At 33.7% G+C, this 72,089-nt stretch overlaps 4 protein-coding genes and 1 long non-coding RNA gene across 11 annotated transcripts; 3 read left to right on the forward strand and 2 right to left on the reverse strand.

The window, feature by feature from the left end:
• The first annotated feature begins 3,799 nt into the window (after positions 1-3,799).
• LOC131596344 (F-box/FBD/LRR-repeat protein At1g13570-like) lies at positions 3,800-6,518 on the forward strand. Of its 2 annotated transcripts, XM_058868969.1 has the most exons (5): positions 3,852-3,933; positions 4,038-4,089; positions 4,306-5,124; positions 5,255-5,410; positions 5,848-6,518. In XM_058868969.1, the coding sequence occupies exons 2-5, from the start codon at positions 4,087-4,089 to the stop codon at positions 6,274-6,276; spliced, it is 1,407 nt and encodes a 468-aa protein (XP_058724952.1). In that variant the 5' UTR covers positions 3,852-3,933; positions 4,038-4,086; the 3' UTR covers positions 6,277-6,518. The 2 variants fall into 2 exon arrangements, with proteins under 2 accessions (XP_058724951.1, XP_058724952.1); XM_058868968.1 differs by having other exon boundaries at positions 3,800-4,089.
• A 17,794-nt stretch (positions 6,519-24,312) lies between these two features.
• LOC131600528 (uncharacterized) lies at positions 24,313-25,195 on the reverse strand. The gene is made up of 2 exons (XR_009283173.1): positions 24,880-25,195; positions 24,313-24,766 (listed from the first exon to the last, which is right to left on the reverse strand). It is a non-coding gene; the product is annotated as an uncharacterized LOC131600528 (long non-coding RNA).
• An 8,156-nt stretch (positions 25,196-33,351) lies between these two features.
• LOC131596348 (probable protein phosphatase 2C 59) lies at positions 33,352-37,514 on the forward strand. 2 transcript variants are annotated; one of them, XM_058868977.1, is made up of 9 exons: positions 33,352-33,484; positions 33,668-33,936; positions 34,728-34,855; positions 35,596-35,694; positions 35,803-35,961; positions 36,275-36,361; positions 36,459-36,550; positions 36,752-36,826; positions 36,919-37,514. In XM_058868977.1, the coding sequence occupies exons 2-9, from the start codon at positions 33,722-33,724 to the stop codon at positions 37,078-37,080; spliced, it is 1,017 nt and encodes a 338-aa protein (XP_058724960.1). In that variant the 5' UTR covers positions 33,352-33,484; positions 33,668-33,721; the 3' UTR covers positions 37,081-37,514. The 2 variants fall into 2 exon arrangements, with proteins under 2 accessions (XP_058724960.1, XP_058724961.1); XM_058868978.1 differs by having other exon boundaries at positions 33,383-33,484; positions 33,889-33,936.
• Positions 37,515-44,540: 7,026 nt separating this feature from the next.
• Positions 44,541-45,918, reverse strand: LOC131596349 (zinc finger protein CONSTANS-LIKE 4-like). Its single transcript, XM_058868979.1, has 2 exons — positions 45,201-45,918; positions 44,541-45,116 (listed from the first exon to the last, which is right to left on the reverse strand). The coding sequence occupies exons 1-2, from the start codon at positions 45,819-45,821 to the stop codon at positions 44,799-44,801; spliced, it is 939 nt and encodes a 312-aa protein (XP_058724962.1). The 5' UTR covers positions 45,822-45,918; the 3' UTR covers positions 44,541-44,798.
• A 20,870-nt stretch (positions 45,919-66,788) lies between these two features.
• Positions 66,789-69,114, forward strand: LOC131600529 (B3 domain-containing transcription factor VRN1-like). 5 transcript variants are annotated; one of them, XM_058872675.1, is made up of 6 exons: positions 66,789-66,832; positions 67,130-67,323; positions 67,497-68,106; positions 68,207-68,325; positions 68,444-68,720; positions 68,844-69,114. In XM_058872675.1, exons 2-6 carry the CDS (start codon positions 67,153-67,155, stop codon positions 68,867-68,869), a joined length of 1,203 nt encoding a protein of 400 aa, XP_058728658.1. In that variant the 5' UTR covers positions 66,789-66,832; positions 67,130-67,152; the 3' UTR covers positions 68,870-69,114. The 5 variants fall into 5 exon arrangements, with proteins under 5 accessions (XP_058728658.1, XP_058728660.1, XP_058728655.1 ...); XM_058872677.1 differs by lacking the exon at positions 66,789-66,832 and adding an exon at positions 66,848-66,965 and having other exon boundaries at positions 68,839-69,114; XM_058872672.1 differs by lacking the exon at positions 66,789-66,832 and adding an exon at positions 66,848-66,965.
• The last annotated feature ends 2,975 nt before the right edge of the window (positions 69,115-72,089 follow it).

Below are 72,089 nucleotides of genomic sequence, written 5' to 3' on the forward strand. Positions count from 1 at the left end.
CTTTCGTAGCCTATGCCAGCGCTGGCTTTGGCAGCGCTTTAAAGCGTTGTTAAAGGCCAAAAAAAGCGCTTTAAAAGCCCTTCCTCGTTGTAGTGATTAGATAACAGGAAATAATTATTTTGGTTTATTAGATGAGGAAGAATAAGAGATAATGGTATGTGCAAGTGCTATTGTGGCTCTGTTGCTTTGTACTGAATACAAGTGCCGCGGAGACATATTGTTTCCACCGGTGAGCACCATGAGCTTAATTAAAATAGACACATATGACCCATCTAATAAGCATATTATCTTATGCAAGTTTTATTTTAACAAAGAAGATAGGATTATAATTTTAAAAAAAAATATATCAAACAATAATATTAGTGTCAGAAAAACTTATAATCAACATATATTCTCTCGAGCCTAGGTAGGGACATGGGCGAAGCCAGCGCCCGGCGGGTTCGGGCAGCTGCCCATGCTCTTTCTTCCCAGCACAACTATATTTCTCCACAACCTCCGATTCGAGTCGCCGGCATCGCTTCCTATCATTCCAAAGAAACTACCACCGCCTACAAACAACATCTCTTCAGCTCCGATAACACCTCCTTTTAATTTGTCTTTTGTTAGTTTTTTTAGTTTATTAATTATCTGTATTTGTTTGTGATGTAATTGTCTGTATTTGTCTGTATTAATGAAGAAGGAGGAAGGGAGAGAAATAAACTTGTGAAATGGAGAGGGGAAATGGGTTTTTACATTACAGCAGTATGTTGTTTCAGTAATAGAATATATGTGGGTTTGGTTTTTCTATATTATTATTATTATTATAAATTATAATAACTGACACATGTCAGACACACATTTGCTCTTAATAAAAGGCTTTTGACTGTTATTATTTTCTATGGCAACGTTAAAAAAATAAGAAAAGAAAAGGGATAAATGGTAAAGTGGGGTGGGTGGAAGGATCTCGTTGGTTCTTCCTTTTTTAATTATTTTTTTTTTAATTTTTTAAAATTAATTCTTTTTTTTAGGTTTAGAGAAAATTTAGGTTTTAGTTTCTTTTATTTGTTTATATGATCCTATGTATTTTTTTATTACACTCTTAATTTATTTAGTTCAAATTTTAGTTAACTCTTTTTAATCAATTTGGTTATTTTAATTAATTTAATTATTTGAACTTATGTTTTTTTGGCTTAATTAATTTAGTTTAGATTAAATTTCATTTACTCTTTTAATTATTATTCTAAAAATATAAAAATAACTCTTCTTTTGTTTCAATTATGGATAGTGATAATTTGAAGTTGTTTTTAGTTTCATTATTATGAGATTAGTGTGAATTTGAAGTTCATTTTAGTCTCACTATTAATAGGTTTGTGAGAATTTGAAGTTTGATTTTAGTTTTGGTATTGTTATGGTGGTGATTCAAATTCATAAACATCTCCTTGTAATGATTTAAATACATAAACCTAAGAACAAGTTTTTTTTACAACAAATTGGAGTTTATTTTAATTTTAATTTAACATTTTATATTGTAGATTAACTTTGTTTGATTACACTAAGGTAGAGAGTGAATAGCATACAGAATTAGGGTTTTACAAAATCAGGTTCCAAGAGTGTTAATAAGGTTTGTGAAAATTGTGTAAATTTTGCTCCAAATCATAAACTTGTGAAATTTTAAGAGTGCTTGATTTATATGAAATAAATCTACTAGATATCAAAGGATGGTATGTTTTGTATGATATGTGTGACAGCAGAGTTGCTATGTTGCATGATTGCTCTGTGTTTTTTTTTAAGGAAGGTAATGATGCTGAATTATTCCATTCTTTCTAATATTACGGTGGATTTATATTTTGTTCAAACAAATATATCTGTCAAGTTAGATGAAATTGTGGATTATGTCAAATTTTTAAGGCTTCAAGGGAAGGTAAACGACTACTTTTCTCCTTATCATTTCTGTCTGAATTTGTAATTACACATATTCTTGTTTGTCTATATTTTTAAATCTCACTTTACGGAATTCCATTAGTTATGTTTCAGCTTATGTGAGTTTGCGGTCTTTAAAATTTTATCCAGGCTTCATAATTTTTCTGGCTTCGCCACTGGGTAGGGATATGGATTTCAACAACACTTTATGTAAAGAATCAACTAGTCTCATTATATTAGTTTTTGTTAAAATTCTCCTCAAGCAGTATATGGGAGGAAATCAATAACTTCTTAACTTATTCATAATTGTGTTCCACTCATTGAATTTATTTATGAATTATGTTTTTTAAATGAATTTCTATAACTGTAGTTACTTGAGTCTTGGATGCTCGGTTTGAATATTTTGTTACTTGTTCTTTATGTGCTTTTGTTTTCTTAAGATTATATATCTTTTGGGGGTTAATTTTGACAATATTTGAAGAGTCGAAACACATTGTTTGACTTTCCCAATTGTTGTTAATTTAGAGGATTGCAACAAATAATGGTTTGTTCTATTTTCGCTTTGCTATGGCGCTCTTTGAAGAGACTTTATACTATAAATTGCATATCGATGAACAATAGGGGTTTGTTTAAATTCTGCCACGCTATAGCCATTGCTGACTTTCTTTGTCAATAGCCACTGTTGTAGTATAACAAAGTACTAGTATTAATTAATTTCCCATCTGGTAGAATTAAAACAATGGTTGGGCGAAATATTAATCACATGTGCTTGATATTGCGATTTTTCTCGGAACTGCAGAAAATTGAAAGTTGCCTATCAAAGGTTGAGCAGTCACCTTCTGAATCTATGCATAATGCGCTCATTTTGGAAATGTTTCAGCATTTCTTTAAGACAATAAAGTAGGAACAGTTGTATTCAAGGGCTGGCTTTAACGTTTCTGAATGTTTTTTTAGCCGTCGATCAACACCAGAAACTTTCAAAGATAGTGAACGTTTGACAATTATTGCTCCATTTTTGTGAAAAATTATTTTTTTTTAAATTATTTAAAGGGGTTTAAAAACCCCCCCGCAATCTATCTCTTTTTCTTTAGAGTTAACTTTAACCGACGTGGTGTGCCACGTGGCATGCCACATAAGCCTCCGTTAGTGGAATCTAACGGGGGGACAAAAATAGGAACAAAAAATTTTACAAGGACCATTGTTTGAAGAAAAATTTTGTAGGGACTAAAATTGAAAATTACAATATTTATAGGGACTAAAAACATATTTAACCCTTATTATTATTATTATTCTTTTTAATTAATTAATTGTAGTTATTATTTCTAATTAACTCTTTTTTTCTTAACTTCTTTGTCTTTTTTTTTAATTTAATTATGACGTAGACAATAAATATTATATATTCATATTAAAAGTAATGTAAGTAAAAATAATTTAATTTTTAATATAAATATAGCTATCTGGAATATTTCGTGCATCGCACAGCTAAGGTAAACGTCTAATAAAACTAAAACTAATTAAATATCAACTAATAATAATTCATCCTAAAATAATATACAATAAAGAGAAAAAAGATATGAGCTAACAGTGTAAAATGTCAACCAATCATAACCATGTATCTAATTAAAACATAATTTTAATTTAAAAAAATTAATATGACATGGCAAGTGTAAGGATTTTAATTGGTTGTATGTGTAAAGTTAATTTACACGGTCACTGCACTATCTTTAAACTTATAAAAAATAAATATTTAATAAAAAATAAATGAATATTAAAATATATTCTATTTATATCAATTTTAAAAAGTCAATTTAAAATACGGTCTAATAAGAGCTATTTTCAAAAAAGAGAATCATACACATCTAATTATTTCATTTTTTTAATTTCCAATTTTTAAAAATTAATTAGTGTTTTTATTTGAATAGAAGATATTTACCGTACATATTTGGTCCGAACCCTAACCCCTTCGATCTCCCGCAAAAAAATCTCAAATTGAATCCCACCCATCTCTCTAAGCGATTCCCAACACAAGCTTTGGTAATGATTTCTGGTTATTCATCTCTTTCACTACTTCTTGTTCGTTTTATTTCTCTTAAGTTTGCAATGCATTATCTCTTTTTTTTAATATCTTCTTTATGTAGCGATCATATTCGAAAGATTATTTGGTGCTTTTTCAATCGGTAGTTTGTCATGGTAATTTCTGAAACTCTTCTTTTGAATACAATATACTGCTATCACACTGTATGAAACCATGCTTTTATTGTTACCACACTTTTTATTTATTTGAATTCACAACTATACATTTTTTCTATTTACATTATTTTGAATATCAAGATTCTCTTTCACTGGACCTATCTATAATTCAAACATATTAATATTATATACTAACTTAGTTTGTTTTCTACCCAGCCTACCGTGACGAAGCCAGATAGAATTACTTTGTTACCGGGTCATGTAATGGACCATATTCTGTGTTACTTGCCAATCAGGGAAGCAGTTAGAACAAGTGTTTTATCTAGTAAATGGAGGAACAAATGGTACTCACTACCGGATATTGTGTTCTCTCCCCGAGACCCTTTCGTTTGTGAGAGTAAGTATATTAAGATGGTTGATCATGTACTCTTACTTCATTCTGGGTCAATCAACATGTTCAAGCTCTCTGATTCAGGCCATGATGTCTTTAGTGTGAATGCTGCAACTGATATGGATCGGTGGATTCTTTATTTAATTGGAAGATCCATTAAAGAGCTTGTACTGGATGTTTTGATGGATGAGTTATATAAGATACCTTGGTGCTTATTCTCTTGTCAAAGCTTACATCGTTTAAAATTATATTCGTGTTGGCTTAATCCTCCAACAACCTTCGAAGGATTCAGGAACTTGAGAAGTCTTGATCTGGATCATATTAGAATGACTCAAGATGCTTTTGAAAACTTGATATCCAGCTGCCCTCTGCTTGAACATTTGAAATTGGCAAATGTTTTTGGAGGTGTCACCCAAATTAATATTCATGCACCAAATCTTAAGTTTTTTGATATCTATGATATATTTGAGGGTATTAGCTTTGTCAACACTTTCCAATTAACTACAGTAGCCATTAATTTAAGTTTGAATTTGAACTCCGAAAGCAATCAAAATAGATTGCATGGATGCTCTAGCAATTTGCTCAATTTTTTTGATGGTCTACCTCATATACAGAGCCTAGAGATTCATCAAGACTTTTTAAAGGTATAGTGCTCGAACATCTTATGAATGTTAAATTTGACTTTAGAAGTGACTCACCTAATGCTTGTTTAAGTCCTCCCACTACAAATTTGTGTAAGTATTATTTTGATTTAGAGCCTTTGTTCTTTTTCAGTATTTGGCTGCAGGTGTTGTGCCGGTAAAGCTTCCTACACCTTGTATCAATCTAGGTTATCTTTCCTTAGACATAAAATTCAATGACTTGAAAGAAGTTTCGGCTGCTCTTTGCTTGCTCAGAAGCTCACCTAATCTTCGAACATTAGAAATATTTGTGAGTACTCGTTTAGTTTTACTTTGCTTTTCTTGCTGATTAGTGGGTGCACTTGCACATTCTGGTTTTGTTTCTTATGTAGTTAATAAGCTCTAGGATTTGCAAACCATTATTTCCTTGAGTATTTGTCTGGTGTTTACGAAAGACTTACTTTGGCTAATACAAAATTGAATCTTTTAAATAAAGAAATCGGAATTGAATTCCATGACGGATAGATGTGAGTTAATAACTTAATAGTTAATATTGCTAACAAAAGTTATAAATCAATTGCAATTTAGATTGAGTTAGTTAAACAAAATGAGAGACCAATGTACCTCATTTTCAATCTTTTACCAGTCAATACAATGTTGCCTTCAAAGTTTTAATATGCTCTATATTTCTCTTATGCATTTTATCTTTCCCCCTTTCTTACATGGATTTGTAACGACTGCATGTAGGCACGGATTGAGAAGGATACTGTCCTTTCGACACCAACATCCTATTGTTGGGAAGATATCTTTTCAAGGCCAACCATGCCGATCAAAGCACAACATGTAACAATAGATGGTATTTCAGATACCAAACTGGAATTAGATTTTATTAGATTTCTACTTCTCTATTTGCCTATGCTAGAAATGATGCATGTGAAACCTGGTGCAAATGTCACAATGGAGTTGACAAAAACACTGATTCAGTTCAAAAGAGCGTCAGGAAGAGCTAAAGTTATTCGGGAAGATGATACAAGCTCATCCGAAGAAGATTCAATATATGGTGAGGAAAGGCCCAACAATGAGGAGGTTGAAAATGAGGAGGTAGAAGTGAGCCCAATAGTGGAAAAGAGGCAATCCAAAAAACCAAGATGGATGAAGGATTACGTGTGCAAATAGAGGAATTCCTTTGTGATGTTAGCTGCACTTAGTAGAGGAATTTCTTTGTGATGTTAGCTGCACTTAATTGCAATATGTTATTTTCTATTCTAATTTTACGCCAGTGGTTATGCCAAGTTTAGTCATATATGCTATAAGAATTAATCATTTTCTAATATGTTGAATGATAAGAATATCCTATTACTCTCTCAAATTCTCTTTTTATCCTTTTCTTTAGTCTTGAGAAGTTGGCACTCACCCGAAGAGTGCTAAAATCGTGAACGTTATGCAACTTAGTGTATCAGAAGACTTTTCATAATCATTTTTACTTTTGAGAGGGAGAATTGTTAAATCTAGAGGAACTAAATTTTGAGGAATTAAATGACAAGCACCTCACTTGTGTATTTCGAAGAGTCTGAAAATATAATATAAGACTTAACCTGAAGAAATGTACCTTTGGAGTTAGAGTTGGAAAATTTTTGGGTTTTTGTTTAATAGAGGGAGGCATAGAAGCCAACCAAGATAAATGTAATGTGGTCATTAAGATAAATTCCCTAATGATGAAGAAATAGGCGATGAAGTTGAATCAAATGTTTAAATAGGTTCATCTCGAAGTCGACTTAACACGCTCTGTTTTCCTACAATTTGTTGAAGAAAGAAGCCCACTTCAAACAGAACCCGAAATGCGAGCGGGCATCGGCATCATTGAAAATGGATCTATCAGCTCCACTCGCACTATCCTAACCGTCTGCCGGAGAGGTTTTGTATCTTTATTTAGCCGTATTCGATGAAGTTGTTAGCGCCATCCTCATAAAGGAGCCGAATTCTACTCAAAGCCCAATCAATTTCATCTTCAAAGCCTTGGTCGGGCTAGAAAATCCTTAGCAGATTTTCGTATCTAAGTTAGCATATTTGTATTTGTCTCCACTCCTTTAATGGTTTCCTATTTCTTTAATCCCCTTCCTCGCTACTGAAAATGTTCCTAATTTTTTCTTCAAATTTTTATTTTATGTCATGTGATTTTAATGAAATAGAATGGATTTGTTAATGTTTTTACCATACAAATAATCACACCTAGTCGACCAAAAAGAAGAAAAAGAAGGCAAAACATGTTGCCCAGGTGGTGGTTGACGATGATTGGCGACATGTCAAATAAATGATTGTGCGTAACAAAGCAGGTCGACGAATGAATTGTGTTGAATAAATGATTGTGCGTAACAAAGCAGGTCGACGAATGAATTGTGTTGCGTTACTTGTATTTAGACTCTCTCTGATACCAATGTTGGTATCGAACTTGTTTTTCATTTTCAAAAGAAAAAAAGAGTACATATGACATCTATCTACTATCTAATATACTATCTAGTCATTATTAAAAGATGTCACCATTCTACTAAAAATATTCTTAACTCTTTCAAAATTTACAAATCAAAAATAATTGTTTTGTCTTTTCATAATCAAGTTAATATTTCAACCTTTTAAACAAATTCTCGAGCACCACATGTATTGACAGTTGGGTTTCCCTTTGTCTCACATTCACTTCACATATTTCACTCTTATCTTTCTCTCTCCAATGTTTCCACTTTCATTTTAATTTTCTTTTTCCGCTTTTAATAAATTGAATCTTTTTCAAATGTCAGATGCATCACCACTATAAGACTTATGCTGACTTTTACCCTTCTTCTTGTCGAATTTGCCATCTCTCTTTGTGAATTTCGCCTTAGATGAAGGCCTTTACCAATCAAAGATGGTTTGTGCTCCTTTCGTTCAAATCCTTATAATACAAGGTTGATTGAACTTCTTCAAAGGTCAAAAACTCTCTTTCATATAAGGGAGTTTCTTTGATGTGAGCATGTGATACGGGCAATGCACACAACAACAGCGCTAGATCTTCATCATCGACCTTAACATCGATATTTTCAAGACCAAGAATCAGCTTGTTGAACATATCCAACTGCTCAGTCAATACTTTGTCTTCACTCATCTTAAATGAATATAGAGCTTTCTTCAGGTAGAGAAGATTAATCAACGATTTGGTCATGTACAAATTTTTGAGTTTCACCTATAAATCTGACACCGTCGTCTCCTTCGAAACTTTCGTAGAACCTTATCATCGAGGCTCAATAAAGTGGCTCTATGGGCTTTCTCTACCATGTTTTTATTCACTTTTTCTACTAATGCATTATCCATGGTTGCGGCTCCTTTCAATGCTTCTAAAAAACCCTGTTGAACCAGTAGGACTTTCATCTTCAAGCGCCATAAAGTAAAATCGTTCACTCCGGTGAACTTTTTAATCTCATACTTTGTTGACGACATCTTCTTCATACTCACCACACCAATTTGTGGTGAAAATGATGCCGGAATAACAAAGTATAATCAGTTTCTTTATCGGCAAGAAACACACAAGGGTAGATAAGAGGGGAGGAAGAAGAACACAATGAATTTGTTATAAACTATTATTCTTTATTTTCTCTTTGAAACTAGATTACAAGTGTTACATAATAACAAATAACCTCTCTCACACTATTTAGAATTTGCATTGTGCAATGATGAGAGACTAGTATGTTATTTATAATAGAACTAACACACTACACTAATGAGTTTTTACATGCAGACCCATTACACAAACTAACTTAGGGAACAAGCTAACTTAAACAATTGGACTTAACAAACAAGCTCAATTCGACATGCTAACAAACTTAGCATTTCGACTACTACATACTTGAGCATATTTCGACTACAGTATTGCAGAGCTTCGATTAGAGCATGTGAACAAACTTCGATGGCATGCTAAGATCCTGTCAAATTGTCGAACCAAGAAGCTACCCTTCGATCATACTAGAGTTCAATCCAATATCTCACAATAACAATAAAAATGTTAAATGTTTAAAACTTAGTCTCAAAATAAGCTCAAAACCATGTAATATAAGCTTAAATGAAAACTAAAACGTGAAGGATAGAAAAACACTTAGAAAGGGGGGGGGTTTGAATAAGTGTAGCTTTAAAAACTTGACCGATAAAAATAAATTGCACAGTTATTTTTATCCTGGTTCGTTGTTAACTAAACTACTCCAGTCCACCCCCGCAGAGATGATTTACCTCAACTGAGGATTTAATCCACTAATCGCACGGATTACAATGGTTCTCCACTTAGTCAGCAACTAAGTCTTCCAGAGTCTTCTGATCACACACTGATCACTCCAGGAACAACTGCTTAGATACCCTCTAAGACTTTCTAGAGTATTCTGATCCACACGATCACTCTAGTTACAACCTGCTTAGATAACCTCTAAGACTTCCTAGAGTATTCTGATCCACACGATCACTCTAGTTCCTTACAACTTAATGTAATCAATTCTAAGAGTATTACAATTGCTTCTTAAAAGCTATAATCACAAACTGTGATATTTCTCTTAACGTTTCAGCTTATTCTCACTAATATATTACAACAGCAATGTAGTGAGCTTTGATGAAGATGAAGATTCTGAGCTTTGAATAGAACAGTGTTTCAGCAAGTTAATATGAGTTGTTTTGTTCAGAATCGTTAACCTTGCTTCTCATCAGAACTTCATATATATAGGCACTTGAGAAGATGACCGTTGAGTGTATTTAATGCTTTGCGTGTTCCGTACAGCATCGCATTTAATGTTATACGCTTTTGTCAACTACCTCGAGCCTTGTTCACGTTGTGTCTACTGACGTTGCCTTTAATAGCTTCTAACGTTCCTTTTGTCAGTCAGCGTAGCCTGCCACATGTACTTCCTTCTGATCTGATGTTTGTGAATACAACGTTTGAATATCATCAGAGTCAAACAGCTTGGTGCAAAGCATCTTCTGATCTTCTGACCTTGAAGTGCTTCTGATCTCATGTTCTTCTGATGCTTCCATAGACCCATGTTCTGATTCTGCTTCGACCATCTTCTGATGTCTTGCCAGACCATGTTCTGATGTTGCATGCTGAACCCTTTGAGACAAAGCTTCTGAGCGCTGAATTATGCATACTCTTTATATATTTCCTGAAAAGGAAATTGCATTGGATTAGAGTACCATATTATCTTAAGCAAAATTCATATTATTGTTATCATCAAAACTAAGATAATTGATCAGAACAAATCTTGTTCTAACAATCTCCCCCTTTTTGATGATGACAAAAACATATAAATGATATGATTTGCGATCAGAAAGAGCAGTCGGCAATCTCCCCCTTTTTGATGATGACAAAAACATATATAAATGATATGATTTGCGATCAGAAAGAACAATCTCCCCCTGAGATTAACAATCTCCCCCTGAGATAAATAATCTCCCCCTGAAATAAATACTCGAAGAACTTTAATAAAAGACTTCCCTGATTATTTCGGTAGAGACGATCACATAAGCTTCTGTCTTCAGAGAATTCATAGCTTCTGACTTCTGCTTCCATTGGACAGCTTCAGAACTTGAATTTCTTTAGATCCCTAGAACACTCATAGCTTCTGATTCCTGCTTCCATTTAGGACAGCTTCAGAACTTGAATTTCTTTGATCATCAGAACATTCACAACTTCTGATTCCTGCTTCCATCTAGGACAGCTTCAGAACTTGAATTTCTTTGATCTTCAGAACATTCACAACTTCTGATTTCTGCTTCCATTTAGGACAGCTTCAGAACTTGAGTTTTCTGGATCTTTAGAACATTCACAGCTTCTGATTTCTGCTTCCCTCGGATAGCTTCAGAACTTGAATTTCTACCAACATCACTTCATGCTAGATTTGTATCAGAACATTGTTGAATGTACCAGAGCATCATCAGAGCATCTCTACATCCTGAAATGTTACAGAACAAAAACTAAACGACAAAAGTCAGCATGAACGAGTCAGAACATAAAATGTATATTAGAACACATGATATGTATCAGAGCCATATAGGCTAAAATAATGTATCAGAGCAAATAGAATTTTGTCAGAGCAAATAGACAAATTTTGGATCAAATTCTATTATTAGTGCTTCTGATTCTGAAGCTTGACAGCACTCAGCTTGCTTCAGTTTCCATAAGCTTATTCTTTTTACAGAATAACGCTTCTTATGGTTTTGCTTCTTGTGTGCTTTGAAGATTCTCTTCACTTCTTTATACCTGCAAAATACTTAAACCATCTAGAACTTGCAGTTCTTGTTAGTAAATGTGTGGGAGCTTTACCCAGCAACTGATAGATTAATCAAATCATTTATCATTTATCTTCTCCCCCTTTTTGTCATAACATCAAAAAGAATATATCAAAAGATTCAGATGTATAAAACGACAAACAAAATCAATGAAATGCAAAACAAAGAAACTTTTCATTGATAATCAAAAGATATTACATGAGAAGATGTTTAACAAGCAGATGCAACAAGGAAAGAAAACTACTAAGACCAAAGACTAAGACCCTAGCTAAGACAAAATCTGCGCCAGCATGTCTTGAACCCTGTCATAATTTGCAGTTTTCCTTGCCATGAAGGAGTGAAACGCATCATTGACTGCTTCTTGGGCTTGATGAAGAGTTCATGATGGATTTGCAGATAATGAACAGCTAGGGTTTGATATGAATGCAAAGAGATAGAGAAAGAAAACAGAGACAGAGTGTAATAGAGAAAATATAAGAGGGAAGGAGAAGCGTTTGAAGAGTATTTAAAAGAAAATAAAATGAAACAAATGATGGATAGCATTTAATGTTACGTGACATGAGGAGAGATAATAAAGACAAATGAGGTGACTAGCACAGTTACCTATGGTCGGCGTCCCTTCAACTGCACGCGCGCTTATCCATGAACAGTAAAGACAGGTTTACCATCCGAGATAAAACGTTACAGCTGTTTTGCTTTACAAGAGGTTCTGAATCAACTTAGATAATGAAACGTTAGTAATAACCGAATCATAATTTCTAAAAGATTTCAATCAGAACTTCTGATAAAAAAGTAATCTAATATCATTTCAGAAGATACTCATACATAAGAACTTCTCATCTTCTCATTCTGGGCATAAATCCATACTGATGTTCTTCAGAATGAACTTAAACCTATCTTCAGCAAGGGGTTTGGTAAAGATATCAGCCCATTGATGGTCTGTATCCACAAAGTTTAAAGATATAACACCCTTCTGAACATAGTCCCTTATGAAATGATGTTTAATCTCAATATGTTTAGCTTTTGAATGAAGAATAGGATTCTTAGATAAACATATAGCAGAAGTATTATCACAGAATATAGGAATGTTACTCTCATATATCTGATAATCTTCTAGCTGACTCTTCATCCAGAGCATCCGTGTACTGCAACCAGCAGCAGCGACATATTCTGCTTCTGTTGTTGATAGAGCAATAGTTGCTTGCTTCTTGCTATACCAGGAGATCAAATGACTTCCAAGAAATTGGCAACTTCCTGAACTACTCTTTCTTTCAATTCTGTCTCCAGCATAGTCAGCATCGCAGAATCCTACTAAGTTGTATTCTTTAGATTTTCTGTAAACTAAGCCAACATTAGTAGTACCTTTCAGATACCTTAGAATTCTCTTAACAGCAGTTAAATGAGATTCTCTAGGATCTGATTGGAATCTAGCACACAAACAAACACTGAACAGAATGTCAGGTCTAGAAGCAGTCAAATATAGAAGAGATCCAATCATACCTCTGTATAACTTCTGATCTACCTTCTTACTTACCTCATCCTTACCTAGGATGCATGTTGGATGCATAGGAGTTTTGGCTTCTTTGCAGTCTAGAAGATTAAACTTCTTCAGAAGTTCCTTCACATACTTGGTTTGGTGAACATACGTTCCTTCTGATGTTTGATTTATTTGTATTCCAAGGAAATACTTGAGTTCTCCCATCATGCTCATTTCAAACTCAGCCTGCATAGACTCAGCAAACTCCTTTCCAAGTGTAGCATTAGATGTTCCAAAAATAATATCATCTACATATATTTGACAAATTAAAATATCCCTTTTAAAGGTTTTACAAAAGAGAGTAGTGTCCACTTTTCCTCTAGTGAAACCATTATCCAGAAGGAAAGAACTTAAGCGTTCATACCAAGCTCTGGGAGCTTGTTTCAATCCATACAACGATTTCTTTAGTTTAAAAACATGATTAGGAGACATGGAGTCTTCAAAACCAGGAGGTTGATGGACATAAACTTCTTCATCTATATAACCATTTAAGAAGGCACTCTTAACATCCATCTGATAGAGAGTGATGTTATGTTGAGTGGCAAATGAAATTAATAGACGAATAGATTCTAACCTGGCCACTGGTGCAAAGGTTTCTGTATAGTCAATCCCTTCTTGCTGACTATAACCCTGAGCCACCAGTCTGGCTTTGTTCCTTACCACTTCACCTTTCTCATTGAGCTTGTTTCTGAAGACCCATTTTGTACCGATTATATTGAATCCATCTGGTCTAGGAACAAGATCCCAAACATCATTCCTTGTAAACTGATTCAGTTCTTCTTGCATAGCAATTATCCAGTCTGGATCTTCTAGAGCATGATCAACAGAAGTTGGCTCGATCAAAGATACAAGACCTAATTGACAGTCTGCATTGTTCTTAAGGAATGCTCTTGTTCTGATTGGATCATCCTTCTTTCCAAGAATGACATCTTCTGAATGACCAGAGATGAGTCTGGATGATCTTCTGACAGATGGTTCTTCAGAAATACTTAGATTCTCCAGAGAAGCTGATACTTGATCTTCAGATTCTTTGCTTCTGAGAAGCTCTGCTTCTGATGCGTTGCTTCTTGACTCAACAACTTCTGATACATCAATATCACAATCTGCAAAATTATCAAACTGCTTTGGTTTTTCAGAACCAAGCTTATCATCAAACCTGATATTGATTGATTCTTCTACAATCAATGTTTCAGTATTGTATACTCTGTAGCCTTTTGAGCGTTCAGAATATCCAAGAAGGAAACATTTTTGTGCTTTGGAATCAAACTTACCAAGATGATCTTTAGTGTTCAGAATAAAGCATACACATCCAAAAGGATGGAAATATGAAATGTTGGGCTTTATATTCTTCCACAATTCATAAGGAGTTTTATTTAGAATAGGTCTGATAGAGATTCTATTCTGAATATAGCATGCAGTGTTTATTGCTTCTGCCCAGAAATGCTTAGCCATATTGGTTTCATTGATCATGGTTCTGGCCATTTCTTGCAGAGTCCTATTCTTTCGTTCTACAACTCCATTTTGCTGTGGAGTTCTAGGACAAGAGAAATCATGGGCAATACCATTTTCTTTGAAGAACTCTTCAAAGAATCTGTTCTCAAATTCACCACCATGATCACTTCTAACCTTTATGATTTTACACTCTTTTTCAGATTGAATCTGAATGCAGAAATCAAAGAACACTGAATGAGACTCATCCTTGTGTTTCAAGAATTTTACCCATGTCCAGCGGCTATAATCATCTACGATGACTAATCCATATTTCTTCCCTCTGACAGATGCTGTTTTGACTGGGCCAAACAGATCAATGTGCAAGAGTTCTAATGGCCTTGAGGTAGAAACAACATTCTTGGACTTGAATGCAGGTTTGGAGAACTTGCCCTTCTGACATGCTTCACAAAGAGCATCTGATTTGAATTTCAGATTAGGGAGTCCTCTGACAAGATCCAGTTTGTTAATCTGAGAAATCTTTCTCAAACTAGCATTACCTAATCTTCTGTGCCAGACCCACTGCTCTTCAGAAACAGACATAAGACAAGTCACCTTCTGACTCATAAGATCTTGCAGATCTGTCTTATAAATGTTGTTCTTCCTCTTGCCGGTAAATAGGATTGAGCCATCCTTCTGATTTACAGCCTTGCAAGACTTTTGATTAAAGATTATATCATAACCATTGTCACTCAATTGACTGATAGATAAGAGGTTATGTGTTAATCCTTCTACAAGAAGTACATTTGAAATGGAAGGAGAGTTACCAGACTTTATAGTTCCAGAGCCAATTATCTTGCCCTTCTGATCTCCTCCAAACTTGACTTCTCCTCCAGACTTAAGCACCAGGTCTTGGAACATAGACCTTCTTCCTGTCATGTGTCGTGAGCATCCAGAGTCCAGGTACCACGACATGTTGTGCTTTGTCCTTTTTGCAGCCAAGGATATCTGCAATAGGAATAATCTTATCCTTAGGTACCCACATTTTCTTGGGTCCTTTCTTGTTAGATTTTCTCAAGTTCTGATTGAACTTGGGTTTAACATTGTAAGCAATAGGAGGAACAGCATGATAATTCTTAATGTGAGTTTCATGATATTTCCTAGGTTGTGTCACATGCTTCTTAGTGTGTGTAATGTGAAAACTTTGAGCATGTGAAGTGTGCCTAATATCATGTGAGTGGCCATACTTGAACTGATCATACAATGGCTTGTATGTGATTTTCATCTTATCAACAGGTTCAAGTTTGTATGGGGTTTCACCCTCAAAACCAATGCCAACTCTACTGTTTCCAGACACAGCATATATCATAGAAGCTAGCTGACTTCTGCCAATACTTCTAGATAAGAACTTCCTGAAACTTAAATCATATTCTTTCAGAATATGGTTTAGACTAGGAGTGGATTTTTCTGAATTGGAAGGAGATCCAACATTATTGGATAATTTTAAAACTTTTTCTTTTAATTCAGAATTTTCCAACTCAAGCTTCTTCGTTTCAAATTCAAATAGCTTTTTCAGCTTTTTGTATTTGAGACTAATCTGAGACTTGAATTCCAGAAGTTCTGTTAGACTGGAAACTAACTCATCTCTAGTAAGTTCAGAAAATACCTCTTCAGAATCTGATTCTGATGTAGATTCTGATCCGTCATCTTCTGTCGCCATCAGCGCACAGTTAGCCTGCTCATCTTCAGAGTCTGAATCATCTTCTGACTCATCCCAGGTTGCCATAAGACCTTTCTTCTTATGAAACTTCTTCTTGGGATTTTCCTTCTGAAGTTTTGGACATTCATTCTTGAAGTGTCCAGGCTCATTGCATTCATAGCACATGACCTTCTTCTTGTCAAATCTTCTGTCATCAGAAGATTCTCCACGTTCAAATTTCTTTGAGCTTCTGACGCCTCTGAACTTCCTTTGCTTGTTCTTCCAGAGTTGATTTAGCCTTCTGGAGATCAAGGACAGTTCATCTTCTTCTTCAGATTCTGATTCTTCAGGATCTTCTTCTCTAGCCTGAAAAGCGTTAGTGCATTTCTTGATATTGGATTTTAATGCAATAGACTTACCTTTCTTTTGAGGCTCGTTAGCATCCAGTTCAATTTCATGACTCCTCAGGGCACTGATCAGCTCTTCCAAAGAGACTTCATTTAGATTCTTCGCAATCTTAAATGCAGTCACCATAGGACCCCATCTTCTGGGTAAGCTTCTGATGATCTTCTTTACGTGATCAGCCTTGGTGTATCCCTTGTCAAGAACTCTCAATCCAGCAGTAAGAGTTTGAAATCTTGAAAACATCTTTTCAATGTCTTCATCATCCTCCATCTTGAAGGCTTCATACTTCTGGATTAAAGCGAGAGCTTTAGTCTCCTTGACTTGAGCATTTCCTTCATGAGTCATTTTCAATGACTCATATATGTCATAGGCCGTTTCCCTGTTAGATATCTTCTCATACTCAGCATGAGAGATAGCATTCAGCAAAACAGTTCTGCATTTATGATGATTCCTGAAAAGCTTCTTCTGATCATCGCTCATTTCTTGCCTTGTCAGCTTTACGCCACTGGCATTTACCGGATGTTTGTAACCATCCATCAGAAGATCCCATAGATCACCATCTAGACCAAGAAAGTAACTTTCCAGTTTATCTTTCCAGTATTCAAAGTTTTCACCATCAAATACTGGCGGTCTAGTATAACCATTGTTACCGTTGTGTTGCTCAGCAGAGCCAGATGTAGATGTAGACTTTGTAGTTTCATCAGCCATCTTTTACTGAAGCGTTTTTCTCTTCCTGAATCTTTTCTAAACACGGTTAAGTGCTTGCACCTTAGAACCGGCGCTCTGATGCCAATTGAAGGATAGAAAAACACTTAGAAAGGGGGGGTTTGAATAAGTGTAGCTTTAAAAACTTGACCGATAAAAATAAATTGCACAGTTATTTTTATCCTGGTTCGTTGTTAACTAAACTACTCCAGTCCACCCCCGCAGAGATGATTTACCTCAACTGAGGATTTAATCCACTAATCGCACGGATTACAATGGTTCTCCACTTAGTCAGCAACTAAGTCTTCCAGAGTCTTCTGATCACACACTGATCACTCCAGGAACAACTGCTTAGATACCCTCTAAGACTTTCTAGAGTATTCTGATCCACACGATCACTCTAGTTACAACCTGCTTAGATAACCTCTAAGACTTCCTAGAGTATTCTGATCCACACGATCACTCTAGTTCCTTACAACTTAATGTAATCAATTCTAAGAGTATTACAATTGCTTCTTAAAAGCTATAATCACAAACTGTGATATTTCTCTTAACGTTTCAGCTTATTCTCACTAATATATTACAACAGCAATGTAGTGAGCTTTGATGAAGATGAAGATTCTGAGCTTTGAATAGAACAGTGTTTCAGCAAGTTAATATGAGTTGTTTTGTTCAGAATCGTTAACCTTGCTTCTCATCAGAACTTCATATATATTGGCACTTGAGAAGATGATCGTTGAGTGTATTTAATGCTTTGCGTGTTCCGTACAGCATCGCATTTAATGTTATACGCTTTTGTCAACTACCTCGAGCCTTGTTCACGTTGTGTCTACTGACGTTGCCTTTAATAGCTTCTAACGTTCCTTTTGTCAGTCAGCGTAGCCTGCCACATGTACTTCCTTCTGATCTGATGTTTGTGAATACAACGTTTGAATATCATCAGAGTCAAACAGCTTGGTGCAAAGCATCTTCTGATCTTCTGACCTTGAAGTGCTTCTGATCTCATGTTCTTCTGATGCTTCCATAGACCCATGTTCTGATTCTGCTTCGACCATCTTCTGATGTCTTGCCAGACCATGTTCTGATGTTGCATGCTGAACCCTTTGAGACAAAGCTTCTGAGCGCTGAATTATGCATACTCTTTATATATTTCCTGAAAAGGAAATTGCATTGGATTAGAGTACCATATTATCTTAAGCAAAATTCATATTATTGTTATCATCAAAACTAAGATAATTGATCAGAACAAATCTTGTTCTAACAAAACGGATTTGAAACCAAAAGGAATCCAATAAAAAGTGAAAATTGTCAAAATATTGTAACATAAGAACAACTTTGAACGGAAAAATGTAACAAAATGTGTTATTCCTAAATAAAAAATACTTGGATTAAGAATAACAACTTTTACCTGGTGTAACAAACAAAAAGGAATAAGAGTTGGAAATAGAAAGCAACCGGTTTTTTATTTGCAGCGATGAGAAAGGAAGAGGTTTGTCCAAAATCTGAAATTGTTTGGAAGTATTCTTGGAAGAGAAAATTGAAGTAGCGACAAAGATTTGATGGTCAGGTCGTAAAATAGAAAACCAAATAATAGAGATAGAGATATAAAATGGGTTATGAGATGGTTGAAGGAAGAAATGGAAGTGGTTTTGAGTGGGGTGAAGGAATAAATGTTTTAGAGATAGGGAAAGATTGAAGTTTGGTGTATCGGGAGGGAGAGAGAGAGAGAGAGAGAGAGAGAGAGAGAGAGAGAGAGAGAGAGAGATTATGAGATTAGAAATGGAAGAATGCGCGTGAATAAGAAAAGGAAACATGGGAATTTTCAAAAAAACAAAAATACAACATTGGAAAGGGAAAATATTGATGAAATATTGCAGGTTGATTTAAGACAGAGTTGAATTTGAAGCAATTAGTTTGTAGTGAAGTATAAAACACAACGATTTGTGTACAAAGTGTTAAAAATTCACTTTTTTGAGTAACCAAGTGATTGTTTAGGAACCATAAGAGCCTGGTTGGTGTGCAAGATAAGACATGATAGGATATTTATATCATATCTTATCTCAATCCAGTGTTTGATGACACAACAAGATATGATAAGTTAATCATGAAACTTATTCTATCATGTCTCACTAGTTTAAATTATTATCTTGAATATGAGCTGGGTTAGAATCTGACAGGATAGGATAAGAAAATAATTTACTAATTTACCCGTATAAAATATAATTTAAAATTTAAAATTTAAAAATTAAATATTACAAAATGTAAATAAAGGTTAATTTGATATTAAATTAAAAATATTAATAAATAATTTTTTTTTTAAACTGAGAGGGTTGGTCCAGCGAAAGGGAGCTCGGGTCCCAAGGGTTTGCTCCCCTTGGGGTCTCGAGTTCGATGGTGTCCAGAACCAAAAAAATCTCAAACCCTCAAGGGCTACGCGGGGTGAAAGTCCTCTATGTGGATTAGTCGATATGACTAATTGGATACTACATATATTAAAAAAATAAAAACAAGGGTAATTTTTTTAACTTTATATAATATAAAAAATTAAGACCTAATAAATTGGAATATTTAAAATAAAATAAAATATTTATTAAAATATTAAGAATATGAATACTAATTTTATTTTTTTATCAAATTAAATATATTTTCTTGTAACGATAGTTTTGTCATTTACATATTATATATACATACTTTTATTTTGTTTATCTAACATATATAATAGAATTCATGATTTTTTCTAGAAAAATTAAAATTATTTACTCAGTAGTATAAATGAGTTTTTTTAATTATAAAAAATAAAAATTTTACCAATTTATAAAATTTAAAATATTTTATATATATATATATATATATATATATATATATATATATATATATATATATATATATATATATATATATATATATATATATATATATATATATATATATATATATATATATATATATATATATATATATATATATATATATCCTGTTTTATCTTGTCTATATCATATCTTATCTTTATCCTGTTTTATCTTGTCTATATCATATCTTATCCTGTTTTCTATCTTATCTTTATCATGTTTTATCTTGTCTATATCATAACTTATCCTGTTTTATATCTTATTTTTATCATATTTTATATCTTATTATGTCTCTATCATGTCATGCACATCAAAGGGGTCCTAAATGTGAGTTGGTTGGAAATTCCCACAAAAAGACATAAAATATCTCTAATTCGATGATGGGTAAAGATTTTAAGCACGGGTAGAATTTTTTAAATATTAAGGTACTATTTGGTCAAACTTTTTGTTGACTTATCTTCTATTTTAAAGGAGAAGTAGAGCCAAACAATATTTTTTAAAAAAATATCCTTATGATTTTTCTTTTAAAAATAAAATTAAAATTAAAATTAAAGGAGCTTCTACTAAAGTAGTTGAAAATAATTTTTCGGAACATTTACTTGTACATAACTATATATCTTAGAATCCTAATAAACACAATTTATACTATCATATTATTATAAATTATTTTTTAATTCTTCACTCCAACATTAATTTTCATTATTCTTCTCATATTACTTATTTTATCTAATTAAAAAAAATCATTCATGTGCCATTCACATATTTTTTAATATTTATAAAAAATATTCATTTAATTTTCTTAACATATTTCGTACATTTTAATAATATAGTAGTATTTTATTTCAATTTATATTCATTTTGTGTATAAAACATTTCTACGTATATATTTAATATTTTATTATATTTAAAATATTAATAAAAATCAGTATTTTAAGTCGCAAATATTTTATATCAAACACTATATTAAATTTGTAATAATCCCTTGCAAAGTATGATAAGGGGTAAAGTTTTTTTTTATAAACAACTCATCCAATTCAATACATCAAGAAGAGAGAGTACAAGCATAGAGCATTTCCCATCCATAAATAATAAATATTTGGACATCATTAAACTTTGAGAACTTAGAAACTAGAATGGTTTTACAAATCTGAATCCCTAATCTAAATAGTCGGACATAAATCTTCCACAAATAATACATGAGTTTTGGAACCACAATCTTTAAATTTATCCAGTTACGGATCATATCTTTAGCTTTTGGACGCACAAATCAATTATACGGGTTCTCAAGGTTGAAGAAACTCGCCATCTTTGAAGAAGTTATTTGTTGAGAGGAAAAGAGGGTCTTCTTTGCAGCAACCATTGATAGGTTCTCACTCAAAACCACAAATACCACATCCAAGCATCTTTGGTGCATTTCAACAAACACCATAAATGCAAACTTAACACAGCTTAAACAAGAGAACAAAACACACCAAACCAAGAAAGAAAACAAGATAATATTACCTAAAACAGAGAAAACACAAACCAGGCCTTTGTCTTCTGGTAATGGAGGCTCCGGTGGAGGCCGTTTTTCATTTTCGATCCGCTTTGGCCCATTGGTAGGTGACGATGGTTTTGGAGTTGCGAGAACTTGGTGGTTATAGTCAGAAGGTAGAAAAATCATGATGAAGGTTGGAGGTAGAAAGGAAGGGTTAGGTAGAGAGAGGTTTTTTTGGTGGAGGTGACAGATGGGGTTGGGGTGGGTTAGGTTTTGGTGGGTGTAGGGTGATGGGGCCATCGAAGTAGAAACGAAGGTGGTGGCGGACGGAGGAGGTGTTTTGGGGGAGAAAATAGGAGGGGAACAGATCTAGGGTTTCACTGGTTCAAAGGGAGAAAACAAATCACCACAAAGATGAAAAAAACCAAAATAAAATAAAAAAGAGAACCACCACAAAGAGGGAGGAGAAACCCCAAAACTAGCTGAAAAAATCGAACCACCACTACCCCTCTGTGAGGGTGGAAGGAAGAAGAACCGTTTTAGAGGGAAGTTGAAACTTCTCTCTCTTCGGCAACGTTGATAAGGGATAAAGATACTTTCATATGAAAAAGAAAAATTATAAAGGTATTTGCAAAAATTATCCTCATTAATGACACACGAAAGAGAAATTTAAAAAAAAAAAAAAAAAAAAAGGAATACTTAAATTCATACATAATTTGTTTCTTTGAAAAAAATCAACATTGTTTCATTAAAACTGCAACGTGATTTATAATTTTGGAGAATGCGTGACTTTTATTATAAATTTACAAGTTAATTACGATAAAATTTGAGTAATACTTAAATTCATACATAAATTATTTCTTTGAAAAAATCAACATTGTTTCATTGAAACTGCAAGGTGATTTATAATTTTGGAGAATGTGTGACTTTTATCGTAAATTTACAAGTTAATTACAATAAAAATTGAGTAATACTTAAATTCATACTTTAAAGTCATACATAAATTCACTAATCATAACACTTAAAATTAAGAATTTTACTAAAAGTACATTAATTTACTAAAGTGTATGTTGTCAACTTGTTAAACTGAATCGAAATTATAGTTCGTGATTACCGACTAATATTTAGCCTAGGTTTGGTTTGGCTTTGATGTCAATTTTTGTGGAGTTCCAAAGCAATTTTAACGTGGAAATAAAGAAGCTACTAATTGTAGCTTTTGGCCAAACACACATATATTACAAATTCAACATCAAAACAAACACTCACTTGTTTAATGAAATATAAATCTTAAAGACCCAAAAACTAACACCAAAACCTCAAATGATGTTGTTTCCGAAAAGTTACAAGAACTACATTGCATAATATATCAAGTATACCCTCACCCATCACTAATTTTGGAGATAGTTGCATTACATATAAGGAAAAACATTAAGGAAAAACATTGCTCAGTAGCCAATTACAACAGACACAAGCACAATGCACCATATGGGTTTGAAACATTGATTAAACATCACACTACAATACTCTCTTATCTTATTTCCCTCTCTCTCACTTTTCTCTCATAAAAAATGCCAAATTCACCAGAAGTAGATGATTCAGAGTTGGATAATGAGTTTCAGTGTTTAGAACAAGTTGTACAGAATCGCAAAATCATTGTTACCCACTTAAATGCAACATTCCATAGTTCATTTTCATAGCTCTAACACAATCTTGTCACCTATTTCTTAAGCAAAATGAAGAAGCTACCTACCATACACCATAGATGTATGCCAACGCCAACATATATATTTATAAACTTCAAACCTCTTTTCCTATAAGAAATAAAACTAAAAACCTTCTAACCTCCTCTTTGACAGCAACATTTTTCTTTGAAAGATCTCATGTAATTAAAGTTAAATTGTTTCTACAAATGTGTGTCTTCAACTTAGTTACATACTTTAAGCATAACTATTGTAGTGATGTAAGCTCAATTGCAGTTTGCAGCTTAACTATATTCTACATAGCTTATTTGACTTTGACACAATACGACGAAATATCCTCGTGGGAATTGTGCAGAACCAAACACAGCCACTTCCACTAGAGCATAGTAAAACACTCAAAACATGCTTTCTAAAAATTCAGGCAGCACACAAACACAAGTGATAGGCCAGTGACCATATCTATTCAACCTTAAATACACGAAGAGAAAAGAGAAAACCAAAAAGGAGAACAAAGAGAATAAATGAAACCTTCAATAACAGAGAACTCTTACCATTTCAATCTATCGTTAACACAACTCCACAAGTTCTTTGATACTTATTTCGACAAAAGAATAAAATCTCCAAGAAAACCACAATGTCTAAATATGACCTTGCCAAAAACCAAGTTTATAACATAGCAAAATCATTTGATTCCCATTCTAATCCCATCTAAACAGAAAAATCCTTTATTGTTATCGTTGCTGTGACAAAAACAAACATTATATTTCAAAAACATAATCAAACAATATTATTCAATACCTCCTTACTCGTTTCAAACAATATCAAAAAATCACACATTCCAAACTTGTCTTCTATATGATCTAATTTTCCATCCAACCTACAATCCAAGCATAGCACTTAACATAATTACAGGCAATTTCACTTCTGACTAATTTAACATCTCCTAAACTAAGAAGCACAAACACCGGAAATACGACACTGACACTAACACGTCAACACCCGTAATAATTTGAAAAAATGAATAAATTAGACAAAACACAAGTGTCAGTGTCGGGTTGAGATACAGACACCTTTTTTCAAAGGTGTCGGTGCTACAGAGCTCCTAAATATAACCTCAGTTTAACAACTTATAAACCCCACATAACACTGCATCTTCACTCAAAATCCAAGACCAAAACACATATTCAACATTGTCAAACGCACATCCCAGAAACTAGATTTCTTACACAATACTGCTATAGTGACACTATAGTTGCCATTTGACAGAACTTCATGCCAAATTATGTGCTATGAATAAATAGCAATTTGTTTAAATTCTACTCCATATAGTGCTATAGATGCTATTTGACAACACCAGGCAAATCTCACACTATTTCACATATTTTCCTTTCAAAACAACAATTATACGAGGAAAATTAAAATGTTTACACAAATCGAAATCGAAGAAGTACTTCATAACCGTTCTGTTCAGTGAGCTTTTCTCCTCTGTGACTGTTGTTGCAGCTGCAGCTGTTGATGTAGCAGCTGCTGTTGCACCTTAGTATCAGTCGACAATCTGTAAATCCAATACACCTGAAATCAATCAAAGAACATAATTTCGATTTCACATATCAAAAATTAGGGTAGTGAATATTAAGAGAAGAAGAAAAAGAGGGTAAGGGAAAAAAGTATATTAGGGTTTTTACCAAGGCGAGGAGATGAAATGCGATCAAAGCAAAGACTAACAATGGCATTGCATAGAGGAACCATGGACGATCTTGCTCTTGCGAGTTCGCCATGGCAAGGATTTGATTTGAGGTGGTGAAGCTCTGCAGCGATGCGGCGTCGTTTTGAGTCAAATGCTGATCATAAGGTTATTGTTTTCGCTGTATCAAATTGGTTTCGCGAAGATCTTTCTATGTTGCTGAACAAGAGTGTTCCATTAAAGTAAATCTGCTAAAAAATAATATAAAATATAGTAGACTTTAGTTAGTATCCAAATTACACGTAGGTAAATACAGAATTGAGGGGTAGGATGTGAATAATGATGTTTTTTCTATGGGTAGTTAAATATATAAATGTGGAAAGTTTTTTTTTAGAAATTGTGTATTGTTTTAATTAAAAATTGATAATTATTGTGTTTGTTATGTTGTCTAATACATATTTTTTATTTTAGGGTTGTGTTTATTTTAAGGATTAAAATTATAATTCTGAGAATTTTATTTCAAGGAATATTATTATCAGGAACTTTATTCCTATATTTGTGTTTGGTAAATAATTAAGTTTCCAAGAATATTTATAAAATATATTTTACTTAAAATGAAAATAAAAGAGTTAAATGAATAGATGTGAGAAGTTATTGGTGGTTACCTTCTTATTTCCATGGGAATAAAAAATTCTCTTTCTATTACATGGGAATAAAAAATTAAAAAAACCATGTGTAAATGAAACTCTCAAGAATAAAAAATTTCAAGGCATAATTTATAAATCCTTGAAACAAACATGTGAATCCAAAAAATTCAAATCATATTTCTGGAAATAAATTTGGAATCCATGAAACAAACACCCCATAAGTTTCTTAACATGTGTCCTTAGGGCACATGTTAATGTCCATACATATCACGCCATTATTATTTTTTATTTATCAAAACTTATATTAATATTATTCGTTCCTCTGTGCTTCATTCTTCTTCTTGCTCGCTCTTCCTTTCTATGTGATTCATCTTCTTCCTTAATGCTCGCATTCATATCTTTCGTGAAATTCTCTATCTAAATATTTTTCATCTAGTAGGTCCTTAAGTCATGTTTGGCACTAGCAACCACAATTGATTAGCGACTCATACTGACTCCAAACTGTCATATCCAAACTTTTACCCCCCTAAGATTTCACATCATATATCATCCCACATGCATATATACATCATCAACTCAAAACAGATACCAAGAGCAGTTGTCTATTCACTAAGTCTTCAAATTAGGGTTTCAGGCCTCAGGAAATTCAGGCAAAAGGATCAATCAATGACTGAAATAATCCTCAGTGCATCACAAAGATCAATATGTCTCATTCATCCACATATGATCTCAAGTTTCAAGGCATCAAGCCTTAAGATCATCAAGAGCACCAAATTAGGGTTTTAGATTCATTAGGGTCAATTGTTAAGATTTTCATCTGAAAAGGATCTCAAGCTTCAAAACATGATCCATAGAGCTCAAGCATTCTCATATGCTCATATGTTTCCCCTCATCAATATCTAAGCTCATGTGCACTTCAACTCAAGATTTAACAATTCCTAATTCCATCTGGTCCACAATTAGGGTTTTTGACCTAACTCACCTAGGAGGTTGACTTTTAGTCCAGACATATTTCCATGACTCAAAACATGATTTAAGGACCTCCAATGCCTCATCATAATCTACTCACATCATTCATTTGGTTGGAAGAATCTGATTTGTACTTACAAAATTACAATTCGTCTGGAAAAAGTCAACTGTTCAATATCACCTCCAACTTTTGAGAAATTTGGTCAACCATGGACTTTTAAGGATCAAAATCATGAATATATGGTTATTAGAGTCATTTGATTAAGAGAAATCAAAAAAATTAATCAAGAATCAAAAAGTCAACATTTTAGGGTTTTGACTTTTTAATGGAGAATTAAATATTTTTCATTCAAACTTTAAAAGGGCATAACTTCTTCATCCCTTGGCCTAACTTTTTGTTCCAAAGCTCATTTTGAAGAGAAAATCAAGATCTACAACTTTGTCAAGGTGAATTTTTTTTAAAAAAGTGAATAGTTTTTAAGTTATAAGCTCATGAAAATTCTTCCAAACACTTGGAAAAAATTTCTAAGTCATTTTAACCAAATTTCTTACCAACTTTAAGTCCACTTTTCATGGTGATCTAAGATGAATCCATCCAAACCTTAAACATGAAAGTTGAAGTACATCATCCAAGCTTTCCAAAAAATCTTAGAACACCATTTGATTTTACTTGAGCAAGAAGTTATGGATTTTTGAATAAAGCTTCATAAACTAGTTTTCAAGCATAATTAGTTTTGCATTTCACCAAATTTTCACAAATTCTTCATCAATTTAGCACATGTTTATGCATTGTCATCAGCCAAGAATCAAGTGTAATATTTGAAATCATTTCAAGAGGACATCAAAGTACCAAAATTTTCACTTGCATGTGAATAAGTGATCATTACCAAATTGGAAGTTAAGAGAAAAATGACGATTCGTCAACAAATATCTCCCAGTGACAAAAACCATGACTCATTTACTTAAGAATCAAATTGAAATTAGGAGGTTTAGAAGTTAGAGGATTGAATCCTAACTATACCAAAATCATCATTGCAAAAAAGGGAATATTCTTCATAACTTACACAGTAAATTATTCAACCTCAAGCTCATTTGTTCTCAAGACTACCTCATAACCTTTTCCTATAAATAGGGACCTCTCCCTCATTCAGAAACACACCAAAACAACTTCAGTTCTTGCTTTCTCTAAATTATCTCATTTTTTCAAAGTTTCATGGAGTGAAGAAGTGAATTCTTCAAACCTGAGCTTCTCCTTTGAAAGTGAGCATTCAAACACTTCACATACATCATGTATAGGTGATCCAAGTTCTTGTTGGAGTTATGAAACATCATAATCGTCATCTTCCTCTTCAACTTGGAGTTGCTGAAGTTGAGGTCGGGTAGAGCCATCCAAAAGGTTTTAGTCCAAGTGAAGCATCCAAGCACCTTCCATAATCATCATAGAAGCTTCCCAGATCATTATCTTAAAATTGGAACATCCATATCAAGATTTCGATTTTCAACTTTTAAGGTTAGTGTCTCTTTTATAAACTATATGATTCATGCACCATAACTGGTCAAACAAGTTTCCATAATCTTTCTGCATGCATATAAAACACTAACCCTCACTTAATTGAACAAAATCATGAACACACACGATTTCGTATAATATTTCAGTTTTAGGGTTCTTGGTGTTCATGTGTATTAATTTTAAATTACACCTAAAATAAATTAAATTAAACACTTCCATCATGTTCCTTGTTAAAAAACGAGCAAGTTTCATGTTTGGATCGTGCATTTGGTGGAGAAATGAGGGAGATAGAAATTCAAAAATGTAAAAAGCTTGAGGTTGAAGATGAAGATGGTGGCGCAAAGGTTTTCAAAATTTTGGGAAAAGTTTTTGTTTTCATATATTATTAGTTGAGTGCGTATGTTTAACAATTCAAGCGCGTAGCTCAGTTAGTAAAAGTTGAGTGGTGAGTGTGAGGGCGTGGGTTCAAACCTTACAAGGCCAAAACATATCTTTTATCACTATTGTCCTTCAATTTTTTCACAAACTTCATTTAATTAATTAATACTTCAAACTTAATTATTTTCAAATCATTTTTGTCACACTCTTCACTTATCACACATATTTCATGATTACACAAAAAAAAATCACAAAAAAATTATTTATTTGATACATTTTTATTAGGTTTAAAAGTGTTCCTTTTTTAATATTTTTAATACTTTTAAAAATGGATTTTCTTTTGATTTTTCTAAACTTAATCACTTTCAAATAATCATGTGAATAAAACACCATCTTTTAAGTCCCAATTAAGTATGAATTATACTTTTCATCTTGACTTATTTTGTTTTGTTAATTAATTTGGTTTTGTTAAACTATCGATTAGTTAGACGATTAGGGTTTTCTTCAAATTAAACCTCCAAAACTTTCAAAACATCTTTTCAAAATATCAAATTCATGGGACTCTATTAGAGTGTAAGCCCCAAACTTTTTGTACATAAATAAAATCACTTTCAATTTTTCAAATAAAAAATTCAATATCAACATCTGCTTCAATAAAATTTCACGGGCTTCTCCTTGAGTTGTAAGTCTCAACCTTGTTTCCAACTTTCAATAAAATTTTCTGGGAATCTCCTTGAGTTGTAAGCCTCATCTACTTCAATAATTCCCGAGATTCTCCTTGAGTTGTAAGTCTCAACCTTTTTTTCAACTTTCTATAATTCGATTGGGCTTCTCCTTGAGTTGTAACTCCCAAACACCATCTCTCAATGTTTTCCTGGGCCTCAATCAGAATGTAACACCCAACACCCTTTCATTCTTCATTCACAGACATTTTCAAAATTCATAATTTACAATAAAAAACATCAAAAACATTTATCTTCACTCATTCATATTTAAATTACTATGCATATGAGTTTAATGTATACCTGTTATAATCATCATAAACTTGTTATACTCGTTATACAACCGTCAAATATAAAATTGTATATATATCGCTTAGATCTTCCCAGAGAAAATCCTAAGATGAACACACATACTTCCTGGTGAAGCCTCTCCTACTTAGACAATCATAGTCTTTCATCCTCAAAAGAGGAATTATTCTCGGTGAAACCTCTTAATATCCTTAGATCAATCAATAAGGCACATCCACCTAAAGAGGATTATTTCCTGGGGAAACCTCTTACCCTTTTGCTTAGAGCCAAATCAGGAAAACCCACATAGATTTCTCTAGTGCTAAAATAAGGACCCTCGATTAGCCTCCTCTTGGGCTCAGAATGCAGGGACCCACAGGCTTCTTCGAAGTTTCCCCCAACTTCCTCTTGAGCTTTTATTACAAGGACCCTCAGGCTTCCTAAAAGCATGGGACGGGTCTTGGTCACCTTTAGCCAATCCCTGTGAGAATTCAAATCTCCAAATCACACAATCACAATCATTCAAGTATTTAGAATTCTCTCCTATTCCCCAACACTGAGTCAGGTCCTCAAGAATAAGAGATATGGAAGGTCTCAAATCTTTATATCCAATTCATCGTCAGTTAAGTCAGCCTCAATCTCAGGTTTTGTATGAGACGGAAATATAATCCTTCAATAGTTTGAGTCTCAAATATCAATTCCATCACACTCAGAAATTTCTTTTTTCTACTGAGTCAGCCTCCATCTTAGGCTTTGTATGAGAGATAAAAATAATTCCCTTTAGAGTCAGCCTCAATTCTAGGCTTATTACAGAACAGATAAAACTCCCCTAGTCAAAAAATTCCAGTGGAGTAATCCTTAATAGAATCAGTTTTCAACTCTCTGTAAAGCATTAGTCTTGGGCCTTGTACAAGACATTCAGATTCCATTTCTTCCCCAGAGGTGAGACATGATTCATCTCTATGGAAGAAAATTTTCTCACATTCAAAAAATACAAACATTTATTAAACATTTTCCCATTTAGGTGATGTAAGTGGCATGCTCTGTTGATTCAAAATCCAGGCTATTGTCCTTCCCTTATGGTTGAAACTTTCTTCTTTTCATATAAGATGATGTAACTGGCATACTTGAACACCCAAGTAAGGTCCCTCTCTTATTATGAAAATAATTTTCTCTGTTACTTTCAAAATGTTTGTGGTAGAATAGGCGAGATATCTCTCCGTTAAGATGACGACTTGTCTCTTTCCCTTACCAAAAATCAAACTTTTAGCTTCAATCTTGGGCTTTGAACAAGACACCAAAAATCCAATCTTTGTCTACTAGTTCCCCAAACTACAGTTGCTCTGACTTTCTTTAGGGATATGTAGGCATGAGACTCGCAAGAGTCTTTGCAAGCAAATAAAACCAAAAACTTATTTAGGTATCCCATCTTTTCAAACAATCCTCTCTCTCTCTCTCTCTCTCTCTCTCTCTCTCTACACAAAGGAGAAACTTTCCCAGTAAACAACAAATAGCACAACCTAAATAGTACAAGCAAAATAAATACAAGAAGGGCTCCCGTAGAATACTACGGATACTTAGGGTTCTAATACCTTCCCTCTGTATAATCGACCTCTCGATCCTTCGATCTCAGGTGCTCCCCACACCTATCTCAACATAGGGTTTATTTAGATTTTTCCCCTTCCTCCTTGTAGGATAGATTAAAAGTTCCCTGTAACACGTTCCCCTCCCCAGTCGGATGGGCGAACCCCTGTTTCTCCTGAAAAATAATTTTTTTTCAACGTAAGGGGTTCACTTTCTTCGCACATCACAAGCTAAGTTCCATCGCTGAATTCTCTTGTCACATTTCTTCTAAGGAGTTTCTTGGATTTCCTTTGTTATATGGACCATATGAAAAGTTCACTTCATCCAATTGAAATCTTAGAAATTCCACTTCCCTTAATTCCTACCATGGAAGGTGAGGTTGTCGACCACTTTACATCTGATGCTCCACTTATGCCATACAATCCCACTTTGCTATATGGACCATATGAAAAGTTCACTTCATCCAATCGAAATCTTAGAAATTCCACTTCCCTTAATTCCTACCATGGAAGGTGAGGTTGTCGACCACTTTCCATATGACGCTCCACTTATGCCATACAGTCCCAACACTCCCCTACTCAACCATCTTCTATTACTCAAGTTCGATTTAACTGGGAAGTTACGCGTCTTCGTGGTGGCTCTGCCATGATCCTCTCAATCACGTACACAGTCAATGAGTTGATCAAGCCCAATAACTGGATACTGTGTTAGTAGAAATCAGGCTAGCGACAAATACATGTGAGGGAGAAGAGAATTTCTAATGATGTCTCATGGTTGGGTCGAGAATTGATCAGCTCTGATACCAACTATAACACCTCATACATATACGTATAGAATAATATGTAGCGATGTTATAAATGGGTACATAGAAACATACAAAAGTTAAGGATAACATAATAAAATCGTATAAATTTTCGAATATACAACTAATAATGTATACAACACATATCTCTACGAGCAATGCACATCGGAAAGATAAGATCTGATAGGGTCTTTATGCTATATGCTCATCCAAGTCTTTAATCCAGACCTCCTAGCAATTCCTTCACTTCTAAAATGTATCTGAAAAACGATAATAGGATTGGAGTAAGATTACTAAATCTTAGTGATTTCTCATATCCTTTGGGTCCTCTCGACTCTACAAGGTACATGCTCACATACAGACCAACCATTGATCCAGGTTTTCCCGACTTACCATTTTAGGAATGCACAAACATCACATAACATCGGATTGGAAGTCCCTTGACTACCCAATTCCAATGTTACCAAATCACACAACATAAAGTGGGAGTCCCCGACTACCCAAATCCAGAATCACTGATTCATACAAGTGTTAATATACACATATGCATACCCGTACCCGCATACAAGAGAATCCTATAGTAGTATACGCATGCCTCTAGGCCACACAAACACACATTTGATGAGTAACCAAGTGCCTAGCGTCAAAAGACTTGCACAAGCACACCACACGAGAAATCAGACGAGTATCGTCAGAATCACTTAGACTCGAAGTAATTTACGCCTAAGTGGCTACACGACCCCATATGTGATGAGTAACGAAGTAACATTGCCTATGTGGCGTCACAACCCCATCAATCATCAATACGTATAGATGTGTATTCCCAAGTACAAAACACCTACATGACTGCACAAGTCCACCAGACGAAAGCACAAACGAATAACCATGTATTAATAGTTAGCATTTTTTAGTTTTTAATTTAAAAATAATTAACTTAATTTATGAATTAAAATTATAAAAAAAACTAAATTAATTTATATTTCAAATTGTATTTGATGTTTTTGTTTAAAAACACTTTAGTCTTTTCAAAAATTAAACACACTTCTTTCTATTTATTTATTTTCTCTTATTTCAATGGCAAATCTATCATATTTATCATGTATTTTTCTCTTTTATATATTTTTCATATATTTTTTTCTTTACACTTTCTTTTCACCGTCAAACACGTGCTAAAAAAAAAAGATTGCAAATACAAATATAAATTAATGGAGAATTTTCTATATGTTTGTTAAAGACAAATTAAACAATAATATGACCCTTGGTGAACCTTTAATGATAAAAGTAGTTGGTCTTCAACCATTTTTGCATCCAACTATAAAACAACTTTTTTTTTTCTTCATATTTTCTTTTTTTACATATATTATATTCATCATAATTAAAGTATCTAACAAATAAAATTCTAAATATAATAATAGTAATTCAGATTTTTTAGAAGAAACAAATATATTAAAAATTATTAAAAGTAATTATGAAAAATAATTATACTTTTCTAAAAATTAAAAGTAATTTATGAAAAATAATTATACTTTTCTAAAAACAGGAATGAATGTGATAAACTCAATTGTTGTTCAATCAAACAGACAATAAACAATGAGCTGACTTCAACTAAAATTGAAACCAAAACCACTCTCTTTTGTTTTCTCATTTTTCTAACTTTGTCTCATTCTCTCTCTCTCAATGCATTTCTCTTCTCCTCTCTCCCTCAGGTACCTTCTCTCCTAAATTTTCTTCAATTTTTTACACACAAAAAATCACAAGATCCCATGTAACAAAGTTTCTATCTTTCTTTATATTTACCTATTGGGTGATCCAAAGTTTGAATCTTTTCTCAAAAAATTGATTTTTTTTTGGATTAACTGAACTTTTTTCTTTGTGGGGTTTCTATGCAGATTAAAATTTGAAAGTCTGATTCCATAAAACGACCCCACTTTCCCACTATTGTTATGATAATTTGGAACCTTTTTCACGCAAGAATAAGCTCTACGCACGCAATATTGCAATTGTTTCTTCTTCATTTTTTCGTTTTTTTGGTTAAACAAGCTGTATCTGAGAACCTTGAATATTCAACCTGTGATATGGGCTACCTCAATTCTGTTTTGTCTTCTTCAAGTCAGGTTCATGCTGCTGATGATTCTCCTGTTAGTGGTGGAGGGCTCAGGTTTGTTAATGTCTGGTTTTCTTTAGATCTGGAAATTTGCTGAAATGGTTTTGTTTTATTGTTTGTGTTTTAATGTTTGTTTGCTCGAATGGTTTTAAATTGTTGATGTGATTATATGTTGTTTTGCCTTTAGTGGTCATGGATATACGGTGATTCGTGATATTGTGTAAAATTGGATGGATATGGTAGAAAATCAAAGATAGATTCATTTGAAATTTTGGTTTGTTGCCGAGGCTTCTGGAAATCTTTGTATTCCGACCGCAATTGTAGTTGCAGATGGCAATTTAAAACCATGGTTATTTTCGAGATATTGAATTGTTGTTGCGGTTGCCATTTGTGTTGTGATCTTTGATATTGTGAAAAATTGTCTTGATATGGGGTTACAAATGTGGTTGTGATACGGTTTACGAGGCTTCCAAAACCTTTATATTGCGGCTACGATTATAGCTGCATGCGGCAATTTAATACCATAGTTATAGTTGTTGTTGTTGATTAATGTCATTCATAGTTGGAAGGTTTTGAATTGAAAATTTCATGTTAAATATGTCTCTGGTTTTCTATTGCTCCCTCTGTTGCTTGGCAGATTCACAACTCAGTTTGTACTTTTCTTGATCATGGTTCATGGACCGAGACAGAAATTTAGAATTTTATAGAAAATTCTTTAACTAGGCCTTGGTTGATATTGTTGTTGTGCTGTTCAATCTTGTTGGATTTCTTAGTCCTGTTCCGTCTTTGAGTAGATTAATTGAGTTGATTTTGACATACTTTTATGTTTTGATTTGTATCTTCAGTCAGAATGGAAAGTTCAGCTATGGATATGCTAGCTCTCCTGGCAAGAGATCTTCAATGGAAGATTTTTATGAGACAAGAATTGACGGCGTTGATGGCGAAGTTGTTGGTCTTTTTGGAGTTTTTGATGGTACATTTACATAGTTCTTCTATCTCTATCTCTATATATAATTCATGCCGTGCTACTTTGTTTCGGAGTTCCCAAGTTAAGGGACTGGTTGTAGTTTTACATTGATCGCCTGATCGGACATGTGATGAACTATCGTCCCATAGAACAATTGACTTTTTTACTTACCGATTTTATTTTACTAATTTGTTTCTATCAGTGAATTTTCCTTTTGAAGTTATTGGGATATGGGAAAATTAATTGGTCCATGTGGTTTACAGTTTCCATACCATATGCGGTACTTATAGGCTTTTGCTTTTATTTTATCAAATGCACATGCGCGCTCACATAAAGAGGAGCATTTTGATTTGTTTACAGTTACAGTCTCATGAAGTATGTATCTGGTTTTGGATTTTTGAATTTTCTGATCGCTCAAAGTACTGTCTAATGAACCCTACCTCTCGAGGTTTTCCATCTAATCTGAGTGATCTGTCTTTGGGCATAATTTCGAGAGCCTTCGTCAGCATGTATAATTTTTATTGTGATGAAGAAGAGCCTTCAATTTATTAATTCATTATAATAGGAACAATTACTCGGTGCAGTGTTTATATTATATGGAATCGGAAATTGATTATTTTCTAGCATTTAAACATGTCAGAACTATTGTCTCTTGATTAGTTTTTATGACCTATGCTTGATAGTTGATCCTATACTTTATCTGCTAAAATTGAAGGTAGCTGCAACTTTCTTGTTTCAACTTTCAGGTCACGGCGGCGCTCGTGCTGCAGAATATGTCAAGCAAAACCTATTTAGCAATTTGATCAGCCACCCAAAATTCATTTCCGACACCAAATCTGCAATAGGTGTGTAGCTTCTTATCCATACCAGTTCGATCCTTTAAACTGGTGTTCTTCAATTTGCTAAATATGAGGAATAACAATGCTCATGCAAAATCGGATTTTTTTCCACAGCTGATGCATATACGCACACCGACTCTGAATTTCTTAAATCAGAAAATAACCAAAACAGAGATGCTGGATCTACTGCTTCTACTGCCATTCTTGTTGGTGATCGCTTGCTTGTTGCCAATGTCGGGGACTCTAGAGCTGTTATTTGCAGGGGTGGAAATGGTAAGGCACCAGACACCAGTAGCTAGCTGCATATTCTTGTATCGTAAACAAGTTATTAGTTGCATACAATGTATAAAATCTCCTTATTTCACTTGAAGTTAATATCCTAATACCCTAGGAACCCATAATCATTATGGTTGAAAGACTATTTTCGTATCATTCGTGAATGAAATATAAACGGCATTGATTCAGTTTTAATTGTTAAGTTAGATTGTAAGGGTGTAGGATTCACTGCATTTGTGCTTTAATTTTTTCGATTTCAAGAAGTACTTAAATATTATAAATTATAATCACTCATTTTTGTTTGCTTTAGCAATTGCTGTGTCCCGAGATCACAAACCAGATCAAACCGATGAGAGGCAAAGGATAGAAGATGCAGGCGGTTTCGTTATGTGGGCTGGTAATGTCATCTTATAAGTTATAGTTAGCTCTTGTGATTTGATTTATTATTTTTTTCATCTCTATGGATTACTCTAAACCTAAACCATGTTTTATAGGAACTTGGAGAGTTGGTGGTGTTCTTGCTGTTTCTCGCGCATTTGGCGATAGACTCCTTAAACAATACGTTGTTGCTGATCCTGAAATTCAGGTGTGTTTCTAATCCACATTCATTCTTGAATATTTCATATTTCTTAAATTCATCTCAACTTGTTCTGTATACGGTTCATGATAGTATATAACAACGGTTCGCTGCCATAGAAAATCATCCTATCGATAAATCAGAGAGAAATTGTATTTCTTGCATGAGAAGATAAAAATTAACCATGCATACATATTTATTGTTTTGTAGGAAGAAAAAGTTGATAGCTCTCTTGAGTTTCTTATACTGGCTAGTGACGGGCTATGGGATGTTGTCTCTAACGAGGTTTGCTATCATTTTCGCTTTTTGATGAATATATAATGCAATTTCCTAATCATAGATATAAATGAATTGTTTTTTTCTTTTCTTTTCTCTAGGAAGCTGTTGCTATGATTAAACCAATCGAGGATGCAGAGGTAGCAGCAAAGAGGCTGATGAAAGAAGCGTATCAGAGAGGTAGTTCTGACAACATTACTTGTGTCGTCGTTCGTTTCCTAACGAACAACCAAGGTTCTTCGTCTCGTAATAGCTCTGGCTAAGTGTCCTTCAAAACATAGGATTGTGACAAAACATGTTTATTATAGGGCATCATTATTTCTTGTAACTGTGTGTACTATACCATGCAAACATTGAAATCAAAACTTGAACTCATTATGGTCCTCTAGCATAGCTATGCTATCGATAATTTGGGGTCCTATTTGTATTGTAGCTAGGAAAAATTGTGTTGTAAAAAGTGTGGCCATAGTTTTAACTGCACATACAGGTGATGCATGTAAATGTGGTGGTTTTGTTCTCATTAATTCCCTTCCTTTGAAAGAAAAACATTCTTCATGTATGTCATTGAAGCGTCCTGATCTGTGTCGGTGTTGGTTGTTCGTGTTTGTTGTAACCGCTACTCTCTTGTTCTTCACGAATTATGGTCTGTATCAAGTGTAATAATATTATAAATCTAATATGAAGCATCTTTTTGGCACTCGTCTTTTTCCAGAAGATTTAGGATAGAATTCATACGGGAGGAATCTTTTTTGAGAGAAAACCTTTTTAAACATTGGATTTTGGTTGACTCTGACAGGCTTTCGCGCAGCTGTTGTCTGGGCTCTATGAGATGTCCCTCATCTTTACGTCACTTGTGAGCTTATGACTTTCCTGCGGCATAAAAGGAGTATTTAAGTGGTTGGATTGAGAGTTGGTTCCTTGTTCTAGGTTTAGATCTTTTGGAACTAGGTCTAGAGACCTTAGTTTGCCATTATGTGGTGCAGTATTTTTGAAAATCTTGAAATGATTTTATTTTTTTCAAGTTTGAACGGGAACTTGGAGGATTTGGGGATAGAGTTATCTTATTTTCTTAGAAAATGATACCTTGGCAAGACTTTGTTTCTCATGTACCTTCTTTGATTGAGAGAATGAACCTTTCTTTTTTTGAGCCAATAGTTGTTTTTGGGATGTTTTCCCTTTCTGAGGGTCATGATGCCCTTCTGTACCGGTTCAGTGGTAGGGTATATGTAAACACGTTGATCATAATAAAATATTTTAAAGTTAGAACAGTGTGTATCTGAATCAAAAAGCATTTGTTAGGCTTTTATAGTGGAATTTTAGACTTTGAATCCCTATAACTTTCTTTTAAGGCCACATGTCTCAGGGGACAATGTTCGCAGATCGCGTGACCTCTAGATCTGACGACCTGGCTTTCTTGAGAGGTATCTGGGTCTTTTGTTCCTTTTAAATTGTTTTTACATCGAGTCTTAACAGATTGATTGGGTGTCACCTGAGCCCAAAACAAAAAGCAAAAAAAAAAAAAAATAGAGACGAGAGAATACTTTGAAAAATGAAAGACAAAAGGGACATGAAAATAAATAATCAAATGAAATTTTAAAGTTAGAACAGCGTGTACTTGAATCAAAGACATTTGTTAGGCTTTTATAGTGGAATTTTAGAGTTTGAATCCAGATAAACATTAAGATCACAGAGCCACAAAGAGAAATTCAAGTCTTCAAGTAAAGATCAAAAGTTTCTCAAAACAAGACCAAGTCTTGAATTGAAGTTCAAAGGTCCAGATGAATCACAAAGTCTCAGATACAAACACTTCAAGCAAATGAAAGCACTAAGTCCTAAGGTCCAAAGTCCAAAATACTCCTCAAGAAAGGGATATAACACAAAATCCACAAGATCAGATGAATGTTTTATACGATTTTATCCATTTTATAATGTTTTTGTTCTTTTTGAAGTAATAAAGCAATAGAAGCAAAACGATAAAAAGCATAAAGTAAAAGGCACAATAAAATGGCAAGGATGTAAATGACATGAAACTAAATGGCAATAAAAGTAAAGAGCATAAAACTAAAAGTTAGATGCTAGCACAATTAATATGTCAATGTTAGTGTTGATGAGAAATTAACCAAGTCGGGACAATTTAGTGCTATGTTAAGCAATCGTAGGTGGACTTATATAGAAGTCACACCTATATGAGACCGGTCAATAACAATTTATGTGTCATACATGTTAGAGGAATGATACAAAACCATCCTCCTAAAACAATGTAACACAATGATAAAAAAAAAGAAAAAAAAAGAGATGAAGAAGGAGAGATGAACAAACAGATTTGTAATCAAATAGGGGATCATTTATCATTAATTTCAATTATTCAAAGTCATAATACTATGAGATAAACTTGTCACTAATCCAAAGTATAAAAAATGATCGAATGATCATTTAATTGATAAGTTTTAAATGGTGAAGGTTCATACAATCAAAGCATCATCTCTTGACCAATTGAGATTGATGAAGCATCAATCAATCAAATTATGATCCAAGTCAACCAAGAGTCAAACAAAAATAGATTAAAAAAACAATTAAAAGATTTTTAAAATGATTAAAAACTAAAAATTAAATGAAAAATTCAAAAGAAGCATCAAAATATCAAATAAATGACCAGTAAAATTTGAGAAAGCCTAAACTATTCCAAATAATTGGAGAGAAAAATATATGAGAATGCATGAAAATAAATTATTAAATGGAAATTAAAAAAACAAATAGAAAATAGAAAAAAAATGCTAAAAATGATTTTTAAAATTTGAAGAAAATATTTGTGGTAGAAAGTATTTTTAGTGAATTATGAATAAAAATTGGATTAAAAAAAGTTAAAAGAACTATTAAAAATAAATCAAAAATGAAAAATAAAATGAATTAAAAAAAAAGAAAATAAAATATCCAACAGCTAGCTGCGTGGCGCTTTTCCGTTGGCCAAGATTTGAATTTCCCATTAGCGCGCCCGAACCTTGCATCTTCTTCAATATTGGTTAATCTATGCTAATCCATGAACTCTTAGTTTTAAGCTCAAACACAAACGATAAATTCCAGGTAAGTGAGGGCTTTTAATCAATGAATTAAGACGAAGAGTGTGGTAACTTATTTATTCAAAAATTTAACTCGTATCTACCTTTTCAGTTGAAGCTTCGAAGGTCAACAATGGTGAAATCGAATTGAAGATTGCAGGAGGTTTCAAGCTTCAATAATGGTCCAGTTAGCTTCAGAAGGTGCCGATGAGTGATTTTGAGCAAATATTTGAGGTTAAAACAAGCTTAAAATGGAAAGAGGGTTTCTGGTTTTTTGAAGCTTTCATGAGTGAAAATGGCAGAGGTTCAGTGACTCTCTAAGTTTGCAAAAGAAGGAAAATGATCATCTATTTATATGAAATGAAATAAGGCCGTGGTAAGTGCGAGATTCAGATCCAAAACGTGTGAACCAAGTTAGAATTTCTCATTTTGTAACACGTGTGAGGGTGAGGGTGAAAAGCATGAATTTGACATGAAACTCTGTCATTTTTCACTCCACTCTATGCGTTTTGAAAGGAAAAATGAGTTTGCACATGTGTTAGTGGTCCCAAGTGAATATTTGGATGCTTTTAGGTTATTGGTCACACATGAAATGCAGAGCTCATGGCACCATGTTTGAGCTTAGGCCAAATGAAATCCCTTCGTATGTTTTGAGATGTTCTTCGTGCCAAATCATCTCCTTGTGATCAAGAATCAAATTCAAAAAGAACTAAATCAAAATGATGCTTGAGTTGAAAATGGAATGGATGACAAGTTCAGGTCATGACTAGAATTATAGGTTGGGCAATAGGTCGAACAGGTTTTGGACATACTTTTATGCACACATGGGCATCTTGACCAATTCCAAAATTGAGGTTCTTAGAAGAAAAATTGATGTTTGATCCTTGAAACAAAGTTGTAGAGGAGTTCAAATGTGACATTTGGCTCGAAGTAGATTTCAAAAATGTTGAGAAATGAGAGAGTTATGGTGTTTGGATCAAGTGATATGTCATACTTGAATTTAGGACAACCAACCATGCACCAACTTGCGATTTGTGCTATTTATTTGCATCCATAGGCCCAATAGTGAACACTTGAATACCAAATGAAGGAATCTTAATTGTCCTTTGAATAAACTTTATAATCACTTGAGAATTGGATGGAGATGACATGAAAATAAACACATGAACCATACTTAAAATAAACTTTGAAAACATGCACTAAACTTGAATTTCTCTTGATCAAATGAAGTTGAAAGAAGCTTGACATGGATATGACCTAAGACTATAGGTTATGCCTTGAAGTAAAAGCTCTTGTGGACCACTTGTTGACCAAATTTTGACTTTGTGAACCAAAACCCTAATTTAGAAATCAAGCTTGAATCTTTTGATATCTTCAACCACAAAACAAGTAACCTTGAATCTCCAATCATCCTTGATCATGGAATAAGATATTCTTAGGCATTAAACACTCTTTTGATCCTTTGATTGCAAGACCCTACCTTGTACAATAAGAAATGAAAGTAACACATATTTTTATATTTTGAATAAGGTTAGTAAAGTTAAAATGCAAGCAATCATAAATGCAAAAAGAAACATAAAGGGTGCTTGGTGATCTCCCACAAAGGTTAAACCAAAAGATTAAGGGTGCCATCCTTGTGATATTTGGTTAGATGCAAATGAATGATAGGTGGAATCTTAGGGGTAAAAATTAGGTTATGACTCAATCATCATGGGATGAACTTTATTTAAACAATATAAGCCCTACGAGAACATATGTCGAGGTCTACTAAGAGACTTTTTCACCAAAATAACAAATCGACTGTTTCCAGATCTTGTCAAATACTTCTACTCAAATCTCAAGATTGAAGATTTGTCCCTAAAGACTTTAGTGAAAGGAACATAGATTTCTATTCACAGAGATTAGTTTGATAGAATATTTGAATTACCCTTCTATGGAGTATCCTACGCCTCTGATGGGACAATAAAGTTCAATAATTTCAAACTCTCTTCCACCATATTTTCCTTCGTCATGAATCCTATGGGAGAAAAAAGCCCCCTCTTAAAACAAGCTTCTTGAAGGTCGTAATTTGTGTGGAACATTATTTTCTCACACTGATATTCCTCCCGAAATAAGAGAAAATGTGGTTCCTTTGTGATTGATAACCCAACAATTTTATGCAATTTGGCTCGGCGAGATACTTCTCCACATGATCTTCTACAAGCATACACAACGTGTAGGGTTAATGTACGAAGAATTGATCACCTTGAATTTGGTTGATGCAAGAGTCAACATTATGGGGAAGTAATGGATCCAATTCACTATAATATTAATCAATCCTCTCTTTCTTTGTCAGCAGTATGAATGATCTCCTTTTTCGATGAGATTTGAGGAATGACTCCAAGGAAATGATTAAGTCATCAACAACTTTCGGGCAATCTCTCAACAAAACACTCTAGCAATTCAGAACTTGGTTAAGTCCATGGCTATCACCGAGAAGAACACATCAAGATAATACATAATCATAGATGGTGATATTAATGACAACGAGTAGTTGTCTTACTTATGTGTTTCTTGATTTTAAGAGCTATTGATCTTAGCTATTTCCCTTTATGTACTTGAATTCTAGCATTTAACTAATGAAGTATGTTTTTTGATTATGCTTGCCTTTGGTGATCTATGTGCTTGAATTTCTGCCATATTTGTTTATCTGTTTATTTTTCCCGCTTTTTTTATAATGCCAAAGGGGGAGATGCATACTCTTAGGGGGAGTAGGGTATACTCTCTATGTTTGTCAAGGGAAATTTAACCACTCCAATTTATCACCCTTGTTTCTTTATTTTCTGCACCTCCCTGATATGTGTTGTCATCATAAAAAATAGATAGAATGTGGATATATGTACTTGCAGGTATGAAGTCTGCAACAGCCTGTTGATTTGGTTTTGATGGTAACAACGCTCTTAAGAGAAGTCTTTATAAATTGTATTATTCTAGGCTTGATGGTTCATATAGTATCATATGATATGTTGATCAAGTAGTGGTGCTTGAAGATCTTGAGTTGGTCAGTTGCAATTGAAGTATCTTAAGATCATATGATGCAATGATCAAGTGGATGTGCTTGAAGATCAAGTTGTGGTGATCAAGCTATGTTAATCAAGCTGTGTTGATCAAGTTATTTTAATCAAATTTTGGTAATCAAGTTGGCCGTCCTTGGAGATCAAGTCATCAGACCTATCTGTGGAGGACAACACCTAATGTCAAGTAGCGTTCAGTGAAGGTAGTGAAGATCTATGATCAAGCGATTTATCTAATGATGGAGGTTATCATGTAGAGTTATATCAAATCTCATCCAAAGAAGTTTCAAAGTTCCATTGAAATGTTAAAGTCCAACACTAACTTCCCCTAATTTATTAAAATGACGCATTTTTCTAATTTTTAGTTACAGAAATAACATTTATCTATAGCTTTTTATTAGTCGCTAAAAACATGAAATCAAGTAGGGGTGACAAAACGGGCAGTGGCCCGCCGAACTGACCTGCGCACTCGTTAAAAAATAGCACGTTGGGTTGAGATTTTGGACCACCGCCCAACAAAGTCCATCCCGCCACCCGCCTAAGCTCGCCCTGCAAAAACCTGCCGCCCACTAAAGCTCGCCTTACCTATTCGTTAAGCTCGTCTCACCTTAAGTCCGCCCTTTTTTAGTTAATTCTAGTAATTTAAATTCTTGATGGTTTTATTTTATATATATATTTGTAAATATATGCAATATTTTTTTAGGTAAAATTTATTTAAAAGATGCTTTATAAAAAATTGTTCTAAAAAATAAATAAATAATTTAATTGAAAGGTAAACAAAAAATTATTAATCTATTAAAAAATGAAAAAAAAAAAAAAATAGGCGGGCAAGTCCACGGCCTGCCACCTTGACAAACATGATTTTTATGTCTATTTTATTAGGCGGGTTTGCCCACCCCACTTACTTTTTGACGGACTTAAAGCATAACGGACGACCCATTTTGCCACCCCTAAATTCGTGCATTTCAATAGTTATGCTTTCACACTTCATTTCAATTTGGAAAAATATAGTTATGCGTTCACACTTTATTTCAATTCGAGTCACATGTTGCGTAAGGCACGAACAGTTGTATATAAAGTATAAACCATGGGACCCGTACAAACTATTAAAGAGATACTCCCTCCGTCTCATAATAAGTGTCTCATTTGCATTTTTTCTTGTCTCAAATTAATTGTCCATTTACAATTCCAATGCATCAATCATTATTATTTTTCCACTATTATACCCCTGTTTATTAACTTTCACATTATTCAACTACTATTAATAGGGGTATTCTAGTAAATGACATTAACTTTTTTACTAAAACCAACACATCCAATTATTTTCTTAAAAACCGCGCATTACTCAAATAAGACATTTATTATGAGATGGAGGGAGTACATTCCCTTACAACCAGAAATCCCTAGAAAACAAAACCAATGAATGAACCATAGCTTTTAAAAAACTATTTTCCAATCACACAATAAAAATGTTTCTGTAGTTCACGAAGATCTGATATTATAATATAATTTCCACAAGATTTTCTATCACGTACTAACCATGCATCAATGGGGTTTCATATTTAGATACTCTAATCCAAGATGCCAAAACCTAATAATCACATAGTCAAAATATTTGCATATTCAAAACCCAGGCAACAAAATTCATTGATTATTAACATCCACTACATCTACAAGACTACAAACAAACTTCAAGAAATTAACATACTATCCTGCATATCCTTCTCATCCATAAGAACAAAAAATATATACAGAAGCCTCAAAAAAATACAACAACATATTTATCATTAATTCATAGGTTAATGAAATTCAAGAGCCCTATACTATACTCAAGATTATTATCATTAATTAAAACACTTAAAATCAAATCATTCAACAGGAAGGAACGACGCCGTATCCATCATAACACTCATCCTCGGCGATGAGATTCACATTCATATTCAAATCAGAGCGTTTCGCAAACCTTCCTTTAATTCTAGGTCTAGTTTCTGCATAAGCTTTCCTCGAAGCGTAACGAATCGTCTTCTCGAACCTTCGATTCTTTCTCTTCTCTCTGTAACGCATAACCCTAGCTTCTCTATCCGCCGCCGTGATTTGCACCGCCGGCGTGCTTCCGTAACCGCAGTATGATATCTCCGACATCACGTTCCCGTCTGGTACAACTCCAACCTCCAGCGACGGTGACGATACCTGAAAGAAAAAACGCATCAGATTTTGGATCTAAGAGGTAAATTTAGCATTTCTTTGTAATAATTTTGTTTTGCACGTTCTTACGCTGTGATTATAGTTGTAAGTAAAAGGTTTAGAAGTAGAGAAATCGTTGTTGATATCGGAGTAGTGTTCGGTGACCGTTTTGCTATGAGACTGCACCGGCACGACTCCGTCTGCGGTGCCGGGACTATGTTCCTCCGGCGAATCAGTTTTAGCATCGACGGAGACGAAATTGAGGTCGGTAGCGTCGATTTCGGTGAATGAGTAGTGAGATGAGTTGAGATCGGGGCCTTTAGGGTTTGAGGGAGTTTGGAGGAGCCAGGAAGCAGCTTCGGCTTCTTCGGTGCTGACGTCAGCATCTGGATCGGATTCGGAGAAGAATTGTTGCTGGCTGTTGTGGTGGAAAGTGTTGAGCGGGATGCGTTCGTGGCGGCTGGCGAGGGGGTTAGCGGAGTGGATGTCGTGATCGCAGGAGACGCAGAGAGCGGCGGCGTCTGCTTTGCATGTGACGTGAGCGGGTGCTTGTTCACAGACTTCGCAGAGTGTGACACGGTGGTGGCGGGAGGCGAGTTTGTTAGCGGCGTGGATGTTGGAGTCACAGGTGATACAAAGAAAAGCTGAGTCAGAACGGCAGAATAGTGTTGCCTTTGTTGACTTGCAGGAATCACAGAGCTTAGTAGCCATTTGTGGTTTAATGAGTTAGTTAGAAGTTTGAGAAGTGTTGTGTGTATTGGTGAAGTGTTTTGGTTGGAAATGGAGTGTGGGTGAGGATGAGAGGTATGTGTGGTTGTGGTAATAGAGGTAAGGTATCACTATCTGGTGGGGTAGGGGTGATCTACAGAGTGGCTAATTGAGGGATGACGCGTGGGTGAGCCTTAGCCAAAGACATTTCACTGTGAAATGAGGGGATAGGGATGAAAGGACAGACATATTGAGTAATACACAATACAGCACACACAGCACAGCACAGTGATTGATAATTACAGTTCAAGCAAATTATTTCTTCTTTTCATCTCAATCTTTTCTTTATTAACTTTATTTCTTCAATTATTTTTGTTTTATTCTTATATTTGCTAGGAATATGCTAAAACTTACTAACAAATGGAGCACAAAATAAATGAGCATCAATGTAACTAATTCTAGTTGGATTTCAACCACACTTACCGCATCCCTAACCAACCATTAAATTTATCGTTGTTTTTCTTAGTGCAGGTTGTGCTATCTATTTTCTTTCAAATTATACTCTATGGTTTTTTTATTTGTAAAGAATAAGTATTAAATACAACATGACAGATTAGTGTAGAATTATATAAAACAAAAAAATTCAATGGGTATATGTACCAAAAAAAAATTCAGTGGGTATTAAATACAACATGATAAATGTTGGTGATTTTAGTATCATCAATATATTTTGTTAGTAATGTGATTTATTATAGGCCGATGCAATTATGCGTTAAGCTTGAAACGAGTTAGGGTAGTGCGGAGTGTACACTCGTCGAGCCAAACGTGTAATTGAATACGAATAATTGAAAAAGGGTTCCAAGGGGCGAAGCCCCTGGCGGGGTGCGGGCAGCGCCTCGTCGGGGTCCAAGGGGCTGAGCCCTTGACGCGGTGCGGGGCAGCGTCCCGTCGGGGTCCAAGGGCAGAGCCCCTAGCGGGGTGCGGGGCAGCGCCCCGTCGGGGTCCAAGGGGCAGAGCCCCTGGCTGGGGTCCAAAGACATTTTTCTGAACAGTCGTATCATGTCCCAACAGACATGACCGTTTTCTGAACAGTTATGTCTTTTCGGTTTCTGTTATTGATCTCCTATATAAGGAGTCATTTGACCTAGGTTTTGGTTACACGAAAAACCATACTTTCTCTCTACATTCCTGATCAGTTTTCGTTTGCCAGAAATAGATTGTTCTTCGAGAATTATCCCCACAAAGATTTTGTGAACCCAGACAAAAATAAAGTCGAAATACTTTGTTCGAAAAATGTACGAACACGATTCTTTGAAGTTATCTAGGATTATCTTACCCAAATTTCTAACAACAGATTAGTGTAGAATTATACAAAACAAAAATATTCAATGGATAGCTATGCAAGAACATTAAATGCAGCTGCGAACACATAACATTTTACTTTTTTTATACTTCATATTGTTGCTTAATATGCTTATGCACAAAATAAAGAGAAAACAGAAAAAAATTAAAAAAATATTAGTGACAGGCCGCAAGCATATTGTTATATGAAAATAATAAAAATATATCTTCAAAAACTAAATCAGTTTCTAAATTTATTTTTATGTTTATTTTAGAGATCATTTTAAGATTGTTTTGCAAATAATCAAAATTTGTCTTTTAGCAATTTATAAAAAATAATTTATGACAATGATTTAGATTGATTTACTCATGCAAGTTTCAATTTCAATTAATGATAAAATTTTATTTGTAGAAAAAAACTAATAATTAAAAATTTATTTGTAGAAAAATAATAGAAAATGTCGGTAATGCATATTTTCGTAATGACAATGTGTCATAAACTAACGAATTACGTGCTTTCACAACATAAAGATTAAACTTATTAGAAATTTAAGATAAAATACTCATGAAAAACAATCAAAATTGCCACTCATCATCTAGTCATTCAAGATTAAAATTTTCAACCTCTTACATAAAACTCTAGATATATCAAGCTTGACTTATGTGTGAAAGAAAACTAGGCATACAATTTTTTTTAAAAAAGAAGCTTATCATTGATTTTTGTTATTGTTATTGGCATTGCAATAAAGCATAGAAATAGAAATAGGTAAGGGTGGCAAACAGGTATGCTCGCACCGTTTAGACCCGTGAAAAAATGAGACGGGTAAGGCGGACATATTTGAGAGTGCAGGTCTAAAAAACTACTCCGTCCCGTAAAAAAGTGAGGGCGGGGCGGGTAAAGTCCGCGGACATTGAACCATTTAGGCCTTAAAAATAGTAAAATTGTATGAAAAATCTCATGCCTGAAAAAACGGGGCGGGGCAGAGCGGACACATTAAAGGGAGCGGACCTAAAATCTTGCTCTGCCCCGCGAAAAAGTGCGGGCAAAACGGGCTTTCCCCGTAGGCCAAGCCCGTTTTGCCACCCCTAGAAATAGGTAGGGGTGTTCGCGGTGCGGTTTGGACGCTAAAAGTCATTCGAACCGCAAGAGAAAAAGACGTGCAGTTTGGTTCAGTTGGCTTTTAGAAAAAACTGAACCAAACCAAAACAATGCGGTTTGGTTCGATTTGGTTTGTTCGGTTTTTTACAAATATTTTATTGAGTCGTACATACACATATAGATGACAACATAACTTTATATTTAGTCATTCACACACTACCAAATAACAACAAAACTCATTATATTTGAACAACAACTTCTCATTTAATATGTATAAATTATATTAGAAAAAAGTGAAATAATAAACATAAAATAATAGTATAGAACAATATCAAAATATTATAATGAAACAAAAAAAATAGAAGAGATGAGAGATTAGTGAAGATGAAAAAGAAAGAACGTAAGAGAGGAGAGATTATAGAAGATGTGTGATAAAACAAAATTAAAAGAGAGAACATTTGCATAAAAATGAGAAGGTGAAAAAGAAAGAATATAAGATAGTAGAGATTATAGAAGAAGAGGTAAGATGTATGTGGGGAAGATGATGCGATAATTCTAGGAGAGATTTAAGAAGACTGAAATTGAAATCATAAGCGTAGGGATAAGTAGGGATAAGAAAGTTATTCGTAATCATAAGGCTCAGGGCCGTCTTTGAGGGTGTGCAAGGAGACCTACAGCACAGGGCCTCACACTTTTTCATGTTTAAGCTATGGCAAAAAGGACCTCCAGTTATATATTAAACTGCTAATTTACGCTTAAATAAGGCTCCTTACAAAATTTTCACGATTCAACTGAAGATAACTCCAGCTTCTTACACAGGGCCTCTCAAAAGTTTGAGATGACTCTGATAAGACTAATGTATAATAGGTTTATGTTTGGTTTGAATGTGAGTTAAGTAAAATTTAGGTTGTAACATAATGCGGTTTGATTCTGTTTGGTTCGGTTTGCAAAATATAAACCACAAACTGAACCGAACCATACGATTTTGTTAAAAGATGACCCAAATAAATTTGAACCAAATGTAATTTTTTGCGATTTGGTTTGATTTGCGATTTTCTATTGGGTTGGTTTGGTTTTGAACACTCCTAAAAATAATAATGCAATGGAATAAAAAGGAGTTATATGTATCTTTCCTTAAATTAGGACCCTTAATACTTTTAAGTTTGGTTTGGATTGATGCACTGAATTGAAACATGGCGGAATGCAATGAAATAAAATGAAATTGAGTTAAATAGAGCATATGGTAGAACCATTTTTTTTATATTGTTTGAGTATTTTATTAATTCACTGGCTAAAACAAATTTCATTTCACCTCATAGGCTTAATATTTATGGAGCCGGTGGACTCATATATCTAAATCTGTTTTAAATATCCTAATATAATTAAGAAGTTTTCAATTAATTTATTTATCATATTTTATTTTTGGCTCCGGTTGCAAATTGATTTTATCTAAATGCTCAAAATAAAAATTTAATATTCCAGGTTTTAAATTTCATTAATTGTTGGTCTGAGTTTAAATTTAATCAAAATTTGACAGTTAATAATTATATTTTAGACATCCATGTCACTTAAATTGAGTTAATGTTTTCTTTATTTTATGTGTAAATCCTTTTTCTTTCAAAAATACTAATATATGAAGAAAAAAAAATCTTGTATTACTTGTTCTAGAATTTACTTTTCATAATTTACTTTATATAAAATTGGCTAATAATGAGATTTTTTTTTTTTTTTAAAATAAATTTTACAAAACCGTTTTTTAAAAAATTATAATTTTTTTATTAGTTTTTTTTTTAAAATGAAACATTAATTTTGACATCCTATAACATAAACATACATTATTGAATACTAAAACCTAATCAAAATCGCAACTTTTTCAAAAAGTTGTATTTTTAAAATAATTTTTATGAAAATCTATTTGAAATAGCTTCAAAATTAAGTAATTTTTTAAAATTTTGATATCCAATTTTTTTCCATAAATAGATGAAGCTTTTATAAAAAATTTCTTTGTAAAATTTTTTTACGCAAAATTATGTAACATTATAAAAATTGTTTTAAAAAAAAAAACTAAAACAAACGGATTCAATGATACATGAATATAATACATATAACTCTAAAACCAAGCTTTATTGATATTTTATATTTTTCATCTAAAGAAATTAGAAATATGTATTGATATATTTGTAAATGATATACATGAGGCTACGCAAGACTCATTAGAGGCGAGCGTACAATACCCATCAACCACAATCGGGTTGCTAGTCGCCCATCGTTGTTATGATCGTCATTAATTGCAACATGCACACATTTTCTAATTCTATCGCTTATTGCCGAGATCACTCGCCCAATCATGGAAATGTGGATTCTGACGTGGTCATATCCCTAATTGTATAGATGAGGAAGTCAATAAGGAGGGCCACATTCCCTAATATTATAGGAGAAATAATTACCCATTTCACACATTCCTGGATAGTTTATGTTTTCTTGGGTTCTAAGACTCGGGCCCTAGATGTTCCTAGAAATACCTCAACCCTGAGGTTAAGAGGGGAAATTCATTTCATTATGAAAACACCATATACATAGTTTATCTCCATCTTTGTGTGAATTTGCTCGAACACCACAACAACCCTAAAATCTTCAGACAACCATACACCATAAAGGGTTGTCCCATATCGAATTTGTAGACAACCCTATGTTATTTTCAGATAGTACTGCGGGACTCCAATAAAACTCACCTGAGCCACACTCATCATCATTTACCACTCATTTTGTCACTTTCCTCTGAAGGATAGAAAAACGAAATCCCTAGATTACTATAAACACCATTGTCGAAGGATTCACTAGCGAGGGAGAATCCAGTTCTTCCCGTAAAATATATGTCAGGAAAGGTTTTACAAAGAATGTCATACATGTCGACATTAAGGTAAACTTGGAGAAAGACCTAATTTCTAGAATCACCTTTTTGGAAAATACGCCACCAACATTCTCCCTTACAACAATGATCCCATCTTCATTATAGTACAATATAATGATTTGGATATGAGGCAAGTATTGATTGACTCTAGGAGCTCATCAGATGTCTTATTATCGAGCATTTTTCAGGGGCTTCAACTTGACCCAAATGACATTCAAACATTCCAAGGTTCTCTAATTGGTCTATCAGGAGAATAGGTATAGGTGAAAGGGCACATAATGCTCGAAATAAGGTTTGGTTTAGAGGAAAGCGAAAAAAAATCAAGGTAAAATATCTTGTAGTAGACGCCTTGTCCCCATACAATGCTATCTTGGGGGAGGCCCACCCCTAACTTATTGGGGGCACTCTTGTCCACCTTTCATTTGAGCATAAAATACCTATTATCTCATGGGCGAATATGAGTGGTTTAGGGATACCAAAATGTCTCCCAAGAATGTTATCAAAATAGCATGGAAATAAGAAGGGAACAAGTCATTGCAATCACCACCCCACAACAAGACTCACAAGAGGTAGATGTTGTAAGCTAGGATCCTATATTAGGGGCAGAAAATGAAAGGCTCACTCCCATAGTAGACCTAAAGGAAGTCCAGATTTAACCCTTGGACCTTCAAGTCACTAAACTAGGCACATCTCTATCTGATTTTGAGGAGGAGGAGTTAGTCGCCTTATTGAGCAAGAACATAAACTTGTTCACCAGGGACCTCTTTAACATGTCAAGGATAGATACAACTGTGGCCTATCATCACCTCGCACATTCCACAGTGAAGCTTGTGTCTTAGAGGAAACACATGGTGGGCAAGGAGAAGAGGGTGATCATTGATGAAGAGGTTCAGAAGTTGAGAAGCGTTGACTTTATCATTGAGGTTAAGAACCCATCTTGATTGGCTAACGTAGTTTTGGCATGGAAGTCATCAGACAAATAGCGCATATGCGTCGACTTTAGTGACCTCAACATCACATGCCCTAAGGATCTGCATCCTCTTCCCAATATAGATGGTCTGATTAATGGGTTCTCTGGCTATAAAATATTGAGTTTTATAGACACCTATTTTGGCTATAATCAGATCAAGATGGATCATATACATGCACTCAAGATATCGTTCATGTCCAATCACGACAACTATTATTACATAGTCATTAGGGCTTGAAATGAGTCGAGTCAAACTCGCTCTAGCTTGGCTAGACTTGATAAGAATTGTTCAGTTTAAATTTCGGTTCGAGTTTGACTAAAACTTTTTTTAGCTTAAACTCAACTCGTTATAAGTTGACGAACAACTCAATTTAACTTGTTCGGTTCAGTTTGCTTGCTTCACGAACTTAAAAACCATTTTTTAAAGTCTATTTTTTATATATATATTTGACATTTTAAATTACTATTTTTTAAGTTAAAAAATATAGAAATATAATAAAAGTTATAATTTTTAAGTTATTTTGTTAAAAACATAATTAATATGATGTTGATTTTATTTGTATAATTATTTTTAAAAATATTTTATTCATTTGATAATATAAATTATCAATTAAAACTGTTAGATATGTAAATACAGGGTTAAGATTTTGAGTAAATCTTTAAACATACTCTTAAAGATAATATAATCCATCTCATATATAATTGAGTTAACTCATGAACTTATTGAGTCAAACTATATATAGTTTAAGTTCAACTCATGTAGTTAACGAACTTAGTTTTCGCTCATGTCAACTCATTTGGATCATGAACCTAGTTCAACAATTTAATTGTCGAACTGAGTCCCGAACTAGTTTTGAGTTGGTTCGGTTCATTGTCATCCCTTATTGTCATGCATTTTGGACTAAAAAATACAGGTGCCAACTATCAAAGGTGTGTGGATATAATATTCTCAAAGCAGATAAGGCGTAACTTGGAGGTCCACAATGATGATATAAAGACGCCATAAGGGACACACCACACTATAGACCTGAAGGATATTCTAGAGTCATTTTAAGAGGTACAACATGTGCCTAAATCCCGCCAAGTTCTATTTTGTTGTACAGGAAGGTAAGTTCCAAGGTTTTATGCTAACCAAGAGAGGGATAAACGAGAATCAAATAAATGTCAAGCCGTCATCAACATGAAAAATTCATCTAACATGAAAGAGGTTCAACAACTAACAGCTGTCTTAATTTCCCTAACTCATTTTTTTTTCTTTTTAAGGTAACAAGGCTTTCCATTTATGTGCCACTCTGAAGGAAAATGAGAAGTTCGAGTGGACCAGTAAGTGCGAGGAAATGTTCTCCAACTTAAAGGCCTTCCAGACATCAGTGTTAGGTCTGCAAGTGCACGGGAATATCAGTTATAGTATGTAAAGTTATCAATCTCATAGAGACCAATGTCAAGTATCGTTCTCTTTTGTTACTTTGTTTATCTAAGGTGACGAATAAGTGTTTTGCTTGCAAAGAAAGAGATATAAGCTGCTTTGAAATTAATTATGAGACGGGAGACCAGAATGTGGTTCTCCCCAACCGCTAGCACTCGCAAAGTCGTTAACTATAACTAAAAATGGGATAATATTTTCTTGTAGGAAAAAAATTTAAATTTTAAGGATCCGTTCGCTTTCGCATAACTGATACTGAGTTTTAGCCTATAATCTAACTGCTCGCTTTCGTGTGTCCACCGTTTTAGAGTGCAAAACTGTTTTTTGAAATTAATCACTTTTAATTACTTAAAAAGTTGCTTAAGGTAGAAAACATAATTTAAAGGTACGTCCTGCTTTCGCACGTCCAGTACCAAATCTTAAGCGTATAAACGCACGCTTTCGTGTGTTCGCTTATACTCTTAAAATCGCCCTTTTGAAAACTAAAATTTTCCTAATTGACTAAAAATTGCTTTCGCAGTGTTTGAAACCAAAAACTGGATTTTCCTATTGTGAGATAAAGGTTTCGTTCTTTCCGATTGAAATCGGTATCTCTACGTTTCTGCTTTCACATTAAACTTTAAAGTTTAAAATCAAAAAATACTCAGGCCAGAAATAATTCTCAAATTATTTATAAATTTTAATGACTTAATGAGAGCACTGCCAGTACAACGGTCCTCACATTCCGGACTCAATAGGTTTAGCTGGACACACTGTTAACATAAGAGCTATTGTAAATTTATTCATGCTAAACATAACAAATTTAATAATATAAAATAGGCACATGCAAAGTAGGTAATGTGAAATAAGACAAAAAGCAGTAAAGGGAAAATTATAATCTGTGAAGTTGTGCGTAATAATATAATAAGAATTACATATTGGTGTATAAAATTGAATTAAATTCCGAAAAATTATGCCGGAAAGGTTGTAGCATCAACGGTCAAAATACAGACTGAACTCTAAATTCTAAATAAAACTTGCAGTAATCCCTCAATGTGAGAAAATTATTGTTTTTTATGAAGGTGCTTTTTATGCCTAAAAATAATACTAAGCTTGGATACCTATTTTAAAACTGAAATGTCCTATTTATAATGTCTAAATTTGTACAGGGATACCTTTGAACGTGTAAGAGAAAGTGGAGAAAAAAGTCCAACTGCGTTCCTAAGAGTGGGCGTAGTTTTATGAACTGATAAGGCGTGACATGCGTCATGTATTGGTGACGGTTGTCATGGGTTGGGAGCATGACGATCGTCATGAGCTGGAATAGGTAGTCGCGGCTTTTAAAGACATATGCCCCTTTTTGTTGACTTTTCCATGACCGTTTGACTACCTAGAAGGTTGACGACCGTTACGGTCTCTAACCAGGTCGTCATGACAGTAGACAACATTAATTTTTTTTTCCGTTTTCTCCGTTTTCACTATTTCTTTGTGTAGAGATTTCCAACCTCTTAATACTTGAAACACGAACACCCTATTGACATAAAGTTGCAAAAAGACAATAAAAATGATACTGATATGCGTGCGAATCGAGTCGAAAAATATAATACATTTTTGAGTTATCATACTCCCCTACACTTGAACCCTTGTTTGTCCTCAAGCAAGTTGGCGAGCATGATAAAATAGTGAAAATACGAAAATATATGCAAAAAGGATCTAGGGAATCATAGCTTGTTAACTACTCATATACGATACAAAAAAATCGGTTCGACTAATGGTTGATTCAATAGGTACTAACAGCTCAACATGGATATTGTAAAGACTCAATCCTGCTTTTTGCGATAGAAAACCTCCCTCCTATACAAAACCATCTGAACCATGCCACTATGCCAAAACCTAACTCTCGTATTTATTTTCATCCTTTGTCATTAGGACAATCACATTAAGTGCTTTATCTTTTCACACACAAGATAGGCAAGCTGGTTAGCGAATATGATTGACATCTCATTAAATTTACACATTTTTGGCTTAAAGACGTATTTTTGAAGGTTTTAACCACCATTGGGCTAAGTTAGGTGAAGGTCACCTAACTTAGATGGTGCAATATTCCCATTTTACTTATCCATTTATTATGCACATGATCTTTCACTTATATTCATCGACCAACCTACTTAGTGTGTGATTTTAGATGGTGTCGACTGCATATATATAAACTACTCAAGGATTATTAAGGAACAAGAACTTAAGGTTATGAAACAACAGGTAATCAATTCGGTTTCCATATTTGGGAGGCTTGAGGTGTTGGGACAATATCGGTTTTGCAAAAATTTTCCAAGTCTCCTCAACCTTAGCCTCACCTATTTTGGAACCTTTATACTTTCAGAGCTAGCCATTGATCCTAAACATTTTCAAAAAGATTTCTCGCATCAAGAAATTAGGGAAAAATTAATAACAACAAAAAACCACACATAAAGAACTCGATAATAGATGCATATGACTCGGTACAATACAATAACATGAAAAAATAGATGAAAGCAAATAGATAGAAAATAAACTAAACTAATGAAAAACAAAAACTGAAAGTGGTAAAGTATCGAAGGCCTTATAAATATCTATCTTAAGGGCTAAGTTTCCACCATTGTTCTCAGTGGCGGAGCCAGGTTAAAAAATTTAGGGTGGCCGACAAAATAAATTATAAATTATAAATAATCATACAAGTTATAGTATATACAAAATGTTTAAGTTATTAAGTTTATTATTAAAACTAAATTATGTGACTTAAAATCAATTTCAAATTTTACATTAATTTCTCTTTTTAAAAATGTGTGATGATATATGCTAGAAATATAGTTTTCATTATTGTTTCTCTATTTAATTGTATAATTTTGACTATAGAAAAATATCTATTCAAGATCGTAGAAGGTAAAAGGCTCATGATAAAGTGTCATGTTAAACAAACTTAATTGATAACCATGATGATACATTAGATTTTAGGTATGCAGGTTTGAATATGCGAATTCTCATACATTATCAATAAAGTGTGAAATTTTTGTTATTACACTATCAAATAAAAAAAAAGTCATTATATAATGAAGTTATTTATCAGTCAAGAATTAAATTTTGGTATGCAATTAAAACTAAACATGAACATAATTCTTAAATAGCTAGTAAATTGATGTTTGGTAACTCCAAATAAAATTTATTGAAGTTGAAATTGTAAAATCAATCTGATTACTAAAATCTATAAATTAATACTTTTTATAACAAGCATCCAGTTTATAAATTCATTTTAATATTAAAAATTTGATATTTATTCTTAGGAGAGAAAAAAAAAACTTAACAAATTTATTATTTTGTTACTAAATATGTTTTTTTAACTCTTATAATGTTAACTTTAAAATAATATTCTATTGATACTTGATCATTGTAAATAAAACAAATGTCCAAATTTTAGTATAAGTGGTTATTCGATTATTTAAATATTCTATAAATATTTAGAACTATATTATAATAATAATTTTATGTATTTTAATTATAGAATTGAAATTTAAAAAACTTGTATTTTAACTTGAGATTAAAAATTATTTTAATTAAAAAAATTGTGTAAGGTTTCTACTCTCTACCAACAAGAAGTTATTTTCCTATTTTTTATTGTATACTTATTAAATGATTGAACTATATGCAACTTTACGTCCTACAGTGGCTACCATCTATTTGAGATGTACTAATACATATGCCTAAGAATTAAAAAAGAATATATATATATATATATATATATATATATATATATATATATATATATAAGGGATGACCGTGGCCTTCCCTAGTCCCCCTCTAGCTCCGTCACTAATGGTTCTTATTATCCAAAACATTCACCACTTCGGAAACAATATAAGTGCAATCTCTTATGCTACGCCCATGGGTGAAACCAAATTTCTCCTTAGAAATAAGAGAAGGCAGGATAGAGACAAGCCTATAAGCTAAAATCTTGGAGATAATTTTAAACTTGAAATTTGCAATAGCAATGGGACGAAATTTGTTTATGGAATCAACATCCTTGACTTTGGGAATGATGGTAGCCGAGTTAGCATTTTAGTTTGGCAACATCCACCCAGTTCTGAAAAATTGGACCACTGCATTACACATGTCATCCTTAATAATACTCAAATAAGAATGAAAGAAAATATCCCCAAAACCGTCCGAACCCAAAGCACTATACTTGTTAAGACTATGGACAACTTCGAAATTTCCTCATTGGAAGGAAGGATGGTGAGAAGGTTGTTCATTCTTGAGTCTATAAAAGTGGGAATGACATAATCAACCATGCCATGATCATGAATGTTATATGCAAAACATAATATCTTAGTGAAATAATTAACCACATGTCTAGCCATATCATCAGGATCATGGATAACATTATCTCCATCTGTCAAATATAGAATAATATTCCTAGATCTTTTAATCTTTGCCATCCTATGAAAGAACACAATGTTTCTATCCTCATTGAGATGCCAGTTCAACTTGGCCTTTTCGAACCAGGAAAGCTCTTCCCTAGCTTGAAACTCTTCTAAAACTTTTTAGGCAGCTTTCTCTTGAGCTTTAAGGGTTACACTAGCACCCTCTAAGCTGATCTGATTCTAGATGGAGACAAGGGAAACAACAGCATCATGGACTAAAGAGTGAATATTCCCAAAAACATCCTTGTTCCAAGCCCTTAGGGAAATCTTTAGGAGCTGAATTTTTTAGCAAGAATGAACATGGGACAATGAACTATAGGAGTGAACCAAACAGTGGAGATGAGATCTTTAAAACTGTCATTAAGAGTCCACATTGCAAGAAACTTGAATTGAGAGACCCGTCTTTGAGGAGTGAAAATAGATTCAAGTAAATTTGGGTGATGATCAGACCCGAGTTTTGGTAAAGAAGGGACATACACAATATGAGCACAATTTATCTAGATGTTGTTACAAAAAGCTCCATCTAACTTCCTTTCCACATAATTATGCCCACTACGACCATTGGACCAAGTGAAGATGACACCCTTGGAAGGAATCTCTATTAAGTTATTTCGATCAGACCACAATTTGAAATCTTTCATATGAGGCTTATTAGGACCATGTCTACCCCTATGCTCATGCGCCCCTAGAATGAAGTTAAAATCCCCAATAAAGCTCCAAGGTACATCTGAGTGATTATTCTGAATAATAGTGAAATCACTCCACAAATACCTTCTAGAAATGTTACAATTAGAAGCAATGACAATTGAGAAACCAAGCTTCAAAGAGTCGATGGTAATGAAAAGAGAGACATGTTAATTTGAAACATTAATCAAAACTGGATCCATAGATTTTCTACAAATGCACCATAATTTAGGGTTCTACCCTTGTCTAGAATTAAAAGCAAAAAATCGTAAAATCAAGGCAGTTCCAAAATCTTTGGGAGAATTTCACCCGAGACATCCACGACTCTGCAATAAAACAAAAATCAGGATTATAATTCTTTAATAAATTTTTTAAAGCCAGTCTTGTGAGGGAGTTAGCTAGACCCCTTGCATTCCAGAATAAGAACTTCAAAAGGAAAGGTTACGATGACCAACTTTGGATCTGGTTGAGTACCCTTTACTAGACTTGGCTTTTGCCTCATTTTCTTTTTAAGAGATTTGCTAACAGCCACCTGAAATTGCACTCAATATGTTCCTTCAGCTAAATTGTAAATCAATTCTTCGTTTCTATTGTTACCTTCGATCAAATTTTCCCAAGATTCCTTTAGAAATTTTGCATTTGAATCAATAGTATTTGAAACTATTTCATCACATCCAAACACCAAAGAAGCATGAACAAATTCGGATTCATCAGTGGAGCTTCCTTCTATATCCCTCATGGATTATTGTTATCCTTATCCCCTTTTGGATTAGCATTTTTGTTATCCCCTTCTCTAATGAAAATATTCTCCAATGGAAATTGAACCTTGGCCATCACAATCGGCCCCGAATCAACCTGCATCTCTCAGACTATATTGGCATTTTGCACCCCACTGGTTTCTCCTTGGAATATATCGTTCCCTTTATCAACCATAGTTGTAACACCCTTCTAAACCCACATTTATTTTGCATATAATTTACGAAAATAAATCAAATAAAATCACCAACTCAAGGGTGTCACACTTCACTTAATACATCATAATAGATCCTGCTCCGTAACACGGATTATATCAATTAAAACATATTATCATATCTCAACAAAACATTTAATTCATTGCAGCGAATTCATCGTTATATATAAACTCCTTCATAAAATAAAACTTGTAACATCATAGTCTGAACAAAGTTGACATTCAAAATTATTTTAACCGACAAAATACTCATGAAGTATATCAACGCCAAAAGTACATAAAATTTGCGACAAGCATTCCCACCCGATGTTACGTATCAGAGAAAGACACCTTCTAATAATGAAACTACTAAAATAATCCAAAGCTATCCTCAACGCTTCTACAACCTACTCCTGATCACCTGCACGTTACCCACGTGGAGGCAACATTCAAATAAAAAGGGTGAGTAATCACAAATAATTATAAAAGATATAAGGAAAAGATTAGTAATTACAAACAACATCATCATCATCATATAAAGCATATCATAATCAACACATCATACTCATAATACTTTAAAATAGCACACAACCATCCTTTGTCGTTCAAGCATCATATAATCACACACTTCATAACTAACATTATATCATAAGTCATCCACAAAATTCATGCAATTTCATATAAGATGTTAATGCAACAACATTGACTCAATGCATGTGGTACCAAAATTATGAACACTTGGTTCATCAACCTCCAAAAATTCCCACCATAGGATCAAATCCCTCTTGGAACCAGTGCACTTCACAAAACGCACTCAATCCGCACAATGGGATTGAGGCACATCATAGGCGGACCACCGTCCAAAAATGCTATGAATGTATAATGCACAACGATATCATATAAATTTCGACCACGGCTAGTCAATTGCATCATCATTCACATTAATCATCTTCACATAACATCTATACACATTAAGCAAGCACATCATTAACACATATTCACAAAACCGTCTTTACATCAAATGGGCGGTGTTTTCGGAGATGTATTTCCGAAATCACATTTTTCACATTTTTGGGTGATTTCGGAGATACATCTCCGAAATATGCAGAAATTGTTTTTTTTCTTTTTCTAAACAACGTTTAGTCCCGTATTTTTAATTAAACGACAACGCTTGCAGTAAATAGTGCTTGATATAAATAAAATATGACCCGAATAAAATAAGCGACATATTAGTATAAAATACTAATATCATATATACAACTAATAGTGTACGAAAGTGTACGTAAATGTCAAGAAATACAAGCCGAATACAATAAACTCAAAGAAAAATAAACCGAAACCCCCTACTGAGTATGCCTAACCCTAACGCCCTGGAACCTCCTCTGCCTGGTATATGCCGCTGCACCGTCCGCATCACCGACCATCCTCTCCACAACTGCAACCATCTCTGGACCGCCCTGCGCGATGATACCTCGGTCCAATGCGTCCCGTCCAAGCATCTCTATCCGCTGGCATATCGGTAGGAGATTAGTGGCATGGTCATCCTCGACCTGCTGGTTTTAACACCCTATTTTTATCAAATTTTAATTAATTAGGATATTTGATATTTGATAATTGTTTGTGTGTTTTATTTAATAATTATTGAGTGATGATTATTTAATTGGGTGGTAATATGTGATTTAGCTAATTAATAAATAGTAGAATTATATTAGAAATTAGCTAAATGGGCTTAGTTGAGTGAGAAAGAGTATTGAGTGGGTTAATCCCAATGGGATAATGAAAGTTAAGAGAGAACTTTGTGTCATAACCTAATTAGAAAGAAAATAGGAGAAAGATGGAAAGGAGAGAAGAAGAACATAGAAGAGAAGAAGAGAAGATTGGTAGATTTCATCAAGAGGGTGGATTAAGAGTTAAAGGTAAGGGTTAGAATCTAAATTCTTGTAGAATCTATGACTGGGTAATGTTGTATGTGTTAGAAAATGGGATTTCAATTAAGGTATTTTCATAATTCATGAGATTTGTGTTGTTTGATGTTGTTTATGCTTAGAACTGGTAGAAATAACATGTAATAATGATTCCTTACTTGATTCCATGGGTGGGTTTTGATTTATAATATGTTTGATGAAAAGAATGTGAAAACCTAACTTTTAGGATTTGGGTGAAGTTCATAGATTTGCACGATTAATGAAGTTTTGATGAATCTAATGATACATATGAGTTATATGTGTGATATGTGTGTGAAATTCGTGTGCAAAGAATGGACGGAACTGTGAATTGAGTGATGGAATGAGAAGAGGGAACTGTGCTGATTTCACACAGAAAATTCATTCTGCGCTGTGTTCGCGACGCGAACAATGGTGTCGGCGCAAACTGAATAAATTCTGGGATGACTTGGTTCTGCCTTGTACTTCGCGGCGCGCACATGTGGATGCGGTGTGAACTGAGTGAATTTTTGAAGTACATTGTCTCTGTCTGGTACTTCGCGGCGCGACCAATGCTTGGCGGCGCGAACTGTGTTCAAAAATTATTTTCTTGTTTGGTTGAGACTTGACTTGCATGCCTATTACTTCTATATGCTCATTATGTGTTATTAATTGATTAATTAATATGTGTGAGGTATAATTGGATGTATTATGTAATTGATCGCTAAATGATAATTGTGTTGAGATTGGATTGAATGGTATGTTGTGTAAAGTTGTGAAGATGTGATTGTGTAGTTTAAGAGATAGAGATATTGTCTTAAATGCATGAGTCTTGTTTTGTTGCACACGCACACAAGCATGAGTCTTTGAAAGTGGCAATGTTAGATAATCTCGCGAAGGTTATTTACTTGTCCCAAACCTAACGAGTATGGGGTTTGAAAGCTTAACGATTATGGGGCTTTGAGGTGGTTATCTAGTCTAGAGAGGATGACAATCGGCATGACCGAAAAAGATAACAGAGGGATCCACATGCATATCTCATAAAGTCACACTTGAGTCGCACGTGTCGGTGTAAAATGTTGTTATGTGTGATTATGTGATATGAATGTGTGGATGTGAATTTGATTTATATGTATATATATATATATATATATATATATATATATATATATGTAAAATGATGAATCATATGATATGAATTAGATAAGGTAATGTGAGTGTGATATATGTAAATAATACATATTTGATGTGGAATGTGGAATATATATGTGTATGAGTGATATATGTATCAATGTGTAATTCATTGATATACGATGTTGTGAATTTGATTGTGATACATAATTGTATTAAACGTGTTGACTTTATATTGAGGATCAATGTATGTTTTGAGAAGAGTGATGAATTGTGAAATGTATGCTTATTATGTTGCATTCCCCATTATTATATATTCTATTTAGAATTTAAATTCTCACCCTTCTGTTTGAATGTTGCCCTTTATTGGTAACGTGCAGGTTCAGGCGAGTAGTTGCTCGATTCGTGGCTTCATTGGAGAGCTCCGAGTTTCGTTTTGATTAGGTAGTGAGTCGATGCTCTGGTTATGTAACACTGAGTTAGGATTAGTGTGTTGAACTCATTTTTCCATTTGGATTTGTATCTTGATACTACCTTATGATTTCGTATGATGTTTATTGTTGTTTGTTGGAGGCCTTAGTGCCAAATATTTTGGATATGTTGTTATATTTTCATTTGGATGATATTGAGACATGATCATGGTATGGGGCATGGATCATTTATACAATGCATGAGTATTTGTGATTTCCGCTGTGTATGCATATATTGATGACCAGATGTATCTTATGTAGACGAATGTATTGTTTGTTGGTTTTTAAAAGCTTTTAGTTTTTGAAAACGTCGTTGTGACTCCCCTTGTTATATGCATGTTTACTCTGAGTAATTGTTTATGATTATTAATTGGGGTATTAGAAAGGGGTGTTACAATGGTTCTCCAAGATCTCCTCATATGATGGCCTAGGAGCCCCGGGAGCGTCGGGTGTCATCAGAGGATGTGACACCCGATAGAACCATGTCAGTACCCCTATACACAATGCCCCTCCTGGGTGGCCTGCATGCGACGATACTCCTCCAGGACCAAATGATGCGCCCTGTCCTCAAATATAACAGTGATCTCCACTCGGGTAACTGTGTCGGGAGCAGCCTCAAACGGTGACCTCGGTATCATCTGCACACGTCCAAACTGCCTCATGCACCGCTCCGACAGATACCTCACAATGGTGTTGGCCCCACATGCCAACCAGCCGAAGTATAACGCGATGCGGTCAAATGGGACAACAGCAGTGTAGTCACTGAATGGCGTCCAATGAATGTCATCGTGAGCTTTGCGGTCGAGGTACCCGCGATATGGTCCCACTGCGTTGTTCCCCCTTTGGAGAACTTATCGGGCGGTCCTGGGGAAAGCGTCATCGTACGCAGGATCAATGGCGAAGCCGTGGATACGGGGGAAGTATGAGATGATCCAGCTCTGAAAGACAAACACGATAATATATTAAAAATAAATACGAACCATAAATAAATGTGTAACAATTAAAAAGAAATGTACCGTCAAGAGTGTGACAGATCCAGTCAACTGTCTGGTCCTCTAGTTGGAGGCTTCATTCAGCTTCTGATATAGGTATACCATAATAGTTGACCCCCAATTCCACTAGTGAATGGTAGTCAAGTCCATGAAGTAGCGGAGATAAGTCACGTCGACGTAGGTTGCACTCTTGTCCTTAAAGGCTGCAGAGCCTACCAAGAACATGAACCAGCACCGGAGAGCACAGGCACGGTGATACTCCGTAAAAAGCTCGTCCCCCTCCTGCTCGGACTCGGCCGCCGCCACCAAGTGGTTCTCATATAGCTCTCTCAAGCCGGAGAACCGGATATGGGCCCCATTCGTCGTCCGACACTCAAAATCAGCCATGTGTGGGTCCATACCCAAATAGTCGACCATCCACTTGATCGCTTCGACCCTCTGTATACGGGAATGGTGAAGCAGCCTCCCTCTGATCGGTAGGTTGAGCAGACAGTGAACATCGTGCAAGGTGATCGTCATCTCCCTAACCGGTAAGTGGAAAGAAGATGTCTCCTTATGCCACCGCACCACGAATGCCCCCTGCATGTCGTGGCTGATAGTGGAGTACACGGTCATGCACAACCCACCGAGCCTGGAAGCAGTCACCACATTATTAAACCACTGCGCCTCTGGTTTAAACAGATAAAAAATCTTCCGCGCATGGTTCATCATTTTTAGCGTCGCCCTTTCCTGTTACAACAAAAACAAAAAAAATTTGTTAATTAAACCGTGAAGAAAATGTGAAATAAAAAGCTAAATAAAAAACAGACAAATATTAAAGTCGGTTAAATTAAGAAAATACTTCTCCCTCCCAGACACGTCGAGCGACGTGTTCGTGGTAGGAAATCAGCACCGAAGTGTCCCTAGGACTCCCCGGGAAGCCATCCTCCTCCTTCTCCTCCTCCCTGTGCGGAGGGTCAACATCAGGTATCTCCTCCTCCTCCTGATATCTCACCTTCTCCTCCTCTTCCTCCCGTACCTCCTCCTGCCAGGAAGAAGACACCCGAGCCAGCTGACTCCTCGATCCAAATATGAACCAGCCTTATCCATCTGGACGGGTATTCGTACTCTACCCCGTTCATGCGTCGATGCCAGTTGCGCCGCCCGCTCGCGTCTAGCTGACGCTATTTGCGTCTCTGTCTGTGTCTCTCTGCCATGTCTAAGTCGTGCGGGGTTGCCTGCCAGTTTCCTGAAAAATTGAAATCCATAAGAATGCGAAACAATAAAAAATTTAAAAAAAATATTTCTAGTCAAATTCAGAAGTACATTTCCGAAACTGATCTGGGAGGTGTTTTCGGAAATGTACTTCCGAAACCCCCTTGCGACCTTTATTGTTGCAGAACCTTCCCCCTTTGCCCTAAGTGGTTCAAAATGCAATTTTTCCTATCTAACTATACTCAATGACATATAATAACTTAAATATACTACATTGTACTAATTTCTAACACCCCTAATATCAATTTCAATCATAAATTTGAAGTTTTGAAAACTTACAGATTTGAGGTGTTGTTGGAGGTGCTTTAGATGAGGTCTTTGAATGTTGGAGAGCAATAGAATGTTGTCTTGAACTATACTTTGTAGTGTGCTTCTGCAAATGCTTGAGAAATCCAGACATTTAAAAACTAGGGTAAAATGGAATTGGGGGGAGGCTGTTTTGTTTAAACAGACAAACACACATTTTTTTGAAAATGCATTTTCCAAGTGGTGTTTTCGGAAATGTATTTCCAAAATTATCTTTTTTAGATAAAAAAGTATTTCGAAAATGCATTTCCGAAATAAAGGAACATTCTGAAAAATTCGCCGCAGATGACTAAGAAGAGTTGGGGGTCTATAAAGAATTTCACTTTTCTAAATATTCCTTTGGGAAAAATACCTACATCTTTCCAATTTTTTTGTCAGCTTATCACTGATTACACAACATAGCCATAAAATTAGAAATATAGTTTATAACAAATATAAATATAAGTAAATCAATTTCAACATTAAGAAACATGAATCAAAAAGTGCAAATACAGTTTAAAAAAAAAAAGTCGCTTACAATTTGGATCTATATACAAGAGATATGAATCACGATTCTGAACAATTATACCTTAAAACTTATTTATAAAATTTGTATTGGAAGTCACTATGAGATAGAATCCTCTTCATTTTCTTTCTCCATTTCCTCACTCTATTACTATAGTTTTTAAATATTTAGAGTGTATAATAAATCATTAAACCCAATTAATGTCACACTATTGTATTTATGTTTCACAAACTTGGTAATAGTAAAATGGAGATGATGAGAAATAGAGAGGAGCTTAACTCCACAATTATACCTTATATATCAATCAATATTCAATGAGCTATGCTATTGTTACACCAATTTGATACACCGTAGACCATATACACCGTATAGGTACAATTATTACAGCATTGGACAAATCCAAAGTACATAAAAAAATTATTAAAAAATTTGATAAGCACATATTTGATGTATAAAATAGGGTGTAGGTGTAGATTTGGGTGTACAAGTAGCATTTCTCATATTCTATTTATAATTTTATTTGAATTGAATACTAGCACAATTTAATTAATACTGTAGCTTTTTCAGTGTACGTACAAAGTAATGTTGCGTCCGAAAGTTAAGATACCTGTACTTTACTACTAGGTAGTTGGTTGGGAGAATTGAATTACTCATTACTCTTTCTATTCTATATATTCACAAGATACCTCTTTCTCTCTTCTTCCATTACTATTGCCATTTCTTTTGCAATTTTACAATCTTATTTCTCTTTTTCAAGGTTTATTTCTTGATTAAAAAACAAATCATCACTATGTTTTTTTAATGTTGAATTTTAGTTTTATTTTGTATGCAATATCAGTCAATTTCATTACTGAAACTAGCTAATTTGTATTTGATTGGATCTGATTCTGCTTTGAAAAATTGTTATTATTGGATCACCAGGTGTTTGTTGTTAGGTCTGAAAGATGGAAAGTGGTAAGGATGGACATGATAGGGTGTTTTCACATCTTGCTCATGGTATAGCTGGTGCTGCACATGGTGGAGGTTATCCTCAGCAACAAGAGCTTGATCATTGGAACAATGGTGTCCACTTTTTCAAGGTTATCCTTGAAAGTACTCTCAAAGAAGAAAAACTGGTAACATTCTTTGTGTTTTCTCTCTTTTGAATTTTTTTGACATAGTTTTTTTTAGATATAAATAATTTACTTAGAAATCCATACTCATAATGAAATGTTATTTTAATCAAAATAATAATAATTTATTTTGAAATGAGATTGTGTATTAATATTAATTTGTTTGTGTGTATCAGAGAGTTCCCATAAGTTTTGTGAGAAGATATTGGAAAGGAATAGAAAACCCAGTTACCCTAAGGCTACCAAATACGATTCAAAAGAAAGTTTTTTGGGAGAAAACTAGTGATTATGATGTTTTCTTTTGCAATGGTTGGAAAGAGTTTGCAAATTATTTGTCTTTAAGTGAGTCACAATTTTTGGTATTTCAATATCAAGAAAGCTCTCTATTTAATGTGATTGTAATTGATAAAAACGGATTAGAAATCAAATATCCAATAATAGAGATTAGTCAAGAATCTACTGAGATTGAATCAAGCAAAAGTTCTTTGCAAGTTAATGAAGATCCTTCACCAATACGCCGTCTTGGAAGACCAAAATCTTCTTCTAAAGTTTGTAAGAAAAAGAAAATCAATAGTCAAGAATCTATTGAGATTGAATCAAGCGAAAGTTCTTTGCAAGTTAATGAAGATCCTTCACCAGTGCGCCGTCTTGGAAGACCAAAATCTTCTTCAAAAGTTTGTAAGAAAAAGAAAATCAATCCAAAAGAACCAAAGAAATCATCAAAGCTTGAGAATAGAAAAGTTCAAATAGATGCAAGATTTCATAATCTTATGGATGTGGACAATGGTAAGTTTTATTCTATCATCTTGTTATGTTATCTTTTGGTATTATTTTATTGAATTTGCTACTTAATTTTTTTAAAATTTTTTATTGAACTATATTCAAGGAGATTATTTGAAGGAGAAAAGTAGGGTTTTGTATGACAAAGTGAACAACATGTTTCGCTCTAACAAGGACTTCTTCGTATGCATGATCCAAAAGACATACATTGAAAGAAATATCGTGGTAAAAATTTTTATTGTAATAATTTATCTTAAAGTTAAAACTATCATTCTCTTAACTATTTTTGTGTTTATTTTAATTTTTATTATTGATTATTTTTAATGTGGAACAAATAATCTAGGGCATACCAACTGAATTTGGTAGGAGATTTTTGCATCAAATGGAAGGAAGAAATGTTACTCTTTTTATTAACAAACAGAAAACATGGATTGTTGATTTGAAGCTGACTTCAAATAATCAATATACATTAAGTGGTGGTTGGAGTAAGTTTCGTGCTTACAATGATGTCAAACTTGGTGATGTTTGTGTTTTTATACTAAACAAGAGCAAAGGAAAAATTTCATTTCAAGTTACTAATTTCTCTTTAGAAAAGGACACGAGTTCTCCTTATTTTGAAGGTAATTTATTTGCTTGTCATTTTTTTAATACAATTTTTTTATTATTTGATAATAAATTTAGAAAAGTTTATATTGTATATTTTGATTAGTAATTATATTCATTAAATGTTTATGTTAGTGCAGGGAATACCAATATAGTTCCAGTTTAAGATTGTTAGAGTTGAATTTGTGAAGGGTGTGACTTGAAAGAATGTGATACTATGCTTAATGAAGAAGAAGATGTTAATGAGGAAAAGCTTATATTAGAGTTATATATATGAGTTTTATTATATAGTGTTTAATTTCTCATTCCAAACTGTATGGATTTAAGTTGCTTTGAACAAAGTTTCGACTATTGAGCAATTATTTATGAGTAAGAAGTATGATCCTATGAATGCAATTCCTAAATTTCCAAGCTATATGATTTTATCTTTTTATGACGTCATCTTAAATTAAAATTTAAAAAGTTTAATTATCTTTACTGTTTTCTACAATATGGACTAACCATTCATAAGATTAATTGTGAAAAATTGATTGTGATGAATTTGATTTAATAAAAAATGTTGTGTGTAAAATGATTACGATGAATTTGATTAATAAAATATTGTTGAGATATCACTTGGTATAGTGTTGCTCATATTAATATCTCTGAAGATTACTTTAGTTACCTCTAAATTTAATTTTTTTAAAGGGTCTTGGCTCGGTACATTTGTTTTTAAATTTCTAATGAGTCGAGTTTGAGTTGGAATTTTTTTTTGTGACAAACTCGAACCAATATCAATTTTTAACGAGCTGAGGCAAGTTCGACTCGACTCATTTCCAACCCTAATTTTAAACAATTATACCTTATCAAATTTGTTTTGGAATCTACAATTGTACCTTATGCATCAATATTCTTAAATAGTTTGTTCGGTCTGTAATACATAGTAATGTTGCTTCAGAAAGTTAAGATACCAGTAGTTGGTTGAGAAATAAAGGCTCACATTTTTCTTTCCAAATCTAAAAATAAATATTTTACTTATATATCTGTTTAGTATTGAGAAGGCTACGGTGTCTTGACCATTTATATTAGAGATTTGCTATGTTTACACTAATTTTTCTACACCGTATATACGCCATAGGTTGTCTTGACTATTTATATTAAAGATTGGCTAGGTTTACACTAGTTTTCCTACACGGTATATATATATATATATATATATATATATATATATATATATATATATATATATATATATATATATATATATATATATATATATATATATATATATATATATATATATATATGGCATATCATATGAGAATGATATCTTTATGTGAGAATGAATGAACCATTGAATTTTAAAATAAATGGTGGAGATTATGGGTGAATCTTTTTTTTTTCTCTCTCCTACATTTTGAAATAAATGATGTAAGAGAGAGAAAAAAAGATTCACCCATAATCTCCACCATTTATTTTAAAATTCAATGGTTCAGATTCATTCTCACATTCTCATATAAAAATGTCATTCTCATTTGATATATATATATATATATATATATATATATATATATATATATATATATATATATATATATATATATATATATATATATATATATATATATATATATATATATATATATATATATATATATATATATATATATAACTACCTAACTAAGATTATAATATGCCTATTAACTCCCTTAATTGCCCATTTGCATTTTTTAATTTGCACTAACATATGTCCATATTGGTAATTTGCTAAATCAAACTTTTATTAGACCAATCAAATGTACCCATTATTCCAAGTGGCATTATTTTCTCGATTTTTCTATTGCTTATTTGCTAACAACAATTGATCCATTGTGTAATATTAAAGATTGATAAAGTCTTTTTCACAGTAGACAACATGTTCACCAATTTCAATATTTCTCTCTCATTCTCTCCTTTACATTCATTCTATATCCATCCTTACGCAGCATTTCCATTCGCCGAACCTTTCATAACATCTCTGTGCATTCCACAGCTAAGGTATATACCCGTTTAACCCTTCTCTCTTCTTCTTCTTCTTATTATTATTATTCTTTTTCATGTTATCTTCACATTTTTGTTAAAAGGGCAATATACGAATCCATGAGGAAATAAGTTTCGATGCTGGTATTTGTGAGTTTATTTTCCAAAATATGGTGTATTAATGTTGAAAACACATGAAGTACTAATGTTTATAGTTCTCTTACTACTGATTTTGTTGAATGATGTTAAAGTTATGATTTTTATAGTGTTCTTCACAAACACTAAACTCTGTTTCTCCCTTCGCTCTGCTGCTTCTTCTTCTTCATGTTTTCTTCACATTTGTGTTTCACATAAAGTTTGGATTTTATACTGTTTTGTAGTTAAGTGTTCTTTGTAGGCATTCCGATGAAGTAGATGATTGTTTAAAGATTGTTTTTGTAGTTATTTTGATAACTGTTAAGTGTTCTTTGAAGTTAAGTGTTCTTGGTTGTTTGTAGTTAAGTGTTCTTTGTTTGTAGTTGAAGGATTGTTTTTATACCGTTCTTTGTAGTTAAGTGTTCTTCGTTGTTAAGTGTTCTTTGTTGTTTGTAGTTATTTTGATAAGGTAGATGATTGCTTAAGGATTGTTTTTTATACCGATTTGCCAAATGAATGATATAGTGATGTTTATAACTGATCCATAAAGATAACATGGATATAAAGTAGTTATTTTTATGAAGTTTGATTTTTATTCAAAATACACTAAAATTAAATGGTCAATGTTTCTACCCGGGTGACAAAAATTCTCTAATAATTCAAAACTATTGGCTTAAACTCATCTTTCTCATTTCACTTTTTGCAGACCAAAACCAACTTCTCTCTCATCTCATACTTCATCCTTTGCATACAGGTGAACACCATTTGTTTTGCCTCATTTTTCAGTTTCCTGCTTAGATTTTGCTATGAATGTGTGTGACTAATGGTTTTGCGTTCTCTCTAGCATTTTATGAGAAAAAGTTTTGATTTTTTTGGTTTTTGTTTCAATGCGTTTAAGTTTTCATTTTTTTTCAATGAATTTCAAGTAATCTGGTTTTGTTTATATGAGAATAAGTTTTGATTTTTATGAACATAAAGTTTTGATAAAAATGAGAACTTATCTTTCTCATACTTTTTCCTGCTTAGCTTTTAGTGAAAACTGAAACACCATTGTTGTGTGTAATGGGTTTTTGTGTTCGTTCCAGCCTTTTATCAGAACAAGTTTCGATATTTCTACTTTTCTTTCAATTAGTTTAACATTTCAATATTTCCGTATTTTTTCTATCACTCTATCTTGTCATTTTTTTTGAGTTGTATAAACTTAAAGTTTTGATTTTTATTAAATCCATGAACATCATGATATCGTTGTTAAC

This window comes from Vicia villosa, linkage group LG4 (genome assembly GCF_029867415.1).
Source record: "Vicia villosa cultivar HV-30 ecotype Madison, WI linkage group LG4, Vvil1.0, whole genome shotgun sequence".
In the NCBI taxonomy this organism is placed as follows: Eukaryota; Viridiplantae; Streptophyta; class Magnoliopsida; order Fabales; family Fabaceae; genus Vicia; species Vicia villosa.

Excerpts from the sequence above, each read along its gene's own strand:
- LOC131596344 (XM_058868968.1), top strand. Across the intron at positions 5,125-5,254 it reads TTCATCAAGACTTTTTAAAG|TATTTGGCTGCAGGTGTTGT; the intron begins GTATAGTGCTCG and ends GTTCTTTTTCAG. Across the intron at positions 5,411-5,847 it reads TTCGAACATTAGAAATATTT|GCACGGATTGAGAAGGATAC; the intron begins GTGAGTACTCGT and ends GACTGCATGTAG.
- LOC131596348 (XM_058868977.1), top strand. The coding sequence starts at position 33,722 with ATGATAATTTGGAACCTTTTTCACGCAAGAATAAGCTCTACGCACGCA. Across the intron at positions 33,937-34,727 it reads GTTAGTGGTGGAGGGCTCAG|TCAGAATGGAAAGTTCAGCT; the intron begins GTTTGTTAATGT and ends TTGTATCTTCAG. Across the intron at positions 36,827-36,918 it reads GGGATGTTGTCTCTAACGAG|GAAGCTGTTGCTATGATTAA; the intron begins GTTTGCTATCAT and ends TCTTTTCTCTAG.
- LOC131596349 (XM_058868979.1), bottom strand. The coding sequence starts at position 45,821 with ATGGCTACTAAGCTCTGTGATTCCTGCAAGTCAACAAAGGCAACACTA. Across the intron at positions 45,117-45,200 it reads CTTACAACTATAATCACAGC|GTATCGTCACCGTCGCTGGA; the intron begins GTAAGAACGTGC and ends TTTTTCTTTCAG.
- LOC131600529 (XM_058872675.1), top strand. The coding sequence starts at position 67,153 with ATGGAAAGTGGTAAGGATGGACATGATAGGGTGTTTTCACATCTTGCT. Across the intron at positions 67,324-67,496 it reads CTCTCAAAGAAGAAAAACTG|AGAGTTCCCATAAGTTTTGT; the intron begins GTAACATTCTTT and ends TGTGTGTATCAG. Across the intron at positions 68,107-68,206 it reads TCTTATGGATGTGGACAATG|GAGATTATTTGAAGGAGAAA; the intron begins GTAAGTTTTATT and ends ACTATATTCAAG.